General features: G+C 36.6%; 2 protein-coding genes across 2 annotated transcripts; both read right to left on the reverse strand.

The window, feature by feature from the left end:
* Window positions 1-35,558: 35,558 nt before the first annotated feature.
* Window positions 35,559-38,401, reverse strand: LOC107630636 (uncharacterized). Its single transcript, XM_088497433.1, has 6 exons — window positions 37,968-38,401; window positions 37,626-37,873; window positions 37,251-37,454; window positions 37,068-37,160; window positions 36,851-36,958; window positions 35,559-35,945 (listed from the first exon to the last, which is right to left on the reverse strand). Exons 1-6 carry the CDS (start codon window positions 38,380-38,382, stop codon window positions 35,559-35,561), a joined length of 1,455 nt encoding a protein of 484 aa, XP_088353559.1. The 5' UTR covers window positions 38,383-38,401.
* A 593-nt stretch (window positions 38,402-38,994) lies between these two features.
* Window positions 38,995-42,407, reverse strand: LOC148548575 (uncharacterized). Its single transcript, XM_088497432.1, has 2 exons — window positions 39,880-42,407; window positions 38,995-39,763 (listed from the first exon to the last, which is right to left on the reverse strand). Exons 1-2 carry the CDS (start codon window positions 42,405-42,407, stop codon window positions 38,995-38,997), a joined length of 3,297 nt encoding a protein of 1,098 aa, XP_088353558.1.
* Window positions 42,408-72,089: the final 29,682 nt, after the last annotated feature.

The raw sequence follows: 72,089 nt of genomic DNA on the forward strand, positions 1-72,089 counted from the left end.
AGCTTAGGTTAGTCAAAGATTCGTATTTCATCTCACTTGGCCATACATATATCCTCACCCTTACCTTAGCCCCATTACAACCTTGAAAAGATCTCATGATGTTTGCATTCGTGTACTAAATTTCTGTTGATTGGTTAGATGAAGAACAAAGTCTGGAAAGCATGACTAGAGAAGAGTAGAGTGAATTAATCTTAGACACTTGAGCGATTAGAGTGCATATACACTACCAGTGAGGGTTCAATGCTTGATTCTATGTTCACTGCTTTCATGAGCTATCTTCATACAAGTTTACCTATCTTTTATTGTGTGATTTAAATTAGTGGAATCTGATTGATGTTTGTCTTGAAGAACTTGTTTACTTTTAACAAAGTAGATAGGAACATCTTAGCATATAGTTGCATTTATATAGGTTGCATCTCATGAGTCTTACTTTCCCCCATTCATTCTTTATATCTCCTTGAGCTTAGCATGAGGACATGCTAATGTTTAAGTGTGGGGAGATTTGATGCACCACTATTTTGTGGTACATTTTGTACTTAATTGAGTGGATTTTATCTACTAAACTCACACTTATTCATATAATTCGGATGTTTTACATTCTCCTTCCTAATTCTGTGCTATGATTGAAAACATGCTTCTTTGGCCTTAAAATTGTTAATTATTAATCCTCTCTCATTACCATTCGATGTCGTGATTTGTGTGTTAAGTGTTTTCAGGCTTTATGGGGCAGGAATGGCTTAGAGGATAGAAAGGAAGCTTGCAAAAAATGGAAGGAACACAAGAAATAAAGGAGACAACCAGTGAGGATCGACGTGTGCGCGTACCTGACGCGTACGCATGAATTGGAGTTTGCACAGCGATGCGTACGCGTGATTGACGCGTACACGTGACCAGGATTTTTGTCAACCGACGCGTACGCGTGAGATCCGCTACCTGCAGAAATCGCAGAAAACACTGGGGGCAATTTTGGGCTGAATTTGGACCCAGTTTTCGGCCCAGAAATGCAGACTAAAGCCAGGGGACAAGCAAAGACTCAGGACATAACATTCATTCACAATTTTAGGTTTTATATGTAGTTTTCTAGAGAGAGAGGCTTTCTCCTCTCTCTAGGTTTTAGGATTTATCTTAGTTTTAGGTTTAATTCTTCTCAATTCCAGGTTCAATGTTTCTTTAATTTAGTTTCTCTTCTACTTTTATTCATTCTAGCATTCTAGTTTATTTATTTTCCCAATTTGGTTTGTGAACTCCATGTTAGATTTGATTTCTTTATTTAATGCAATTTGAGGTATTTCATATTTATGATTTTAATTTAGCTTTTTACATTCTTAGCTTGAATTGAGTAATTGGAGACTCTTGAGTTATCAAACTCCTTTGTTGATTGATAATTGGAAGTTGCTAGTTAATTTGGATACTTCTAAAGCTAGTCTTTCCATAGGAGTTGACTAGGACTTGAGGAATCAGATTGATTAGTCCACTTAACTTTCCTTTATTTAGTAAAGGTTAACTAAGTGGGAGCAATAAACAATTCTCATCATAATTGATAAGGATAACTAGGATAGGACGTCTAATTCTCATACCTTGCCAAGAGTTTTCTTAATTATTAATTTACTTTCTTGAAATTTACTTTTCTTGTTCCTTATTCAAAAACCCCAAAAAGATAATCTTCCATAACCAATAATAAATACACCTCCCTGTAGCTCCTTGAGAGACGACCCGAGGTTTGAATACTTCGGTTATTATTTTAATTTGGGTTTGCTTTAGTGACAAACAAGTTTTTGTACAAAAGGATTCTTTGTTGGTTTAAATACTATACTAGCAAAGAGGTTTCAATTGTGAAATTATTTACTGGCAAAAATCCGTTTGTCACTCATCTTAAAACATCCACCAATGCTTGGACTTCGAATAAGCTCTAACATTTCCAAGTGTATTCACCAAGCTTTGATGAAGTTCTTCACAAGCTTTGAGCTCCCAAAGTTGATCCTCTTGTATGCCGGGATCCCAAATCTTGTTTCTACACCCATCTTTAAGTTGATCATCATTGTTCCAACTGGGTGGTAAGCAATCCGAATTCTCAATGAAGTACCAAACTCTTCTCTTAGATCCACCCAAATTACCACCACTCCAACCCTTGCATCTAGCTCTTGAAATCTCAACCTTGATGAGTCTTGATTTGCAACTCCAACCACTAAACATCCTTCTCTTACGCTTAATTCTACAAAGCCTCCTATGTTGGCCATCCGTCTCAAGAATACCATACTCAAGTGGGATAGTAAAGCTAATGGAGATAAGTTTTACCCACTCGAATGAAGGAGTAGATGGTAACCTAGGTAGAGAAGTCTCTAACGATCTTCACAAAGCATATTCAACTCCCGTCCAACCATGCCGAAAGATTCCCACCTTTTGGAAAGATTCTTCACCTACAAGCTCTTCCTCACCGACTTCATCCAACTCTTCTCCGTTACTCAAATCATAAATATGAGGTTGAGAGAAATCTACCTCAATTTTGCTTTCAATTTTGTCAGGAGAAGGTTCTTCAAACTCACGAATTTCACTTGTGGATGCGAATTCATCACTAGGAGGACTTGATTCATGATCATCATCACCGACGGAACTTGCCTCTTGATCTATTCCATCCGTTTCTTCATAGGGAACATGCCTTGGAGGTTGTGCACTAACCTCCTCAACATTAGTTTCAAGCTTCTTGGAGGAATACTCTGTAACTCTAGAGTCCCATGGAGGTTCAGCATCTCCTATGTCTCCAATCACTTATCCTCTTCAACTATTACGGCTTCCTCCAATTGTTCTAGTACAAAATCACATTTCTCATTTTCCACCAGAGTTCCTAGACTCTCCTTCATGCTACGTTCTTCATTAGATTCTCCACATGTAGCCGTGGGAGTTTCTTGAGTGTCCAAATATTGGGAAGCTAATCGACTTACTACCTCAATCAAGGCAGCCATGAATTCTAGTACCTCCCTTTGCATCTCTCTTTGCACTTTAAAAAGAACACCAAGAGTGTCATCCATTAGAGATTGGAGTGGATATGAGGGTTCATTGCTCGGGAAGAAAGGTTCATGATAGAGGGTGGTTCATCATGATAAGGATGTGGCTGTTGATTCACTCGAAAACTGTCTCTTAACAATTTCCTACCGGCAAGTGCACCGGATTGTCGTCAAGTAAAAACTCACTGTAGAGTGAGGTCGAATCCCACATGGATTGGTTGGTTGATCAACATTAATTGAAGAATTATTTTAGTTGAGCTAAATCGAAATTGAAATTGGGATTGCAGAAAGTAAAATTGGCGGGAAACATAAATTGCGAGAAATTAAAGGAACAGAAATTAAATTGCAGAATATAAATAACAGAAGCTTAAATTGCAAGAAATTAAATGGGAATGGGGGTTTAGCATGAAATTAAAGAAGCAAAATATAAAAGAATGGGTAGATTAGAGATGGGTGATAAATCCCAATTTCGTGATTTATCTTGTGCTTAATTTGGGGGATTTTATCAACTTTTCTCACATTTATTCAATGAAATAGCATGGTTTTGTAATTCTCCCTAAATTTTTACTTATGTGTGAAAACATGCTTTTTAGGGCATAAAATAGCCAAATTTAATTCACTTTAATTCCATTCGATGTCTTGATATGTTTGTTAAGTGATTTCAGGATTAGAAGGCAAAGATTGGATTGAGGGAATGAAGAAAAAGCATGTAAAAATGGAGAACTCATGAAGAAATGAAGGAACTGCAAAGCTGTCAATCCTGACCTTCTCGCACTTAATCGATCATAACTTGAGCTACAGAGGTCCAAATAAGGCGGTTACAGTTGCATTGGAAAGCTAACATCCGGAGCTTCAAAATGATATAAAATTTGCCATAGTTTCCAGGCGTTTAGGGACGTGTACGTGTGCATCACGTGCACGCATTGCAGGATCAGCGTGGGTCCATTTTAGCAACTCGTGGCTAGCGATTTCTAGCTTATTTTGGCCGCAATCTAACTCATTTCTGATGCTATTGAACCCAAGGATTGACGGGGGAATGGGCAAGTAGTCATAGTTTAGTATTTCATCTTGTTTTATTTAGAACTCTAGAGAGAGAAGCTCTCCCTTCTCTCTAGAATTTAGGGTAGTTTAGGTCAAATTCTCTTGGATCTAACTTTTGATTCTTTTTTTGATTTAGCTTTCCCTCTTAATTTCTTGTTATTACATCTTTGATCTTCTAGTTTTACTTGTTAATTTCTTATTTTGCTCTCTTTTCTGTTGATGAACCATTGTTGAATCTTGATTTCTTTGAATGCAATCTTATGTTTCCAAGTCTCTTTTATGTTATCTCCATTGTTATTGTTGATTTCTTATTAATGTTAGTTGTGGGTTTTGTTAATTCTTTCATTTTGTGATGTTTACTTTTATTGCACTCTAGGTGTTTAATGAAATATTTCCTTGGATTATTAAGTAGCTTTCTTTACTCTTGGCCTAGGCTAAGGGAATTGAGTGATCTTGAGTCATTGGGTCTCATTGAATTGGTGATTTGAAAACCCTTGGTGCTCAATTTGATAACCATTGCTACTAGCCTACTACTAAGTCAATTAGTAGCTACGTTAGGACTTATGGATTGATGTTGATCAAGCCATTTGACATACTTCAAGCATAGAAGTATACTTAATGAGCTTGGTTCCTCATAATTGTCAATATATGATTTGTTGACAAGGATGGTGATCTCAATTCCTATGCTTAGCCAAGAGTTGTTTGCCTTTCTTTATTAGTTCTTGTCATTTACTTTCTTGTTATTTATTTTTTCTTGTTAACTACAAATCAAACCCCTTGTTCTTCATAGCCAATAATTGATCACTTTATTGCAATTCCTTGTGAGACAACCCGAGGTTTAAATACTTCGGTTAATTCTTATTGGGGTTTGTACTTGTGACAACCAATATATTTGAATGTGAGGATTCTTTGTTGGTTTAGAACTATATTTGCAACGAGATTTTATTTGTGAAATTCTAAACCATACAAAGAAACTAAACATCAAAATGGCACCGTTGCCGGGGAATTGCAATGGTGTTATATTATTGGCTATTGTGAATATTGTGAATACGTTTGCCTTTTGCTTGTTTGTTAGTTTTTGTTAGGTTTAGGACTTTGTTGCTTATTTTTGTTAGCTTTTGCTTTTATTTGCTACTGTGAATTCTCACCCCTTTGGCTATGAGTTTGGTTCAAATTATGTTGTAAGAAATGGGAGCTACAATGACAATTTGCACCAAGGATAGAACAATCAAAGATGGGAGGAGCCTCAAAGGATTGATCACCCTTCTTGGCAACAACCTCCTCCAGTTCCTTATAGGTATAATTCCAATCCTAATGCATATCACTCTAATGGATGTGGTGACCCTTATTGTGATTATCAACAACCACCACCATATGCTTATGAACCATCTCCTCAACATGGTTTTGAACCACTGATGAGCGGATAATTTATACGCTTTTTGACATTGTTTTTAGTATGTTTTTAGTAGGATCTAGTTACTTTTATGGATGTTTTCATTAGTTTTTATGTTAAATTCACATTTCTGGACTTTACTATGAGTTTGTGTATTTTTCTATGATTTCAGGTATTTTCTGGCTGAAATTGAGGGACTTGAGCAGAAATCAGATTCAGAGGTTGAAGAAGGACTGCTGATGCTGTTGGATTCTGACCTCCCTGCACTCAAAATGGATTTTCTGGAGCTACAGAACTCGAAATTGGAAAGTAGACATCCAGGGCTTTCCAGAAATATATAATAGTCCATACTTTGGCCAAGAATAGACGACGTAAACTGGCGTTCAACGCCAGCTTTCTGCCCAAATCTGGCGTCCAGCGCCAGAAAAGGAGCCAAAACCAGAGTTGAACGCCCAAACTGGCACAAAAGCTGGCGTTCAACTCCAAGAAGGACCTCTACACGTACAACACTCAAGCTCAGCCCAAACACACACCAAGTGGGCCCCGGAAGTGGATTTATGCATCAATTACTTACTCATGTAAACCCTAGTAGCTAGTTTATTATAAATAGGACCTTTCACTATTGTATTAGACGTCCTTTTGACCATCCTGGATTCTGGATTGTATTTTGATCCTGTGATCACGTTTTGAGGGCTGGCCACACGGCCATGCCTAGACCTTCACTTATGTATTTTCATACGTTAGAGTTTCTACACTCCATAGATTAAGGTGTGGAGCTCTGCTGTTCCTCAAAGATTAATGCAAAGTACTACTGTTTTCTATTCAATTAATCTTATTTCGCTTCTAAGATATCCATTCGCACCCAAGAACGTGATGAAGGTGATGATTATGTGTGACGCTCATCACCATTCTCCCCTATGAACACATGCCTGACAAACACTTCCATTCTACATGAAATAAGCTAGAATGAATATCTCTTAGATCTCTTAACCGGAATCTTCGTGGCGTAAGCTAGAATGATGGCGGCATTCAAGAGAATCCGGAAAGTCTAAACCTTGTCTGTGGTATTCCGAGTAGGATTCAATGATTGAATGATTGTGACGAGCTTCAAACTCGCGATTGTTGGGCGTTAGTGACAGACGCAAAAGGAGGGTGAATCCTATTCCAGCATGATCGAGAACCGACAGATGATTAGCCGTGCTGTGACAGAGCATGTGAGCATATTTTTCACTGAGAGGAGGGGATGTAGCCACTGACAACGGTGATGCCCTTGCATAAAGCCAGCCATGGAAAGGAGTAAGACTGATTGGATGAAGATAGCAGGAAAGCAGAGGTTTAGAGGAGTGAGAAGCATCTCTATTCACTTATCTGAAATTCTCACCAGTGATTTACATAAGTATTTCTATCCCTATTTTATTATTTATTATTCGAAAACATCATTATCAATTTATATCTGCCTAACTGAGATTTGCAAGGTGACCATAGCTTGCTTCATACCAACAATCTCCGTGAGATTCGACCCTTACTCACGTAAGGTATTACTTGGACGACCCAGTGCACTTGCTGGTTAGTTGTATCGAAGTTGTGAACCATGGTATTGGCACCATGTTCTTGGCGCCATTGCCAGGGAAAGAAAGAGCCATGAATTTTACGTAATTAAAGTGTAATCACGATTACGCGTACCAAGTTGCTCACGTTGCCAGGGATTGTTCGAGCCTGGACATCACAATTTCGTGCACCAACCACCTTACTCACACGCCCCTTACCCCCAATTACCTCCATATGACCCCAACCCATATCCACCATACCAACCACCTTGTGAACCATATGAACCATATGTAGAACCACCCCAATTCCACCACCAATACCTTCAAGAACCACCACCTCTATACTATTACCAAGATGAGTCACCTCCCATGTATGATAACTTTCAACCACAAAATGAATTCCCCTTTTCACCACAACCCTCCATGGAAGAACACCCATATCCATATATCCAAGAGCAATATGATCCTACTTATACTAGCCAAGTGGAACAAGAGCCAATGGATCGTCTCAAGGAAGTAATGGATCGGCTTCAAGCAATAATCTGTTAAAAGGAGCAAGAGGAAGCCCAAAGGATGAATAAAGCTATCGAGGCTCACCTTGCCAAAATTAAAGCCACCTTGAACTCATGGAACTCATGCAACAAGCAAAGCACCTCCACAGATGAATGTGAGAAATCAACCGAAGAGTAGAGTATGAAGGATATTCTAGAATCCCAACATGAGGACAAGGAGATGGGGTATGCCTTGCAACAAGTGGAGGAGGAAGAGATTGTTGAAAAAGAAGAAGTGGTTGAAGAGCTAGAGGAAGTTGAACAAGAGGTGGATTTTAAGCTTGAGAACACTTCCACACCAAGTGATGTTGATGATGATCTTGTGGAAGTTGTTGAACCTTCTTCCAATGAGCTTGAATTTGGTGTTGAGGAGGATAATGCGCAACCTCCAAGTCATAGTATGAATGATGAAAGATTGGAAGAGGATGATCAAGAGGCAAGCTCCACCAATGAAGAATGTGTGGAAGAAGTTGGTGGGCAAGGAATTGAAATTAAAGAAGTTTGCCAAGAGGTAGAGGTAGTCAAAGAAGAGCACAAAGGAGTAGAAATTGCAAGATCATTAGGACCACCCCTTCCTATGTCACCATCCAACACAACATTCAAGTGGGTAAAATTCTTTTCCCTAAGATTTACTTTCTCACTTGAAAATGCTTTGATTGAAAATGATGGTCAACTTAGAGCTCTTTGTGGGGTCAAGAGTAGGAGAGAGATGGTTAGTGGTTGGAAACATCATTCTAGGTTTATTATGGTTGCATGTTCAAAGTTTGATTGCAAGGTTTGGTGTGGAACTAAATTGTATGGGTCTAGGAAGTTGTTTGGAGGCTTCTTTGAGAATTTCAAGGCTAAACCACCCAATTGGAGCTATGATGATCAACTTGAAGATGGGTGTGAAAACAACGTTTGGGATCCTGGATCACAACATGAAGACTGATGAGCGGATAATTTATACCTTTTTTGGCATTATTTTTACATAGTTTTTAGTATGATTTAATTACTTTTTATTATATTTTTATTATTTTTTATTCAAAAATCACATTTCTGGACTTTATTATGAGTTTGTGTGTTTTTTTGTAATTTTAGGTATTTTCTGGCTGAAATTGAGGGACCTGAGCAAAAATCTGATTCAGAGGCTGAGAAAAGACTATAGATGCTGTTGGATTCTGACCCTCCTACACTCGAAATGGATTTCCTAGAGCTACAGAAGCCCAATTGGCACGCTCATAATTGCGTTAGAAAGTAGACATCTTGGGCTTTCCAGTAATATATAATAGTCCATACTTTGCCCGAGATTTGATGGCCCAAACTGGCATTAAAAGCCATCCAAAAACTTTCTGGCGTAAAACCCCAAAACTGGCATACTTTTCGGCGTTAAACGCCAATTTTGGCACCCAGGGTGGCGTTTAACTCCAATGTGAGGCATATGCACGTGAAGGCTTGAAAGCTCAGCCCAAACACTCACCAAGTGGACCCCGAAAGTGGATTTCTGCACTATCTACATTTAGTTACTCATTTTTTGTAAACCTAAGTTACTAGTTTAGTATAAAAACTACTTTTAGAGATTCATTTTGTACCTCATGACATTTTAAACTTCATATTGTATCTTCTATGGCATGAGTCTCTAAACACCATAGGTGGGGGTGAGGAGCTCTGTTGTGTTTCAATGGATTAATGCAATGACTACTGTTTTCTAAACGCCATAGAGAATATGATGATCTGTGACACTCATCATTATCCTCAACCTATGAACGCGTGCCTAACAACCACTCCCGTTCTATCTGAGCTCAACGTAGTCATTGCGCGATAGCTTGAGTGTGTATCTCTTGGGTATCTAATACACAGACCGAGTCCGTGAGATTAGTATCTTCGTGGTATAGGCTAGAACTAATTGGCAGCATTCCTGGGATCCGAAAAGTCTAAGCCTTGTCTGTGGTATTCCGAGTAAGATCTGGAATGGGATGACTGTGACGAGCTTCAAACCTGCAAATGTTGGGCGCAGTGACAGTGTGCAAAAGGACAAGGGTCCTATTTCGACGCTAGTGGGAACCGACAGATGATTAGCCGTGCGGTAGCTGTACATGGTATTTTTCATCCGAGACGAGAAATCCGACAGTTGATTAGCCGTGCAGAGATCGTACCTGGTATTTTTTGTCTGAGAGGATCATTGACGAACTGGTTTTAATGTCGGTAAAGAAATTTTATGAAAAATATTATCGCGTTGTAAGTATAGTTTCTAAACCAACAGAAAATCCTTTCATACAAAAGTTTGGTTGTCACAAGTAATAAAACACAATAAAATTTATAACCGAAGTATTTAAACCTCGGGTCGTCTTCTCAACGAATTGCAAGGAGGTATGATTTATTATTGGTTATGTAAAACAGTATATTTTTAGGTTTTTGAAATAGGGAACAAGTAATTTAAATAACAAGAAAAATAAATTAATAATTAATAAAATCTCTTGGCAAGGTATGAGAAATTGAAGTCCTATCCTAGTTATCCTTATCAAGTGTGATGAGAATTGGATTCTGCTCCCACTTTAATTAACCCTTGCTAAACAAAAGAAAGTTAAGTGGACTAATTAATTTGATCCTTAAGTCCTAGTCAACTCCTATGGAAAGACCAGAGTTATTGAAGTACAAATTAACCAGCAGAGAATTCCAATTTCAATCAACAGCTGAGTTTGATAACTCAAGTATTGCTAATTACTTAACCAAAGCCAAAAGGGAAAAATATCTTAAATTAAATTAAAAGCATTCATAAATAAAATAAAGCAAAATTAAATCTGAAAATACCTCAATTTATATTAATTAAGAAAATCCTAACATGGAAAAATTCATAAATCGAGGCGAAAAGATAAATATCAATTAAAGTAATAAAGTAAATAATAGTAGAAGAGAAAATAAACTAAAGGAATATTGAACCTCTGATTGAAGAAGAAATAAACCTAACCTTTAAGAGGAATCCTAATCCTAAATCTTAAGAGAGAGGAGAGAACCTCTCTCTAAAAACTACATCTAAAACCTAAAATTATGTGTAAGCCTCTTGATCTCTATGATGTATGTCTATCCCCTTTTGATTCTTCCATTCTATGGCTTATATTCTGTGTTTCTGACTTGGATTTGGGCCAAAAAGGGGTCCAGAAATCGTTGGGGGGAGTTTTCTGCAGATTCCTGTACGTGGCGTCTGTCACGCGTCCACGTGGGTCATGCATTTGCGTGGTCTGGGATTTTTCCTTGTCACGCGTACGCGTCGGTCGCGCGTGCACGCTATTTGTGTTCTGCTCAAGGCACGCTTCCGCGTCGTCCACCCGTACGCGTCGCTGCCATTTCGCGCTGGACACGCGTTCGCGTCGTCCATGCGTTCGCGTCGCTGCCTTTTCTTCAAAACTCCATTTTTGTGCTTTCCTTCCATTTTTGTATGTTTCCTTTCTGTCCTTTAAGCCATTCCTGCCCTATGAAACCTGAAAAATACTTAACACACAAATCACGGCATCGAATGGTAATAAAGGATAATTAAAATTAATATTTTTAAAGCATAGGAAATATGTTTTTCACATATATCATAAAATAATGAAGGGAAGGTAAAACCATGCAATTTACATGAATTAGTGGATGAAGGATTGAATAAATCACTTAAATTGAGCACAAAATACATCATAAAATATGGGTTTATTTATCATACAACTTGCCATTGAAGGAAGCCATGCGTGTTTGGAAAAGAAGACAGTAGGAAAGCAGAGATTCAGATGACAGAGCATCTCCGGAACCTCAACCTTTTCCTCATTACTGAATCACAAGTACCTTTTATTTCTTGTTATTTACTTTTCAGAAACAAAATCATTTTTATCATTAATCTCCTGACTAAGATTTACAAAATAACCATAGCTTGCTTCAAGCCGACAATCTCCGTGGGATCGACCCTTACTCACATAAGGTATTACTTGGACGACCCAGTGCACTTGCTGGTTAGTTGTGCAGAGTTGTGAAAAGTGTAATCACAATTTCGTGCACCAAGTTTTTGGCGCCGTTGCCGAGGATTATTCGAGTTTGGACAACTGACGGTTCATCTTGTTACTTAGATTAGGAAAAATTTATCTTCTTGGTTTAGAGTCACTAAAATTGCGTCTTCTATTATTGTTTTTGGTTAAAATTTTAAAATCCTTGTTTTCCTTTTTCTAGATTTTTTTCGAGATTTTCTATATAAATAAATAAGAAAACCAATAAATTAATAATTGAGTCTTCTGTTTGAGTTTAGTTTCATGTTTTAAGTTTGGTGTCAATTGCATGTTTTTATTTTCCTTCAATTTTTCGAATTGCATGTTCTTATTTTTCTTCATATTTTCGAGTTTTATGTTCTTTGTTCTTTCTTAATCTTCAAGTTGTTCTTGTTTATTTTCCTTATTTGATCTTTAAATTTTCCTGTTTGGTGTTTGTTGCTGTTTATCTTATACATTTTCGAATTATTATTGTCCAAAGTATAAAAATTTTTAAGTTTGGTGTTTTTTGTGTCCTTATTTCCTTAAAAATTTTCAAAATTTATTCTTGGTGTTCATCTTGATCTTCAAAGTGTTCTTGGTTTTCATCTTGACATTCAAAGTTTTCCTGTCTATTTTCTTTGTTTTGATCTAAAAATTCTAAGTTTGGTGTCATTTTATTGTTTTTCTCTTTCCTCATTAAATTCAAAAATATCTTTTCTCATTATTTTAAATTAAAATTTCGAAATTTACATTTAAAAATTCAGATTTTATTTTAAAAATTTTATCTTATCTTATCTTAGTTTTAAATTTCAAAATTCAAATCTTTTTCAAAAATCATATCTTTTTCAAAATCATATCTTATCTTATTTCAAATTCAAATTTCAAATTTCAATTAAATTCCAAAATTCAAAATTCAAATTTCAAAATTTAAATTTTAAATTTTAAAAAATCAAACCTTTTCAAAATTTAAATCTTTTTCAAATCTTTATCTTATATTGTTGACTTTTTCAAAATTCAAAATTCAAATTTTAAATTTCAAATTTCAAATTTGAAAATTCAAAATTCAAAATTCAAATTTTAAATTTTAAATTTCAAATTTCAAATTTTCAAATTTCAAAATTTAAAATTTAAAATTTAATTTAATTTTCAAATTTAAAATTTAAATTTCAAAACTTTTTAATTTAAACTCCTTATCTTCTCTTACCTAACTTATCTTATCTTTTCTAATCTCAAATCTTAAAATCAAATCTTTTTCAAATCTTTTCTTTTATTTATTTTCTTAAAGTATCTTTAATTTTAAGACATATCTTTTTCAAAACTTCCTAACCACTTTCTATTTCTTTATTTTCGAAAATCACACTCAAAATTTTTCAAATCTTTTTAATTAATTAATTATTTTAGTTTTCAATTTTCTTTTATTTCTTTTCTTTTAATTTTTGAAACTTATACCATTTTTCCCATTTACTTTATTTTAATTTCTTTAATTTTAAATTAGCATTAAATAAATAAAATAAAAACAAAAATATTTTAATTTTCCTTTTACTCTATTTTTATTTACAATCCACATCATCTCCCTTTCTCCATCATGGACCTAAGTGGAAATGAACAGTTCAGAAGGACCTGGGGTCATATGCTAATCCTACTAATGCTTCATATGGGAGTAGTATCTGTATACCCCCCATCAGAGCCAACAGTTTTGAGCTAAACCATCAGCTCATTATCATGGTGCAGCAAAATTGCCAGTATTCCGGTCTTCCACAGGAAGAATCTACTGAGTTTTTGGCACAGTTCTTACAAATTGCTAACACAGTACGTGATAAGGAAGTAGATCAGGATGTCTACAGATTATTGCTGTTTCCATTTGCTGTAAAGGATCAAGCTAAGAGGTGGTTAAATAACCAACCCACTGTAAGCATAAGAACATGAAAACAGTTATCAGACAAATTCCTGAATCAGTATTTCCCTCCAAAAAAGATGACACAGCTAAGGCTGGACATCCAAGGCTTTAAACAAGAGGATAATGAATCTCTTTATAATGCCTGGGTGAGGTACAGAGGGATGCTAAGGAAATGCCCCTCTGAAATGTTTTCAGAATGGGTGCAGTTAGACATCTTCTACTACGGGCTTACAGAAAAGGCCCAGATGTCTCTAGACCACTCAGCTGGTGGATTTATACACTGAACTTAGTCCTCAAGAACAAGTTGCTGAACTCAATCAGCAATTGCTTATTATAACAAAACAGATTGCAGAATTCAAAGAGATCCTCCAAGACACTAAAAAAGCTAACAAGAATATGGAAGCACAATTGGATCAGACAAGACAGCAGCTATCTAAACAGATAATAGAAGAATGCCAAGCTGTTCAATTAAGGAGTGGGAAGACATTGAATGTCTCAACTCAAGGTAGCAAAAAGCCAAGAAAGGAATAACTGACAGAGGATGACCAAGCCACTATCCAAAATTCCTCTGAGGACGGTAAGAGCCCAGAGAGGAATGATTCTGGCATTTAAACGCCAGAAAAGGGTGAAAAGTTGGCGTTAAATGCCCAGTGGATGGCCAATTCTGGCGTCCAAATGCCAGAAAAGGGTGGCAATCTGGCGTTAAAAGCCAATGCAGCACCCAAATCTGGTGTTCAAATGCCAATAGGGGATTAGACACCTGCAAGTGCTGATAACAACCCCCTTAGGCAGGCTTCTTCAACCACTTCTGTAGGAAGTAAACCTGCAGCAACTAAGGTTGAAAAATATAAAGCCAAGATGCCTTATCCTCAGAAACTTCGTCAAGCGGAACAGGATAAACAATTTGCCCAATTTACAGACTATCTCAGGACTCTTGAAATAAAGATTCTGTTTACAGAGGCACTTGAGCAAATACCCTCTTATGCTAAGTTCATGAAAGAGATCTTAAGTCATAAGAAGGATTGGAGAGAAACTGAAAAAGTTTTCCTCACTGAAGAATGAAGTGTAGTCATTCTGAAAAGCTTACCAGAGAAGCTTAAAGATCACAGAAGCTTTATGATACCATGCACATTAGAGGATGCTTGTACCAAGACAGTTCTATGTGATCTTGGGGCAAGTATCAACCTGATACCTGCATCCACTATCAAAAAACTTGGTTTGACTGATGAAGTTAAACCAACCCGGATATGCCTCCAACTTGCTGATGGCTCTACTAAAATTCTATCAGGCATAATTGAGGACATGATTGTCAAGGTTGGGCCATTTGCCTTTCCCACTGACTTTGTGGTGCTGGAAATAGAGGAGCACAAGAGTACAATTCTCATTCTAGGAAGACCTTTCCTAGCAACTGGATGAACCCTCATTGATGTCCAAAAAGGGGAGGTGACCCTGAGAGTCAATGAGGATGAGTTTAAGTTGAATACTGTCAAAGCTATGCATCATCCAGACACCCGAAACGACTGCATTTGCGTTGATATTATTGACTCCCTGGTGGAAGAGGTCAATATGACTGAGAGTCTCGAATCAGAGCTAGAGGACATTTTTAAAGATGTTCAGCCTGATATGGAGGAACCAGAGAAAATAGAAAAACCTCTAAAGACTGCTCAAGAAGATGAGAAACTTCCTAAACCCGAGCTCAAACCACTACCACCATCCCTGAAATATGCATTTCTGGGAGAAGATGACACTTTTCCCGTGATCATAAGCTCTGCTTTAGAGCCACAGGAAGAGGAAGCACTAATTTAGGTGCTAAAGACACACAAGACAGTGGTTCAACCACAGAGGCGGCTGAATCCAGCCATGAAGGAGGTGGTGCAGAAAGAGGTCACTAAGTTACTAGAGGCTGAGATTATTTATCCTATTTCTGATAGCCCTTGGGTGAGCCCTGTCCACGTTGTTCTCAAGAAGGGAGGCATGACAGTGGCTCATAAAGATAAGAATGAACTGGTTCCTACAAGAATAGTTACAGGATGGCGTATGTGTATTGACTACAGAAGGCTTAATACAGCCACCAGAAAGAATCATTTTCCTTTACCATTCATAGACCAGATGCTAGAGAGACTAGCAGGTCATGAATACTACTGCTTTTTGGATGGCTATTCAGGTTACACCCAAATTGTAGTAGATCCTCAAGACTAAGAGAAAACAGCATTCACATGGATGACTTATCAGTATTTGAAGACTCATTCAACTCTTGTCTTGACCATCTAGCACTTGTTCTGAAAAGGTGCCAAGAGACTAACCTAGTTTTAAACTGGGAGAAATGTCACTTTATGGTGACTGAAGGAATTGTCCTTGGGTACAAAATTTCAAACAAGGGAATAAAGGTGGATCAAGCTAAGGTAGAGGTAATTGAAAAATTACCACCACCTACCAATGTTAAGGCAATCAGAAGCTTTCTGGGGCATACAGGATTCTATAGGAGGTTTATAAAGGATTTTTCAAAAATTGCAAAACCTCTGAGCAATCTGCTAGCTGCTGACACGCCATTTGTCTTTGACACAGAGTGTCTGTAGGCGTTTGAGACTCTGAAAGCTAAGCTGGTCACAGCACCAGTCATTTCTGCACCAGACTGGACACTACCATTCGAACTAATGTGTGATGCCAGTGACCATGCCATTGGTGCAGTATTGGGACAGAGGCATAACAAGCTTCTGCACGTCATTTACTATGCTAGCCGTGTTTTAAATGACGCACAGAAGAATTACACAACCACAAAAACGGAGTTTCTTGCAGTGGTTTATGCCATTGACAAGTTCAGATCTTATTTAGTGGGATCAAAAGTGATTATGTACACTGACCATGCTGCTCTAAAATATCGCCTCATAAAGCAGGATTCAAAACCCAGACTCATAAGATGGGTATTGCTTCTGCAAGAGTTTGATATAGTAATAAGAGACAGAAAAGGGACAGAGAACCAAGTCGCTGATCACCTGTCCCGGATAGAACCAGTAGCAGGAGCGTCCCTCCCTCCTACTGAGATCTCTGAAACCTTTCTGAATGAGCAACTCTTTGCCATTCAGGAAGTACCATGGTTTGCAGACATTGGAAACTATAAAGCTGTGAGATTCATACCCAAAGAGTACAATAAGCAGCAAACAAAAAAATTGGTTTCTGATGCAAAGTACTACATGTGGGATGAACCATGTCTTTTTAAGAGGTGTAGAGATGGAGTAATCCGTAGATGTATACCTAGAGAAGAGGCACAGAAGATCCTATGGTATTACCATGGATCACAATACAGAGGACATTTCGGAGGTGAGCAAACAGCCACAAAGGTTCTCCAATGCGGCTTCTACTGGCCTACTCTCTATAGAGACTCTCGAGAGTTTGTACGTAACTGTGACAATTGCCAGAGAGCTGGTAATCTACCTCACGATTATGCTATGCCTCAGCAAGAGATCTTATAGATTGAGTTGTTTGATGTATGGGATATTGACTTCATGGGGCCTTTTCCACCATCATACTCAAAGACTTATATTCTGGTGGCAGTAGACTATGTATCCAAATGGGTAGAGGCAATTGCAACACCCACTAATGATACTAAGACAGTGATGAAGTTCCTCCAGAAGCATATCTTCAGCAGGTTCGGTGTCCCTAAGATACTGATCAGTGATGGAGGCACTCATTTCTACAATAAACAGCTTGACTCTGCTCTGGTCCGATATGAAATTAACCATAAAGTGGCAACTCCATATCATCCACAGACAAATGGGTAGGTTGAAGTCTCAAATAGAGAACTAAAATGAATCCTGGAACGGACTGTAAGTACCCGTAGAAAAGAATTGGGCAAGAAGTCTGGATGATGCTCTGTGGGCATACAGAACTGCATTCAAGACTCCTATAGGGACCTCTCCATACCAGCTTGTGTATGGAAAAGCCTGTCATCTGCCAGTGGAACTGGAACACAAAGCCTACTGGGCAACGAGGTTCTTAAACCTTGATGCTAAGGTAGCTGTTGAGAAAAGATTACTCCAGTTGAATGAGCTGGAGGAGTTCAGACTCAATGCTTTCAAAAATGCTAAAATTTACAAGGAGAAAGCAAAAAGGTGGCATGACAAAAAGCTGTCATCTAGAGTCTTTGAGCCAGGACAGAAGGTTCTGCTGTTTAACTCTAGGCTCAGATTGTTCCCTGGAAAACTGAAATCCCGGTGGAAGGGACTATATGTGATTACAAGTGTGTCACCATATGGTTATGTAGAGCTTCAGGATATTAACTCTGACAAAAAATTCATTGTTAATGGACAGAGAATCAAACATTGTCTTGAAGGCAATGTTGAGCAAGAGTGCTCAAAACTAAGACTAAATTAAAAGCTCAGTAAAAGTCCAGCTAAAGATAGTAAAGAAGCGCTTATTGGGAGGCAACCCAATCTTATTTATCTATGTTAATTACTTTTTTATTTCATTTTCCATTATTAGTTTAGGTTGATGATCATGTGAAGTCATAAAAACAACTGCAGAATTAAAGCAAAATCAAAAACAGCATAAAAGACAGCACACCCTGGAGGACAGGCTTACTGGCGTTTAAACGCCAGTAAGGATAGCAGAATGGGCGTTTAACGCCCATGCAGGCAGCATTCTGGGCGTTCAGAAAAATGCCCAGTAAAGGAGGAATCCTGGCATTTAACGCCAGCCAAGGAATCTGGCTGGGCATTAAACGCCCAAATAGGCAGTCCAGTGGGCGTTAAATGCCATAATGGATAGCATTATGGGCGTTTAACGCCTGGATGACACAAGGGAGGTAATTTTGTTTCCAATTCGATTTTTTTCAATTTTTCATGTTTTAATTCATAATTTTTTGCATCAAACATCTTTTAAATGTTCATCTTTCAATTTCTATTTTCAAATATTAATAATCTTTCCAATTTTTTTAAATTCTCTTTTTAATTCTCTTTTTAATTCTCTTTTTAATTCTTTTCAATTCCTTCCAAAACGTTTTTAGAACTTACATATCTTTTCAAATCCTTTTCAACTCCTTAATTTTTCTTGCATACAATAATTAGTTTTCAAAATTAATTGCATCATTCTTCTTCTACTCCCTTTTATCTTATTTTGCTCAAGGACGAGCAAACCTTTTAAGTTTAGTGTGGAAAAAGCTCTACTTTTTGTTTTTTCATAACCATTAATGGCACCTAAGGCCGGAGAAACCTCTAGGAAGAGGAAAGGAAAGGCAGTTGCCTCCAACTCCGAGTCATGGGAGATGGAGAGATTCATCTCAAAAGCCCATCACTAGAAAGAGAATGGAGCAAACAAGAGAGCCCACTCATGGACCTCAACAAGAGCACTCCATTATCCTCCATGAAGTCAGAGAGGACCAAAAGGCCATGAGAGAGGAGAAACAAAGGCAAGGAAGAGATATCGAGGAGCTAAAGCACTCCATGGGATCTTTAAGAAGAAGAACTAGCCGCCATCACTAAGGTGGAACCGTTCTTTAATTTCCTTGTTCTTATTTTTCTGTTTTTCGAATTCTATGCTTTATGTTTTGTCTATGTTTGTGTCTTTATTACATGATCATTAGTGTCTAGTGTCTATGTCTTAAAGCTAATAATGTCCTATGAATCCTTCACCTTTCTTAAATGAAAAATGTTTTTAATTGCAAAAGAACAAGAAGTTCATGAATTTCAAATTCTATCTTGAAATTAGTTTAATTATTTTGATGTGGTGGCAATACTTTTTGTTTTCTGAATGAATGCTTGAACAGTGCATATTTTTTAATTTGTTGTTTATGAATGTTAAAATTGTTGGCTCTTGAAAGAATAATAAAAATGGAAAAATGTTATTTGATAATCTAAAAAATCATAAAATTGATTCTTGAAGCAAGAAAAAGCAGTGAAAAGCTTGCAGAAAAAAAAAAGAAAAAAAAGTGGTGAAAAAAAATAAATAAATAAATAAAAGGAAGAAAAAGAAAAAGCAAGCAGAAAAAGCTAATAACCTTTTAAACCAAAAGGCAAGGGTAAAAATGATCCAAGGCTTTGAGCATTAATCGATAGAAGGGCCCAAAGGAATAAAATCCTGGCCTAAGCGGCTAAGCAAAGCTGTCCCTAACCATGTGCTTGTGGTGTGAAGGTGTCAAGTGAAAAGCTTGAGACTGAGCGGTTAAAGTTGTGGTCCAAAGCAAAAAAGAGTGTGCTTAAGAGCTCTGGGCACCTCTAACTGGGGACTCCAGCAAAGTTGAGTCACAATCTAAAAAGGTTCACCCAGTTATGTGTCTGTGGCATTTATGTATCCGGTGGTAATACTGGAAAACAAAATGCTTAGGGTCACGACCAAGACTCATAAAGTAGCTGTGTTCAAGAATCAATATACTGAACTAAGAGAATCAATAACACTATCTGAATTCTGAGTTCCTATGGATGCCAATCATTCTGAACTTCAAAGGATAAAGTGAGATGCCAAAACTGTTCAGAAGCAAAAAGGCTACAAGTCCCGCTCATGTAATTGGAGTTAAGTTAATTGATAAGTTTGGAATTTATTGTATTTTCTCTTCTTTTTATCCTATTTTATTTTTAGTTGCTTGGGAACAAGCAACAATTTAAGTTTGGTGTTGTGATGAGCCGATAATTTATACCCTTTTTGGCATTGTTTTTACATAGTTTTTAATATGATTTAGTTACTTTTTATTATATTTTTATTATTTTTATTCAAAAATCATATTTCTAGACTTTACTATGAGTTTGTGTGTTTTTCTATAAATTCAGGTATTTTTTGGCTGAAATTGAGGGACCTGAGCAAAAATCTGATTCAGAGGCTGAGAAAGGACTACAGATGCTGTTGGATTCTGACCCTCCTGCACTCGAAATAGATTTTCTGGATCTACAGAAGCCAAATTAGCGCGCTCACAATTGCGTTGGAAAGTAGACATCTTGGACTTTCCAGCAATATATAATAGTCTATACTTTGCCCGAGATTTAATGGTCCAAACTGGCGGTAAAATCCAGAAAAAAACTTTCTGGCGTAAAACGCTAGAACTGGCATACTTTTTGGCGTTAAACACCCATTTTGGCACCCAGGGTGGCGTTTAATTCCAATATGAGGCATATGCACGTGGAAGCTTGAAAGCTCAGCCCAAACACTCAGCAAGATGAGTGGGGCTTATAGTCTTTTTGCTTCTGAACAGTTTTGGCATCTCACTTTATCCTTTGAAGTTTAGAATGATTGGTATCCATAGGAACTCAGAATTCAGATAGTGTTATTGATTCTCTTAGTTCAGTATGTTGATTCCTGAACACAGCTACTTTATGAGTCTTGGCTGTGACCCTAAGCATTTTGTTTTCCAGTACTACCACTGGATACATAAATGCCACAGACACATAACTGGGTGAACCTTTTCAGATTGTGACTCAGCTTTGCTAGAGTCCCCAGTTAGAGGTACCCAAAGCTCTTAAGCACACTCTTTTTGCTTTGGACCACGACTTTAACCGCTCAGTCTCAAGCTTTTCACTTGACACCTTCACGCCACAAGCACATGGTTAGGGACAGCTTGATTTAGCCGCTTAGGCCAGGATTTTATTCCTTTGGGCCTTCCTATCCATTAATGCTCAAAGCCTTGGATCCTTTTTACCCTTGCCTTTTGGTTTAAAGGGCTATTGGCTTTTTTTGCTTGCTTTTTCTTTTTCTTTGTCTTTTTTTTTCTTTATTTTTTCATATTTTTTCGCAAGCTTTTGCTTTTCACTGCTTTTTCTTGCTTCAAGAATCAATTTTATGATTTTTCAGATTATCAATAACATTTCTCCTTTTTCATTATTCTTTCAAGAGCCAACAATTTTAACATTCATAAACAACAAATTCAAAAATATGCACTGTTCAAGCATTCATTCAGAAAACAAAAAGTATTGCCACCACATCAAAATAATTAAGCTAATTTCAAGATAAAATTTGAAATCCATGTATTTCTTGTTCTTTTGCAATTAAAATATTTTTCATTTAAGAAAGGTGATGGATTCATAGGACATTCATAGCTTTAAGACATAGACACTAGACTCTAATGATCATGTAATGAAGACACAAACATAGACAAAACATAAAGCATAATTTTCGAAAAATAGAAAAATAAAAACAAGGAAATTAAAGAACGGGTCCACCTTAGTGATGGCGGCTAGTTCTTCCTCTTGAAGATCTTATGGAGTGCTTGAGCTCCTCTCTGTCTCTTCCTTGCCTTTGTTGCTCCTCCCTCATGGCTCTTTGGTCTTCTCTAAATTCATGGAGGATGATGGAATGCTCTTGGTGCTCCATCCTTAGTTGTCCCATGTTAGAACTCAGTTCTCCTAAGGAAGTGTTAATTTGCTCCCAATAGTTTTGTGGAAGAAAGTGCATCCCTTGAAGCATCTCAGGGATTTCTTGATGAGGAATTTCCTCATGCTCTTGTTGAGGTCCATGAGTGGGCTCTCTTGTTTGCTCCATCCTTTTCTTAGTGATGGGCTTGTCCTCATCAATGAGGATGTCTTCCTCTATGACAAGTCCAGCTGAATTGCATAGGGTACAGATGAGATAAGGGAAGGCTAACCTTGCTAAAGTAGAGGGCTTATCCGTCACCTTGTAGACTTCTAGGGATATGATCTCATGAACTTCTACTTCCTCTCCAATCATGATGCTATGGATCATGATAGCCCGGTCTATTGTAACTTCAGACCGGTTGCTAGTAGGAATGATAGAGTGTTGGATGAACTACAACCATCCCCTAGCCACGGGTTTGAGGTCAAGCCTTCTTAGTTGAACCGGCTTGCCTCTTGAGTCTCTCTTCCACTGAGCTCCTTCCACACAAATGTCCCTAAGGACTTGGTCCAACCTTTAATCAAAGTTGACACTTCTAGTGAAAGGGTGAGTATCTCCTCTCATCATTGGCAAGTTAAATGCCAACCTTACATTTTCCGGACTAAAATCCAAGTAATTCTCCCGAACCATTGTGAGCTAATTCTTTGCGTTTGGGTTCAGACTTTGATCATCGTTCTTAGTGATCCATGCATTGGCATAGAACTCTTGAACCATTAAGATTCCGACTTGTTGGATTGGGTTGGTGAGAGCTTTCCAACCTCTTTTTTGAATCTCATGTCGGATCTCCGGATATTCACCCTTTTTTAGTTTGAAGGGGACCTCGGGAATCACCTTCTTCTTGGCCACAACTTTATAGAAGTGGTCTTGATGGACCTTTGAGATGAATCTCTCCATCTCCCATGACTCGGAGGTGAAAGCAATTACCTTATCTTTCCTCTTTCTAGAGGTTTCTCCAGCCTTAGGTGCCATTGATGGTTATGGAAAAACAAAAAGTAAGGCTTTTTCCACACCAAACTTAAAAGGTTTGCTCGTCCTCGAGCAAAAGAAGAAAGAAAAGAGTAGAAGAAGAAGAAATGGAGGAGATGGAGGGAGGTGAGTGGTTCGGACAAGGGGGAAGAAGTGTTTGTGATGTGTGAAAGTGGAGGTAGTGAGGAGGGGTATTTATAGGGTAGGAGAGAGAGGGAATCCGTGTGAGAAATGGTGGGTTTGGGAGGGAAATAGTTTGAATTTGAATGTTGAGGTAGGTGGGGTTTATGATGGATGGATGTGAGTGGTGAAGAGAATATGTGGAAAATGATAGGATTTGATAGGTAAAGGGTATTTGGAAAAGAGTTATTGATGGGATGGTCAAGGGTATTTGGGGAAGAGTGTTATGGAAAGGTGTGAAGAGGAGAGAAGAAGAGGTGGGGTAGGTGGGGATCCTGTGGGGTCTACAGATCCTGAGGTGTCAAGGAATTTTGCTCCCTGCACCATTCTGGCATTCAAACGCCCCCCTGTGTGCCATTTCTGGCGTTAAACGCTAACTCTGCTACCTTTCCTGGCGTTTAACGCCAGTCTGCTGCCCTTTTCTAGCGTTTAACGCCAGCCAGACGCCTGACAGCCTTTTCTGGCGTTAAACGCCCAGAGTGCTGCCCATTCTGGCATTTAATGCCCAGAATACTGCCAGGCTGGGCGTTAAACGCCCATTCTGCTATCCTCACTGGCGTTTAAACGCCAATAAGCTTGTCCTCCATGGTGTGCTATTTTTGATGCTGTTTTTTATTTTGCTTTAATTTTGCAGTTGTTTTTATGACTTCACATAATCATCAATCTAAAGAAAACATAAAATGACAATGGAATATAAATAAATATAATTAAATAACATTGGGTTGCCTCCCAACAAGCGCTTCTTTAATGTCAATAGCTTGACAGTGAGCTCTTAGAGAGCTTCATAGAGACTCAGAGCTTAATGGTGGCCTCCCAACACCAATCTTAGAAGTTGAGTGTGGGTGGTCTGTTTGACTCTATACTGAGAGAAGCCTTTCATGCTTCCTCTCCATGGTTACAGAAGAAGATCCTTGAGCCTTAAACACAAGGTAGTCTTCATTCAATTGAAGGACTAACTCTCCTTTATCCACATCGATCACAGCTCTTGCTGTGGCTAGGAAGGGTCTTCCAAGGATGATGGATTCATCTTCATCCTTCCCAGTGTCTAGGATTATGAAGTCAGTAGGGATGTAAAAGCTTGCAATCTTCACTAAGACATCCTCTACAAGTCCATAAGCCTGTTTCCTTGAATTGTCTGCCATCTCTAGTGAGATTCTTGCAGCTTGTACCTCAAAGATCCCCAGTTTCTCCATTACAGAGAGTGGCATGAGGTTTATACTTGAACCAAGGTCACACAGAGCCTTCTTAAAGGTCATGGTGCCAATGATGCAAGGTATTAAGAACTTTCCGGGATCCAGTTTCTTCTGAGGTAATTTCTGTTGAACCAAGGTATTCAATTCTTTAATGAGCAATGGAGGTTCATCCTCCCAAGTCTCATTACCAAATAACTTGACATTCAGCTTCATGATTGCTCCTAGATACTGAGCAACGTGCTCTTCAATAATATCTTCATCTTCTTCAGAGGAAGAATACTCATCAGAGCTCATGAATGGCAACAGTATGTTCAGTGGAATCTCTATGGTCTCTGTATGAGCTTCAGATTCCTTTGGTTCCTCAATAGGGAACTCCTTAGTGGCCAGTGGACGTCAATTGAGGTCTTCCTCAGTAGGAATCACTGCCTTTCCCTCCTCTATAGGTTCGGCCACGTTGGACGTGTTTATGGCCTTGCATTCTCTTTTTGGATTCTCTTCTGTATTGCTTGGGATAGTACTATGAGGATCAGTAACTCTTTTACTCAGTTGACCCACTTGTGCTTCCAAATTTCTAATGGAGAACCTTGTTTCATTCATGAAACTATGAGTGGTCTTACTTAGATCAGAGATTATGGTTGCTAAGTTAGAGAGGCTCTGCTTAGAATTCTATGTCTGTTGCTCAGAAGATGATGGAAAAGGCTTGCTATTGCCAAACCTATTTCTTACACCATTTTTATTATTGAAGCCTTGATTAGGCTTCTGTTGATCCTTCCATGAGAAATTTGGATGATTTCTCCATGAAGGATTATAAGTGTTTCCATAGGATTCTCCCATGTAATTCACCTCTTCTATTGCAGGGTTCTCAGGGTCATAAGCTTCTTCTTCAGAGGAAGCTTCTTTAGTACTGCCGGATGCAACTAGCATTCCATTCAGACTCTGAGAAATCATATTGACTTGCTAAGTCAATATTTTATTCTGAGCCAATATTGCATTCAGAGTATCAATCTCAAGACTCCTTTCCTCTGAGTTGTCCCATTATTCACAGGATTTCTTTCAGAAGTGTACATGAATTGTTATTTGCAACCATTTCAATGAGTTCCTGGGCTTCTGCAGGCATCTTCTTCAGATGAAGAGATCCACCAGCAGAGTGGTCCAATGACATCTTGGATAATTTAGACAGACCATCATAGAATATACATTGGATGCTCCATTCTGAAAGCATATCAGAAGGACACCTTTTGAGGTGGAAAGAATTTGGCCAAGAAGGCATTGACCAGCTTTTCCCAAGAGTTCAGGCTTTCTTTTGGTTGTGAGTCTAACCATGTCCTAGCTCTGTCTCCTACAGCAAATGGGAAAAGCATAAGTCTGTAGACCTCAGGATTAACCCCATTGGTCTTGACAGTGTCACAGATTTGCAAGAATTCAGCTAAAAATTGATAAGGATCTTCCAATGGAAGTCCATGAAACTTTCAATTCTGCTGCATTAGAGGAACTAATTGAGGCTTAAGCTCAAAATTGTTTGCTCCAATTGTAGGAATTGAGATGCTTCTTCCATAGAAGTCAGAAGTGGGTGCAGTAAAGTCACCAAGCATCTTCCTTGCATCTCCACCATTGTTGTTATTTTTGGCTGCCATAACTACTTCTTTTTCAAAAAGTTCTGTTTGGTCCTCTCCAGAGTGTTGTGTTTTAGCTTCTCTTAGCTTCCTCTTTAGAGTCCTTTCAGGTTTAGGATCAGCTTCAACAAGAATATTCTTATCTTTGTTCCTGCTCATATGAAAAAGAAGAGAACAGAAAAGAATAGAAATCCTCTATGTCACAGTATAGAGATTCCTTTTTGTGAGTAGAAGAATAGAAGAGTAGAACGAAGAAGGGAGAAGAAGGAGAATTCGAACACAGAGAGAGGGAGAGGGTTCGAATTTTTAAGAAGAGGAGAAGTGTTAGTAAATAAATAAATAGAAAAGGATGAGAGAGAGAGAGAGTTTTCAAAAATTAATTCAAACGAAAAGAAAAATATTTTTGTTTTTATTTTAATTATTAGTTAGAATTCAAATTTATTAAAAGAAATAAAATAAAATTAGAATTTAAAATAATTAGTTAAAAAAAGAATTTTGAAAAAGGTGTTAGTTATTTTTGAAAATTGGAGAGAGAAAAGTAGTTAGGTGGTTTTGAAAAAAATATGATTGAAATAGAAAACTTTTAAAATCAAACAAAAAGTCAAGTAGTTAATTGAAAAAGATTTGAAAATCAATTTTGAAAAGATGAGAAGTTAGAAAAAGATTTTGAAATTAAATTTTGAAAAAGATATGATTGAAAATCATTTTGAAGAAGATTTGAAAAGGAAATTAAAAATATTTGATTTTTGAAATTAAAGTTGATTACTTGACTAACAAGAAACTAAAAGATATGATTCTAGAATTTAAAGATTGATCCTTTCTTAATAGGCAAGTAACAACTTGAAAGTTTTTGACTCAAAACATTAAATGTTAGCAATTAATTCGAAAATCATGAAATACAAATAAGAAAAAGATTTTGAAAATTAATTTTGATTTTTTTTTTGAAAACATGAAAGAAAAATGAAAAAGATTTTGAAAATCAATTTTAAAATTTTTGAAATTATTAAGAAGAAAAATAAAAAAAGGTTTGATTTTTGAAAGAGATTTAAAAAGATTGAATTTTTAAATTGAAATTTTGACTTGACTAATGAGAAACAATTGAATTTTAAAAATTGTTGACTAAGTCAATCCCAAAATTTCGAAATTTATTAGAAGAACAAAGGAAAGATATTTTTTTTTTATTTTTGAATTTTTAATGAGGAGAGAGAAAAACAACACAATGACACAAAACATAAGAATTTATGATTAAAACAAAAAATACATGCAAGAACACTTTGAATGTCAAGATGAACACCAAGAACACTTTGAAGATCATGATGAACATCAAGAACATATTTTTGAAAATTTTTAAGAAAAGAAAGACATGCAAGACACCAAACTTAAAAATTTTTAATGTTTAGACACTATGAGTTTGAAAATGCATATGAAAAACAAGAAAAGACATAAAACAAGAAAATTCAAAGATCAAACAAGGAAAATCATCAAGAACAACTTGAAGATCAATGAAGAACACAATGCATATATTTTCGAAAATTTAAAAAAAATTAAAAGCATGCAATTGACACCAAACTTAAAATTTGACACTAGACTCAAACAAAGAACACAAAATATTTTTGGTTTTATGATTTTATTAATTTTTTTTTTTTTTGTATTTTTCAAAAATTATTTGGAAAAAGAAAATAAAGAGATACAAAACTTTTAATAATAATTCCAGGAATCATGCAATGTTAGTCTAAAGCTTCGGTCGAAAAGAATTAGACATGGACAGATGGCCAGCCAAGCTTTAAGTCTAAAGCTTCGGTCCAAAAGAATTAGACATGGCCAAATAGCCAGCCAAGCTTTTGTATACAACATAAAAGCATGTCAATGAGAAGTGGAAGCCTCAGTCCAAAAGATTAGACATGGCTAAACAGCCAGCCAGGCTTCACATATCTCATGAAACTCTAGAATTCGTTCTTAAAAATTCTGAAGAACACATTTTTCTATTATTTTTGAATTTTTGTAAAATTAAAAATAAAAAGCTTAAAAATAAAATAAAATTACCCAATCTAAGCAACAAGATGAACCGTCAATTGTCCAAACTCGAACAATCCCCGGCAATGGTGCCAAAAACTTGGTGCACGAAATTGTGATCACACTTTTCACAACTCCGCACAACTAACCAGCAAGTGCACTGGGTTGTCCAAGTGATATCTTATGTGAGTAAGGGTCGATCCCACGGAGATTGTCGGCTTGAAGCAAGCTATGGTCATCTTGTAAATGTCACTCAGGCAATTCAAATGGTTATGAGGTTTGATAATTAAAATATAATTAAAACATAAAATAAGATAAAGTTACTTATGTAATTCATTGGTGGGAATTTCAGATAAGCGTCTGAAGATGCTTTGTTGCTTCTGAACCTCTGCTTTCCTATTGCCTACTTCTAACCATGCGTTAATTCCTTCCATGGCAAGCTGTAAGATCCTCTCAGTGAAAATGGTCCTCGATGGTTTCCGTACGGCTAATCAATTATCGGATTTCTCGTCTCGGATGAAAAATACCAGGTACAGCTACCGCATGGCTAATCATCTGTCGGTTCTCACTAGCGTCGGAATAGAATCCATTGATTCTTTTGTAGACTGTCACTTGCGCCCAACATTCGCAGGTTTGAAGCTTGTCACAGTCATTCCTTCCCGGATCCTACTCGGAATACCGCAGACAAGGTTTAGACTTTTCAGATCCCAAGAATGCTGCCAATAATTCTAGCCTATACCACGAAGATACTAATCTCACGGACTCGGTCCGTGTATTAGATATCCAAGAGAATATACTCCAGCTGTTGTCTAATGACTACGTTGAACATCATGTAGACCGCTTTGTGGTTATCAGGCACGCGATCTTGGCTAAGCGAGTAACGAAGATTGGGTGATTGTCACGGGTCACCCCTTCATTCTGACATAACTAAATTAAGTACGAGAGTATATCTTGGAAAAGAAGTAGGCGTGAATTGAATAGAAAACAGTAGTAATTGCATTAATTCATGAAGAACAGTAGAGCTCCACACCTTAATCTATGGGGTGTAGAAACTCCACCATAGAAAATACATAAGTGAAAAATGTCTAGGCATGGCCGAATGACCAACCTCCAAAATGTGAACAAAGGAGAAAATGTATTCCAAAGATTGTAAAATAAATCTCCAAAAGTAGTTTTTATACTTGACTAGTAACCTAGGGTTACAGAAAATGAGTAACTAAGTGCAGATAGTTCAGAAATCCACTTCCGGGGCCCACTTGGTGTGTGCTTAGGCTGAGCCTTGAGCTTTACACGTGCATAGGCTGTTCCTAGAGTTAAACGCCAGCTTTGGTTCCATTTTGGGCGTTTAACTCCAATTCTAGTGCCAGTTTGGGTGTTTTACGCCAAGATGTTTTAGGCTGTCTTTGAACGCCAGTTTGGGCCATCAAATCTCGGAAAAAGTATGAACTATTATATATTTCTGGAAAGCCCAGGATGTCTACTTTTCAACACAATTGAGAGCGTGCTAATTGGGCTTCTATAGATCCAGAAAATCTACTTCGAGTGCAGAAGGGTCAGAATCCAACAACATCTGCAGTCCTTTTTCAGCCTCTGAATCAGATTTTTGCTCAGGTCCTTCAATTTCAGCCAAAAAATATATGAAATTATAGAAAAACATACAAACTCATAGTAAAGTCCAGAAATGTGATTTTTGAATAAAAACTAATAAAAATATAATAAAAAGTAATTAAAACATACTAAAAACTATGTAAAAACAATGCCAAAAAGGGTATAAATTATCCGCTCATCAGCGCACAAGTGAAAATTTCTATGTGTGCGTACGCACGCACTTGTGCATACGCACATGTCCATTTTCAGCCGCGTGTGCCGACGCACACGTCTGTGCGTCTGCACAGGTCCCAACACGTGATTTCATTAATTATGCACATGCTTTGCGATTTCTGAGGTCCTTGGCTCATTCTTGGAAGGCTGAATTGCTATCTTGGAGTGCTATATAAAGGAGACTTCAACACTTATCAAAGGGGGGAGGCATTAGAGCAATTTTTACATAGTTTTCATAGTAATTAGGAGTAGGAGTAGTGTAGAGTAGATAGCTCTCCTAGGGTTTATCAATTTCCATCGTAGCATTTTATAGCAAGCTTTGATTTTGATTTCACTTCTTCATTTGTAAATACTCTCAATTTCCTCTTTAATTAAAGCACTTTTACTTTCAACTTCTCTTGGTTCAAGTTACTTGTTCATATTGCAATTTTGTGTTTCTTGAAGTTTTGATTAATGAATTTTACATTTCATGCTTCCTTTATGTTTGATTGCTTGTTTATGTTTGGTTTTGTTGATAGTTGGTTATAGTTTTATATTTTACTTTGAAATTCTCCATGTTTTACTTTTATGCACACAACGTGTTTGTGAAAATGCCAACTCTAGATTTTGAGTAGATTTTCCCACCTTGGCTTGTGGTTTGAGTTCCTAGGATACTAGAGTCATAATATCCGACATTTAGTGGTAATTCTTGGGTAGTTGGTTGGCTCTTGTTTCCATTAATGCTAGCCATTTATCAACTAGTTTGGTAAGTTGGTTAGGACTTATGGATTAAGGTCAATTAAGCTTGCCTGACTTACCCCTCGATGGTTGGGGTTGACTAGGCGAGATCGACTCATCATAATTACCATAGTTGTGGTTATGACCATGATAGGATTCCTTGGATACTCATTCCCAAGTTAAGGCTTTCTTTTATTGCATTTTCACTAGTTTTGATCTCATTGTCCTTGTTGCTTGCATTACTTTCCAATTTTGATTATTGCTTAGTTCTTTTAATCTTTTGTTCTTTAATTGCACAAAACCCCTTTTGTTCTCTTCACAACTGAAAGAAGTAACATTTCATTTGCATTCCTAGGGAGAACGATCCGAGGTTTAACTACTCTCGGTTTATATTTGATTTGAATTTTATTATTTGATCTGAGCATTACTTGTTGGCTAGGAACTATACTTACAGCGCTAATCTTATTTTGAGATTAAATTCCTAGTCGACGGAAATGACCTTCTCTGTCAATACTCAACATGCTCTTCATGCTTTGACTTTACTCTTGCATCAAGTGTTAGTTAACATGTCTTAGCTTATATTGTTTCCTCACTTACATGCATAGCTAACATGTAGTGAGAACCCTACTCTTATTTGGCATTAGCCTCCGCCTATGTTCTATTTGCTTTAATATCTTTGTTGTAGGCTTTATTCACTTTCTTTTTCTCTTCTTTTAGGTTGGCCACCAAAAAGAGAAAAAAAGAGGGGCTTCAAATGGGGCAACAAACAAGTTCACCCGCACAACCCTTTGAAGGAGCTCATCAATTGTAGCAACCCGTCCACCTTGCTCTTCTTTGCATGCACCGAGGACAGTGCAATTTTCAAGTGTGGGGAGGTCGTCCGACCGATCTCCATGGGTAACAATTTCCTTTTTCAACACCAATTCTTAATTTTCTTTGTAGTTAGTTGTTTCATTGCATGTTAGGTTGCTTGCTAGTTAAAATTTGTACATATGTTTTTTTACCACTTCCCTTTTTATGTTAGGACTACTTGGTTTGGGTGGTGATTTCTTTTCCATGAAAAATTGTTTTAGAGCACCTTACCAATTTGAAAAAAAAAATTTGTTGAACTTGCTTGGAAGAATTTATTTTGGAACATGGTTTTTGAGCTAAGAACACAAGCATGTGATTTTTGAGCCCAATTGTGTGATTACATCTTATAACCACCTATTTTCCATTATTGTATGTATTATTCTCTTTCTATGATAGTAATCTTTGATTTGTTTGATTCTTTATGTCCATTATTCTATGTATACATGCATTTATATGATTGAGGCCATCATTTTGTTTAGCTCACTTACCCAAATAGCCTACCTTTTATCAACTATTGTTAGCGAATTTTAAGCCTATTTAATCCCTTTTGTTCTTAATATTAGCAAATCACTACCCTTAAGTGAAAAACAATAAATGTCCTTCATTTGGATCTTTGATTAGCTTAGGCTAGTGAGGGTGTGTATCATTTGGGTATGGGAAACTTGGGACATTGGTTGAGGTAAAAGTGTATTTTGTATTTTTGTTGAAAATTATGGGATTGGTTGAGGTAAAAGTGTATTTCTATATATATATATATATATATATATATATATATATATATATATATATATATATATATATATATATATATATATATATATATATAGAGAAAAAGAAATAGAAAAATAAAAGAAACAAAAATATATAGAAAAAATGAAATAAAAAGGAGACAAAAATGCCCCAAAGTAAAGTAACCATAACAATGCATATGAAATGTGAATTAAAGAGAATGCATGAGTATGTGAAAAAAGTGGGAATCATGGGTAGCTAAGTATTGTATTAGAATTGTATAGGTTGTCATATGTGTTTGGTGAGAGCTTAAGTTAATCAAAGATTCAAATTCCAAGCTCACTTGACCATATACATCCCTACCTTTACCCTAGCCCCATTACAACCTATGAATAAGTCCTCATGATGAATGTATACATGCATTGAATGATTGTTGATTGTTAGATGAAAGACAAATCCTGGAAAGCATGATTAGAAGAGAATTGAGTGATCGACCCTATACACTTGAGCGACTAGAGCGGATACACTTCCGGTGAGGGTTCGATGCTCAATTCCTTGTTCTCGGTTTTCATGAGCTTTTCTTCTTGCAAGTCTACTTGTACTTTATTTTGATATTCAAATTGGTAGGATTCCTGAATCATCATACTACTTATCCCTACATGTGCATATGTGTTTATGGAGATTGATTTACTTTTAACCAAGTAGGTAGAATCATCTTGGATTTAGTGCATTCATATAGATAGGTGCATATAGTTTATTTGCATTGAATAAATGTTCATACCCCTTTTCTTGTCCTTCTTTATTCTTAGCATGAGGACATGCTTGGTTTAAGTGTGGGAAGGTTTGATAAACCCCAATTTTGTAGTTTATCTTGTACTTAATTTGGAGGATTTTATCAACTTTTCTCACATTTATTCAATGAAATAGCATGGTTTTGTAATTCTCCCTAAATTTGTGCTTAAGTGTGAAAACATGCTTTTTAGGCCTTAAAATAGCCAAATTTAATTCTCTTTAATTCCATTCAATGCCTTGATATGTTTGTTAAGTGATTTCAGGATTAGAAGGCAAAGATTGGATTGAGGGAATGAAGTAAAAGCGTGTAAAAATGGAGAACTCATGAAGAAATGAAGGAACTGCAAAGCTATCAATCCTGACCTTCTCGCACTTAATCGATCATAACTTGAGCTAAAAAGGTCCAAATGAGGCGGTTAAAGTTGCGTTGGAAAGATAACATCTAGGACTTCAAAATGATATAAAATTTGCCATAGTTTCCTGGCATTTAGGGACACGTATGCGCGCATCACGCACACGCATCGCAGGATTAGCGTGGGTCCATTTTAGCAACTCGTGGCCAGCGATTTCTAGCTCATTTTGGGCCCAATCCAACTCATTTCTGATGCTATTGAACCCAAGGATTGAAGGTGGAATGGGCAAGTAGTCATAGTTTAGTTTTTCATCGTGTTTTAGGTTAGAATTCTAGAGAGAGAAGCTCTCCCATCTCTCTAGAATTTAGGGTAGTTTAGCTTTCCCTCTTAATTTCTTGTTATTACATCTTTGATCTTCTAGTTTTACTTGTTAATTTCTTATTTTATTCTCTTTTATGTTGACGAACTATTGTTGAATCTTGATTTCTTTGAATGCAACCTTATGTTTCCAAGTCTCTTTTATGTTATCTCCATTGTTATTGTTGATTTCTTATTGATGTTAGTTGTGGGTTTTGTTAATTCTTGCATTTTGTGATGTTTACTTTTATTTCACTCTAGGTGTTTGATGAAATGTTTCCTTTGATTATTGAGTAGCTTTCTTTACTCTTGGCCTAGGCTAAGGGAATTGAGTGACCTTGAGTCATTGGGACTCATTGAATTGGTGATTTGAGAACCCTTGGTGGTCAATTTGATAACCATTGCTACTAGCCTACTACTAAGTCAATTAGTAGCTAAGTTACACTACAACATTTTCAGGTTGAGACAACATTTAAAAAGTGTTGCCTAAAGGCTGACAAAAAGTTGCTTTTGATCTATGGCAACACTTTTGGGCCTAAGGCAACGTTTTTGGTCGGCGTTGCATATGCAGCCGTTGCCTTAGATCAAGGCAACACTTTTTTGTTTCAAAAGCAACGCTTTTGAGAGCAACACTTGGTAAGTGTTGCCTTTGGTTGAAAAACAACAACACTTCAAAGGTGTGTTTGAGACAACATTTTTGCAGTGTTGTCTCTTCTCTCATATTTTGGTCACTACTAAAAAGTGTTGCTTATTTGCAATAAAATGCAACTCTTTTACGTGTTGCTTATAAATTAGAATTTGCAATCCTTTGAAGTGTTGTCTATTTGCAATAAAATACAACTCTTTTACGTGTTGCTTATAAGTTGGAATTTGCAATCCTTTGAAGTGTTGCCTATTAGTTTTGAATATGCAACCCTTTAAAATATTGCCTTTTCTTTTGGATATGCAACCTATACAAGTGTTGCTTTTTCTTTTGGATATGCAACCATACAAGTGTTGTCTAATATTCAAAATATGCAACTAATAAAAGGGTTGCCTTTTTGATAAAAATAAAAATTATTTTTGTAATAAAAATATAAAAAAATAAAATTTACAATAAAATTTTTTGTTCATACATGTGTAATTATTTTAATTAATAAATAAATTTGTGCACAATAAAAAATAATTATAAAAGAGACAAAATAACTAAAAATAAAATTCTAATTAAAATAGATATTAAAAGGTTCAATTAGTATTTCTAATACATGTTCATCAATAATTCTCAACAAAATAATAAAATTCTTGTCTAACAATAATTGTCATAACAAAATAGTAATTAATATCAATCAAAATAATATCAAAATATCTATGCTTGACTTTGTTGGAACAATCTGATAGTGTGTGGATCCAAAATCAGTGCCAAATGAAAGCTTTTCGGTAACATCAGAGTAATGGTATGATGAACTCAAAATCCTCTTGCCTCCACTGAGTCCAATAACTGCTGCATTTAAATGAATTGGGGTTTAGTTAAAGTTGCATTTAAAAAAAAAATTGAAACATAAAAGGTGCAATAACGGAAAATGATGCATGGTATGTGTTTGATGAAGTACCTGAGTAAACTGAGAAAGAGAAATGCAATTCAGATAACGATGATTGCTCCAAAAAGGTATTAGCTTAGTAGTTCTTATTTAGAATCATAGAATCACAGGAAGAGACTTCACTCACATAATTGTTTGGTGTGGAAGGAAATAACGTTGCTGCTATATTAGATTTTTCTCTTTTATTTTTTAATGATTTTTCTTTTATTATCACTATCGTATAAAATTAATTAATTTATGTTTGAGAGAAAGCAACAGAGAAATAAATGACTGAAACATAAATTTGAAGGGGAAAAAATGAAAAGATAAAGATATGAAACAACTCCCTTGACAATTTCTGTCATTCCTGCGAATGAAACAGCAGTTACTAGAGTCTGTTGCAGTGACAACACGCATCACTCCCCAACATAGCCACATTATTTCAGCAATGAGGAAAAAAATTTCTTCCTCACAGTAGCACAACGCTACAAAAATAAGTAATTAAAAAGGAAAAAGAAAAAAAGATGATTGATTAAAAATAGCAAGAGTGTATTGCAGAAGCCACCATGAAGTAAGATGGCAGAAGACAGAGAAAGCAAAGGCCAAAAATGTTGATAGTCCATTCCCAATAAATGATAAATCACAAAAATTACTGCAAATTTTTTTGTTATACCTGGTCATTACTTTGGATCAGGAGTTGATGAGGAAGGACGATCGTTGCCATTCGAACATTGCTTACTATTTATATCATGTGTTGATTCCTTGGCTCGTAATAAAGATAGTGCTTCATCAATATTTGTGCCAAGAGAACTCTGTTGCAAGAGAAGCTTCACAAGATCCTCCAAACTTTGGACTCTATCTTTTGTCTCATGAAGTTCAGTTTTCATTGAACTTATAGTCTCTGCATGTTGCTGCTTAATTTTAGCAATCTCCCATTCTTTTTGCAGAGATGTTTTTGTGATTGTCCTCCCATAACATCGAACTCTTCCTGGTTGTTCTTTGCCAAATACTGCAGTAAATGCTTTCTCGGGAGTGTCTCCAGCTTCTTGGTGGCTCTTAAGTTTATCCTATTAAAAGAAAACATAACAATTTTAGCTTGTTCCACTCACTTATTCTCATGCTTCTTTCCAAAACAGCCTAAAAGTAAAGGTGTTATGTCATGGCTATTTCCTCGGTTCAAGAAGAAGCATAGCAAAAATGTGATGATGAGTTTCCCAAACAGAACTGAATCTGAGAAAGTTTCTCATGTTCTTAAGGACATGTGAATAGTTTCAATTGAGACACTCAAGAGGGAGTTAATGGAAGCGAATGAGAGTAGGGATGCAGCATTAATGGAAGTTTCTGAGATGAGAACTTCATTGGGGGAACTTTTAATACTTTTAATAATGATATAATGAACATATTAAAAGTTAAAACTTAGATTTTATGTCCTTTACCAGTCATGTCCATATCAGCTAACCATTAAATATAAATAGATGACAGAAATTAAAGGATAATTTGATTAATTTCAAACCTAAAAAAGCAAGTTGTCTTAAATTAATGCCTACCAAATCCCAAACTCTAAAAGGACACGGGACACTATTGTGAGTTTGTGACAAGTCACTGTTATTTTAATTAGAATTAAGAGGTAATATATCATTTAACATTTGTATCTTTGACTTCTCGCCTGCTATATCTAAATAAATTAAAGCATAAGCAATTCAAGAAGAATCCTCCTCCAGGGGGAATTGACTTTGAAGGCTCTAAAATCAAGATATATACATATTACATACTATAACAATACATTTTTTTAGTTTAAACCCTCCGGTGGGAATCTTAAGGGTAGAAGAGAATCCAGGATTTTATATTCAGGATAGGATCTTAAGTTTTATACAGGACAATCTGACTTAAAATAATACTGTAAATTAAGGTAGTTTTAATTTAGATCAATTTGTAAATTAAGGCAGTTCTACTTCAACTTATTATGACTTACAATAACAGCTTGTGTTCCTGAATCAAGCTCTTTTCCTTTTCGTCCAATTCGAGTTGCAACAAACACATCAACCTGTGATGGGTCTTCTTTGTTCTCATTCATTTCATGCTACAAGTAAGGGGAAAGAGTATTAAAAATGGCCAAAAATAATATTTATCTAGTTTTAAGATGGTCATTATACAGCAAGAAAAAACTTATAAAAAATCAAAATTATTACCATTTCATTACGCACTCTTGCAAAACTTATAGGTCCCATTCGATGTTGATGTTGTTGCTTTTTACGATTTTCAGAATTTAAACGAGATAGAGCCTATACCCAACAAAATTAAAGGGAGTTATATGTAATAAACCAAAAGCATAAAAAAGACAAAGAAACAGAATTATTTATTCTACAACTCACCTTAACAGAAGGAATACTCCAATATGCAATTAACTTTTGAAATTGAACTTCTGGAATATCTAAAGGGTGATTTTTCAGCATATCTTCAATGTTGTTATATCTCTCAAAATGCTTTCCCTTGATTCTTGTTTTGTAACCTTTCCAAGCTTCTCGAACACCAGTCATCACCCACCCTTTCCCCTCTTTTGGAAGAATGAACTTTGACTACGAAAAAGTACAAAACAAAAATTGTAAATGACAATTCAAGAACACTAAAAACAAAGACAAAACTGCAGTGTAAAACAGCAGCTATATACTTTCACAAAACTACAGCTAAGCCATACGAAATTGAAAATTTTCAGATCATAAAAAATAGATGAGAAATAAAACACTTACATTAATATATTTCCATATGCGCTTTTTGACTTTGAGGGGCACAGCTTTCCAACTAGTGTACATCAATGTTATGAAATCGCTATTCCTTCCCATTGTTCCAATAAAGTAAGTTAAATCATTCACTCTTCTTGGAGTTGGTCCCACTGCTTGTCCTTTATAAAAAGTCACCTCTTCTCTTTCTTCCCAACTTCTTGCATGGATTTTAGCACACCTTGTTTTTCCTCGTGTCCTTCTAGTCTTTGGAGTATCTATAAATATGTGCAATTTAACCATTTAAATGAATTATATAGATATACATGCTAATGAATAAGTAAAATGATAATTATGTATAAAGTGCAGCACCTTTAACATTGTTAGTTTCCATAAGGTGATTGTCATCACCATGAAGAACTTCATCTTCATATTCACCAACATAGTCCTCATCATCCGAGAAATCATCATCATCATCATCTCCAACTTCATTAGCATTTGCTCCACTATGTTCCTCCTCTCCTTCCACATGAATCCCATTTGTCTCCAAAAATGTATCAAGTGTCATGGCTTGACAACTTGATTTTGTATTTGTCTTCCTAAGATTTTGTTGCTTTTCTTGAATAGATCTTTCGTTTTCAGCACTTGGTTCAAAATCATCATCTTCTCTTTCCAAATGAACCCCATGTGTCTCCAAAAATTTATCCATACCCATGGTTGGACGCTTTTTAAGATTTTCTGGTTCTTCTTCACTAGCTCCAATTTTCTGGTTCGGCATACTTTTCATTCTTTTGGAAATTGGGACTTCTTTTTGAGTGCTTTGCTTAGAAGGCATAGGAGTCACTCTCTTTTGTCCATGACCACCAGCCATCATTGGAGAGATAAAATGCTGCTTCTTATGAATTTCTGCTGTATTTTTCTACATGAATTGCTTGTTGCTTTGATACTGTTTTACCAGTCTTCTCCGCTTTGGAGTAGTTCTTGTTTCCATTGTATTTCTGAAATAAAACAAAATAAAAGATGACATTAGACATTAGAATTTGGCAATGTAAATAAAGTTCTTTCCCAACACCAAATGCAGCCTTTAATAAATCATTAAGAAACTGAATGGAGTTGTTTGCTGAGGATATAATTGAAGACTACTATTTAATAGTAATAAACAAGAAGGAGCTGAAGGAGATAACATTGTGGAACTGAAGGAGCTGTTTGCTGAAGATGTAATTGAAGACTACTATTTAATAGTAATAAACAAGAAGGCATGCCATAAGACACATATATAAAAAAGTGATATATCTTTCATTCCACTTCCCTACTGTTTAATGCAATTAAAAAGTTAAAGTATATACATCTTTTATTCCACTTCCCTACTATTTAGTGTAATGAAGGAAAAAAGTATAAATCATTCAATGTCGTCTTCGGAATTATCTTCTGATTTTGTGTTGTATTCTTGTGAAAGAAGAACTCCTTTTGAAGCATCTATAACAACTTCGTGCAAGTCACCCCTAATCAAATCAATTTCACCATTATCATTGGGTATAGAAGGACCCATTGAATGGTCAGATGGCTCTTTTTCATATATAGCTTGGGGATCAACATCAGCTTCGTCACCTATGCTAAATAAATCCCTTGGAATTGACTTCATAACATAATGTTTATTTTGATCAAATGGATCTTGCACATAGAAGCATTGGTGTACTTGACATGCCAACACAAAAGGCTCTTCTTGATAGCATTTTTTGTTGAATTGAACATACGAAGAGCCATAGCCATCCTCTTGAGTCTCATACCAGTCACATCTAAACAATACAACCTTAAAATTGCCAAAGTAGTCTAACTCAATTATATCATTTATTCTGCCATAGTAGGAAACTTTTGCACGAATTGGATTTGGATCCTTTGCACTTGCAAAGCTCGTAGTCAACGCAACTAAAGTTACACCACTATTTTGCGTCTTGCGTCTTGCCTCACGTTGCCTAGTATGAAATCTATACCCATTGATAAAATACCCCGAATATCTTTTTGCAATCTTGTTGGGCCCTCTAGAAAGCTCCTTAATCCAATCTGGAACATTCTGACGCATGGCACGTGCTTTAAACCATGAGGGAAAGTTCATACTATGGTTCTTAGCTTTCACCCAACTTGTTCCTTGTTGATCAGCCTCATGCTCTCTAAATCCAAAATTAGGATTTTCGTAAGTAAAACCTAGAGATAATACCATGATTCATAATTAAAAAAATTAAAAGAAATGGACAGTTCAATAATATGTTTGGTTAGTAGGATTTACCTAACATAGTCTTCAATTTTTCCACAGTTCAATAATATATAGCTATGGGCTTGGTTTCGAGACTTGTCGTCAAGAGAAAAAATCTCACCCTTCTTTGCTTCCAATGGACAGCCTTTCTTAGGAAACAAAATTGGAAATGAATGTGGAATTTCCGCTTCAAAGTCATTAGCATCATTATTCCGGGGTATTCTATTCAATTTTGTTTGAACACCATCATGTAAATAACGTGAGCAAAAAGTTAAACACTCATCAACCAAGTAGGCCTCCGCAATAGATCCTTCAGGACTACTTCTATTTCGAACATATGACTTCAAAGTACACATGTATCTTTCGGGAGGATACATCCACCGAAATTGAACTGGGCCGCCTAGTCTCACTTCATTAGCCAAATGAATAGGCAAATGCATCATTATGTCAAAAAATGAAGGAGGAATAATCCTCTCCAATTGGCATAGTGTTATCACAATCTCTGCTTCCAATTGATTTATCTCTTCTAATGTGATAACCTTTTGACATAACTGACGAAAAAAAGAGCCAAGCCGAATTAAAGGGATTGCGACCGAATCTGGAAGTATACTTTTGATGGGAATTTGCAGCAAATAATGCAGCATAAAATGGGCATCATGAGTCTTGTAACCTGATACTTTTCTTTCTGCAAGGTTCACGCATCGAGAAATATTTGAGGCAGCACCATCAGGTAGCTTTGCTTTCTTCAAGACATCACAAAAAATTGATTTCTCAGCTTTAGTCATGGAGAAACATGCTTTTGCAAACTTCACTTTTCTATTACCTCTTATTTCTTTTGGATGAAGATTCTTACGAATGCCTATTTCTTTCAAGTCATATCGAGCATTTAGGTGGTCTTTTGTCTTTCCAGATATATCCAAGAGAGTTCCAAGAATACTGTCAACTATATTCTTTTCTATATGCATTACATCAAGATTGTGTCTTGATGTGTTATACTTCCAGTAAGGTAAATCAAAAAAGATTGACATTTTCCTCCACGGGCCTTCATTCACCTTTTTTTTTGTCTTCCCAAAGGAATTCTCCATAGAATCTAAGTGACTTAAAACTTCCATGCCCTCTAGCAATGGTGGAGCTTTTCGATGTTCTTCTTTTCCATTAAATGACCTTTTATTAGTTCTCCATGGATGTTCCTCGGGCAAAAAAATACGATGACCCATATAACACATCTTCCGACTATGTGTAAGATAACTAGAACAAGTCCCATAGTTACAAGAAGGGCAAGCTAGTTTCCCCTTTGTACTCCACCCGGATAACATTGCATATGCAGGGAAATCACTAATTGTCCATAAGAGAGCTGCATGCATTTGAAAAGTTTTATTTCTTGCGGCATCGTATGTTTCTACCCCAAGTTCCCATAACTCCTTCAATTCTTCAATCAATGGTTGCAGGTACACGTCAATATCATTTCCTAGCGATTTTGGTCCCAGGATCAACAGAGAAAGCATGAAGTATTCTTGTTTCATGCACATCCATGGTGGCAAGTTATAAGTCATTAAAATAACCGGCCATGTGCTATGAGATATACTCATGGTTCGAAATGGATTGAATCCATCGCTCGCCAAACCAAGTCTCAAGTTACGAGGTTCCTTGGCGAATTTTGAATGTCGGTTATCAAAATCTTTCCATGATTGACCATCGGCAGGATGCTTTAGCTTTCCATCCTTTTTACGCTCTTCCTGATGCCAACTCATATTCTTAGCGGTCTTTGAGCACATGAATAGCCTTTGAAGCCTGGGAATTAGGGGAAAGTGCCGTAATGTCTTTGCAGGAATGTTGTGAGCTTTCTTTGAAGATATGTCACCTTCAACTACCGCAGGCTCAATCCAATGAGAAGTTCCACATTCATGGCAACATGTTTTATTCTCGTGCTCTTTCCAATATAGCATGCAATCATTTGGGCATGCATCAATCTTTTTATAATCAAGACCTAAATCTCTCACCATAGCCTTGGCTTTGTTGAAAGAAGAAGGGAGATTCAAGTTAGGAATAGCCTTTTTCAACAACTCCAGGAGGGAAGTGAACGAGGCATTGCTCCATCCATGTAGACACTTCAACAAGTATAGTCGGATGGTGAAAGATAACGTAGAAAATCCCTTGCAACCAGGATATAGTTCCTTGCTAGCCTCGTCAACCAAATTATAGAACTTCTTTGCATCTTCGTTCATACCTTCTTTTTCTCCCTCAACATCTGCCACATTCCTAAACCTTTCGTCTAGCAAGCCTTCAATGTCATCGCATGAATAAATCTCATCGGTATCACCAGTATCGACATCCATACCAATTACACTTTCCCCATGATTAACCCATCGTGTATAGCCCTTGACAAATCCAAAGCATATTAAATGGCTATAAATAGACTCTCTTTGACCCCAAAGGAAGTTGCAACATTTTGCAAAAGAACATAGAATTTCCTCTCCTTGAGGATTTCCAACGGAGTAAGCATAGTCCAAGAATCTATTGACGCCATCTCTAAACTCTTGGCTATGTCTTGGTACACTCATCCAGTTCTTGGATGAGTCCTGGGAAAACCTAATTGTTCATAGTGATATTACTATTAAACTAAAAATGATTATGGTCTTAAACACCAGCTAAAAACAATTTTCTTTTATCAAAATGGAATCTGAAACTTGCTATATATACATGGTTGCTCAATATAAAATATATAAAAATAAATATTAAAAAATGCTTTTATATTTTAAAAGAAATATTAATAATTCTTTTATTATTCTAAAAAGCTAACCAAATACAAACTAATCATAATTCTTTTATTATTCTAAAAGAAATATTAATAATTACTTTTGAAAAGATATATTTTAATTAAACAATCAGTATTTTATTACATAAAAAAGTGCAAAAGAATAACATAAACATATAAAAGAAAATAAGTATAAGATAGACTTACGAGGTCATGCCGCAACAATTCGCACTTAGTGTTCAGCTGCGTATACTCAAGTATGAGTGAAGGAATCAATCTGATTAAGAAAGAGAGACCAGAGGAGATGAGAAAGAGTATGAGTAAAAATGAATTGTGACTTGCATAGAATCAATCTGATTCTGCACTTAGTGCAGCTTTTATATACACAAGAGAGTGCAGGTTTTATATAAACAAAAGCACTATAAATATTAGCAGTTAATCATAAAGAAAAATAACACTGATATTGGCCACATTAATTTATGAGACATAGTGATATAGCCATATACACTTGGATATTTGTAGTCCTTCTGAGCTGCACGGAATTAATTCAGTGGAGCTTCAATTTCAGGAGGAGGGGGTATATAATAAATAATTTATTTTATATATTAAATTATTAGCGCAAAATCAACGCACTTCAACCACTTTGCGCAGAACAGGATACTGCGTTTATATATGACATAACCATGCATCTTTTAATTTCCAGCTAATATATATATTATGCCAAATTTTAGCAATCTAAACAATCAGTTTTCATACTTTAGACCCTTCTTAGTTAGGGGTAGCTAATATATGATGAATTATTATTATTATTATAGGAGCAACTCCAAAGTCAGTTCTTGAACTCATGGATGTGAAGGATCTCACATTAGCCCATGTCAAAAGCCATTTGCAGGTATATATATTAGGACTATATATGCTCGGTTAATTAATTTTTAAATTAAACATATTTTAGGTCATATTGTAAAACTATTTATTTTTATACTTTTATGTAATTTTCAAATAATACTTTTTTCTTTAAATAAGATATATTATATTAAATATATTCTAAAAACAGGTCTACTGCTCATGTTGGGCGGTGTGTTGGTGTAGAGCACGGTAACCAATGAAGCTAATATATAATGTGGCAGTGGGATTCAATTATTTTATTTTTAAGTTGAATTGTTTGAATTTAAAGAGCGAGTGAGAGTGGTAACTAGTAAGGTAAGGGAAGGAAGGAAGGAAATTAAGACTTTAACTTCTGAGACGAGCAGACACAGAAACAGGTTCTGCTTTGAGTGAGTGAGTGAGAAACAGAAAATAGCACAAAAGTAGGGTATTAAGCAGAAGAATAGTTTTATTTAGTTAGAAGATATGCTTATCATCAAAAGAATTGTTTACCCATGATTCTTAGCAACATCTGAAATTACAGCTGCTGGAAGCTATGCAGGATCACCAACCTTAAAACACAAATGCCAAAAATTAAAGTAGCAGTGGTGATAACGCTATACCAAATATGACCCCAACAGTGCTTAGTCCAGAATATTTAAACAAGTTCAATAACTGATGCACAACAACACATCCATTTTGCCAGGCCCTATATAAAATATCAGTAAATTCATATTACTAGAAATCTCATTTCTAAATATCATGCCAAGTCCTTTGGGTTAGGAGTTACAACAAATAAAGAACTTGCTTTCTTTAAAGATGCTGTCTCAATGTATCTATCTTGCTTGAAACTTGTATTACATATATAAAAACTAGGACTGTCGTTTCTAGGATCCTTTGATAATTTCACTATAAAAAAAAACATAACAAGACACCGCATATGACATAAGCATAATGATTTGTCCATATTTATGGCATCAAATTACAACTTGGTAGCAAGCACAGTCAACATGCAAAAGAAAAATTCAAATTATTCCCAGAGAGCAGGGTAAAGCACAGCTGCATCTAAAATTACAGAGGGCATGGTAAGAAAAAAAAAGTTGAATCCTAAAAGCAAATGGCAAATCAGGTTCACGTTGCAATGTTGCATGAATTTAAGCCAGATACAAAAAGTTACACAAAAGATGGAAGTGATTCCCTTCCGTTGTATAAAAAGAGGCCATTTGATCTATGGAGCAGTATGAGAAGAAGCATGCTGGTAGCTCTCTGCTCTTTACTCGAAGCTCCAAATATTCAAACAAAACTATGCTCAAACTCCACACCCACATGCACACACTTGACCCAAAAACAATAATTAGTTTCGCATATAATACTTTCCCTGTTTCCCAATTGCTAATCTAAAAATATCAGCACTACTTACCCTGTTTCCCAATTTCTACAGAGTACATAGAATGAAAATAAGCTAAAATTCAAAATCATAATAAAAGAACCAAAATAAAATGGTACTGCACAAAGCTATGTATGTAAAAATAAGTTTAAGTTTAACTAGAAGATTTAAAATACACATGCAGTTCCATTAAACCCACACAGTGACAGTAGAGTTACCTCAACACTAATACACACAGCAACAAGTTTCATATAACCAAAAATTAGGATTCAAAACACAAAAATAAAAAATAAAAACAGAGGTAAAATCATGAGTACCTGCAGAACAATGATCAGCGGTGATGAACCCTAGCAGAAGAACACCGGCAAATTGGAAGAGATCAGAGATGAACGGCAAGCAAAACCTAAAGACTTTATAGATCTGGTTACAAAATACACAAATATACACAAATATGAACGGCAAGCTCGAAACAGCAACATTATTACCAAAAACCCTATAATAACAACGTCAACGTTATTAAAATTAGGATTCAAAATGAAAAAGAAAAAGGAATAGGCAGAATCATAGGTACCCGATGATGAACAAGTGAGCAGAAATGATGGAAGCTCGAACTGCTAGCGGAGACGATCGAAGGTCAAACGCGAACAAAGTGGATTGAATCTCGATTGCGAGCAGAGAAGATTGAATCTCGAACTACAAGCAGAGAGAATCAAAGCTCAAACGCGTGTCAAGACCTCCATTGCCATCCTCGAAGAGAAGAAGATGAAGAAGAAGATGATTTAGTAGCATGTCAATGTTTGAGGAAGATGAAGATGAGGATGAATTAGCAAAGAAGAGCACACGTCAATGTCTCCTCTATTGCCATCATCGAAAAGAGGAAGATGAAGATGATTTTGTGCTTGTTAGGGTTGGGGTTTTGTCTCAGACTTTCTTTCAGTAAAAGGAAAAGAAGATGATGAATTGAAGGCCCGTGGAGGAAAGGGGTTTTGTTTTTCTTTTTTTTTAGTTAAAGTGGGAAAAAATATTTTGTTAAAATATTTGGAGAGAAGCTTATAATTTAAAAAAAATATTAATTTATTTTAGACAACATTTATAAATTGATGTTTATTAAAAATTTTAAAGCAACTTTTATAAAATGTAATATATGAATACAATAAATGTTGTCTATTTAATTTATTAAAGCAACATTTTTGTTATGTTTTTTAATTAACTAAAAAAAACATTTATAACATGTTGATTTAAAAGAGTTGCAATAGTCTTATTTTTTTGCAACAAATATTAAGAGTTGCTTTTTATTATTTTAGACAACACTTTTTAAGTATTGTTTCGAATATATGTTGCCATAGATCAAAATTGTTGTAGTGTTAGGACTTATGAATTGATGTTGATCAAGCCATTTGACATACTTCAAGCATAGAAGTATATTTAATGAGCTTGGTTCCTCATAATTGTCAATATATGGTTTGTTGACAAGGATGGTGATCTCAATTACTATGCTTAGCCAGGAGTTGTTTGCCTTTCTTTATTAGTTCTTGTCATTTCCTTTCTTGTTATTTACTTTTTCTTGTTAACTACAAATCAAACCCCTTGTTCTTCATAGCCAATAATTGATCACTTCATTGCAATTCATTGTGAGATGACCCGAGGTTTAAATACTTCGGTTAATTCTTATTGGGGTTTGTACTTGTGACAACCAATATTTTTGCATGTGAGGATTCTTTGTTGGTTTAGAACTATACTTGCAACAAGATTTCATTTGTGAAATTCTAAACCATAAAAAGAAACTAAACATCAATGGGAAAGCTCATTGGGGTTAGGAGATGTTATAATTCTCTGTATCAAATTCATTTTTGTCTCTTCCTCAATCAATGCATTCATTGATCTCCTTGGCAATCTTAGGTGATTAGATCCCAATTTCTTGGCAATCTAATCTCTCTAAGCATGAACAATTGCCCAATTCCTTGATTTAAGTGCTCATGGAAAGAGATAAAGTTTGGTCACTGATTATACTACACAAATTCATAGATCAAAGTATTGGTAGGATTACAAGTCACTATATCCATCCAAACCCCAATCTAATCCAATGTTAGAAAGCATTTCTAGCATGATCTCCTCATTCCTCTTCCAAGGTTCAGAGGAGATCCAATTATGAATAGCTTCTTTCCCAAGACAACTATCTAATTGGATGAAGAACGAAAGTCTTCTAGTAAAATCAAGAGAAAAGAAAGAAGAAGAAGAATAAAAACTAATATTGATCTATTGAATTACAAAGAGCTTCCTAACCCAATGAAAGGAGTTTAGTTGTTCATAGCTCTCAAAATGGAAGATGGAATTGAAAGATACATTGCAGAATTGAAAGAATTGTAGAAAATTAAAACTAGCAGAGTGTCTGTATCTCTCTATCCCCCTCTAAAAAGTTCTTTCTAACTTCAATTCTCAGCTATTTATTCAATTTTTTCCTATGATCTTCAATCTCTGAATTGGGCTTTTGGCCTTGATTGAATTAGGTTGAAGTTGCTCCAATTGGTTTCCCTTGCTGTTGAGAAGAGATTTGTTTGAATTGCCAAATTCTCTTGCTCACGTTGGAGTCCACGTTTGATGGCCAACGTTGACTCAAATGCTTCTCTTAAAAATCAGTTCTACTTCCTGTCATTGGCGTTTGGCTAAATATTGGAGTGCCAATGTTCTTCTACCCACGCGTACGCGTGCCTTGCACGTTTGCGCCCTTGGGGTCAGAATACGCATCCACGCGTGTGCGTACGTTACGCGTGCGCGTGGATGCAAAAATCCCACTTCCAGTTTTAAAAGCCTTTAGAAGAACGTTGGCCTCAGCATTGGACTGGCAACGTTCCCTCCAACGTTGGCCTATCCACGCGTGTGCGTGAGGTAAGCGTGCGCGTTGATTCTCAAAAGTTAAGCCCGCGCGTACGCGCCATAGACGCGTGCGCGTCGTTGCACTTTTTCAAGTTCAGAATTTTGAGATCAAAATCGTTCACGTTGGCCACCACATTTGAGGCAGCATTTGGGGTCCAACGTTACCCATCCACGCGTACGCGTCAGCTATGCGTGCACGTGGATTGTCAGAATTTCCAATCCACGCCTGCGCGTCTCGCACGCGTGCGCGTCGCTACAAATTTTCAAAATCTCCTAAAAGTACATTTTATCACAACATTGGGGGTAACGTTGGCTTGCCAACGTTCCCTCCAACGTGCGCACCAGCAAATTATACAGAATCTTGCTCTTCTTCCTTCTCAACGTTTGAGGCAACGTTGGTGGTCCAACTTGGCCACCAACGTTGCTTTTTGTTCATCCTTTCCATGTTCCTTCTTCAACTTCCTCCCATGCTTTCCTTCACCTATCATCAACCAATACATGCATCAAAGCCTTGCTAAAATCATGAGAATTCTCATCATTCTTAGCACACAAGTAATTATAGCATAATTCTCATGAAATTACATCAAATTAACCATGGTTGGATGAATCTAGGCATACATGAATTTCTAACCCAATTGCTTACTTATAACTCAAGAAAGTGCATAAAACCTATTAAAAACAAAGAAAAAGGATAGTGAAACTAGCCTAAGATGCCCTAGCATCACAACACCAAACTTAAATCTTGCTTGTCCCTAAGCAAGTACTGAATTATTGAGTAGAATGAATAAAACAGAAAGTGATATTCACATCAGCAAGTCATTATTATTAGTTCATGGGGTTTTATATAGAAAATGTTGTAGCTCACTTCTTATTGATCCTTAGGAATAGAATGTCTCCTTTAAGCATCAACTAGCATACTGCTATGACCTCTTATTATTCACTCATCCTTGGTAATTGTTTTTCTTTATTTTCTTCTTCTATGAACTTATTCTTTGATTCTAGCAGCTCAGTGTCATGTGTTGTAGTAGCTTCTTAGCTTATTTGCACTCAACACATATTCACTACAGACTTGGCTCACAATTCTTCTTAAGACATTGGTGCCCAGCACCTCTTTGGGTTACTAAATGCCTTGAAACTAGGTTGCTCTTGATAGTGGATTTTTGGTTGATAATCCCAGGTTAGTTAACCCAAGTTACCAAGTGTTAAAGCACTCCATAGAACCTAATCATCCAAGGAGATCCTAGTACAAAGACACCATAGGCATATGTCCTAAGGTCCAAGCTATTGGTGTCTAGCCTTATTCTTTGCTTTCTTCTGTTTTTGTTGCCACTTTTGGCTTTTCTTTTTCCCTATTTTTATTTGTTTTTCTTTCATCTAAGGACTTTTAATTGCTAAGATTCATAGACAGCATCCTAGTTTTCACTAAAAGAGGGACAATCTACCCTTTTATTCATTATTAGTGAGCTACTACATAATCAGACATATATACCACCACTTACTGTTATTTCACTTCTTGCCAAAAAGGAACTATTCCACTTCTGTTCAAACATTTCTTTTATTCAAATTGAAAACACTCAGGGAACAAAACAAGCATTTAAACAAGTGAAAGTGAAAACACACACCTAGGCTAGCACATTTATTGCAAAATTAAACACAACGGAATGCAAGAAGACTTAAACTAAAAGTTGACTATCAACTAAAACAGACATATTCTTTCTTTATTGAATATGATAAACAAGGAGCAAGTCCACCTTTCATTTTTTTTTCTGTTTATCTTTCTTCTTCTTCTCTCCTGCTTGCTTACTAGCTTCTCCCCTTCCTTTTCCCTTTAACCTTGTCCAGAATCCAGCTTTCTTCATTGTCTTTTCCACTCTGTCTTCAAGACGTATTGCTTTGTCTACTTCCAACTCACTTCTTTCCTTAAAGTATTGATCATAATTTGGAAATGCTGGGTTTAGACCCGTGAGCTTGATTTGAGCATTTATGTTATAATGAGCTTGAACTTAATATCTTGCATCCTGAAGAGTCGTGAATTCTTTGAAAGCTCTCATATTATCAACTTGATGTTGGGCCAGCTGATTGAAAGATTCCTGAAATTGTGAAGCTTGTTCTCTTTGCATAACTAGAGATCTTGACTCAAAATCTCTCTACTGGATCATCATTCTCAACTGAAGCTCCTCTTGTCTCTCTTGAGCTCTCATGTATTGTGAATGGAATTCTTCTTGTTTCTCTTGAACTCTCATGTACCGTTCGGATAGCCTTTCAATTGCTTCTTGCATCCGGCTCATGTCCATGTTGGTTTGTGATTGGAATTGTTGCTTGATACGCAAGAATCATGTTGGTTAGGAATTTCTCTTGTAGAAAGAAGAATTTTGTTGTAAGCATAGCTCCAAACCAACAAACAACTCTCACATCAAATTAAGATGTGGTTTTGTCACAAATAACAAACCCCAAATAAGAATTAACCGAAGTATTTGAACTCCGGGTCGTCTCACAAGGAATTGCAATGAAATGGTCAATTATTGGCTATGAAGGGGCAAAGGGGTTTTGTTTATAAAAGGGCAAGAAAAGTAAATGGCAAGAAAAGTAAATCAAACAAGCAATTAAAGAGGACAAGTAATAAAGAGAAACAATTATTAAAGAGAGACATTCATGGCAAGGATTGAGATCATAGGCTTTCCATCCTAGTCACTAATAATAATAATTAACAAGAATTTATCTTATTATGTCATCTCTAACGATGGAAGAAGGTATGAGTTATCTTCCATGAGAGAAAGTCAAACAAGACTAGTTAATCTCAATCCAAATGTCCCAATCAACTCACTAATTAAATTAGCAAGAGATTAGAGTCAATGGAAATAATATTAACTAACAACTCTAGATCACCAATCCAAATTGGGTGTTAATGACTCAAGATTACCTAATTACTCTTTCCAAGCCAAGAATGCTCAAAGTCTACTCTAAAGCCCAACCAAGCATTTTGTCAAACACTTGGTGGGTACAAAAGGAAAGCATGATAAAAGTGCAAGAATGATAAATCTACCAACTACCAATTGCAAGAAAAGCAAATTCACAACTCAATCAATAATAAAGGAAACATCAAACATCAAATTTCATTAAATGTAAACCAAATCCAACATTGAGCATTCATGAACATAAAAGAGACATGAAAGTAAATTAACACTACAAACCATGAGAATAAAAGTGTAGAAGCGAGAATTCATAAAGGAAATGAGATAAAATCATGAAATCAAAGCTAGATCAAAGAGAGATTAACCTAAGAACCCTAATTCTAGAGAGAAGAAGGAGCTTCTCTCTCTAGAAACTAACCTACATGATGCTAAGTTACAAACAATTGCTCCCCCTTGCTTGGACTTTAATTCTGCATGAAATACACTCAGAAACATGTTGGATTTGGGCCTGGGCAGCTCAGAAATCACCCTCAGCGTTTTGCCTTTAAGTGGGTTACGTGTGAGTATCGGCGCGTACGCGCCATGTGCGTGTGCGCGTTGATTGGCTGTTTTCTTCATCCGCGCGTATGCGTCATGTACGCATGCACGTCGATGTGCGATGTTGTTTCTGCGCACGCGCGCCTTATACGCTTGCGCGCCCCCTGAGGAATTCCCAATCTTTGTTTCCTCATGCATTGTCCACTTTGTATGCTTTTCTCTTCATTTTTTCCATCCAATACTTGCCTCATGAACTTGAAATCACTCAACAAACACATCAAGGCATCGAATGGAATTAAAGTGAATTAAAATCACCAATTTAAGGGCCTAAAAAGCATGTTTTTACACTTAAGCACAATTCAAGCGATAATTACATAACCATGCTATTTCATTGAATAAATGTGGAAAAAGGTGATAAAATCTCCTAAAATAAGCACAAGATAAATCACAAAATCGGGGTTTATCAAATCTCCCCACACTTAAACTAAGCATATCCTTATGCTAAAATCAAGAAAGAAGCAAAGGGTATCAATATTTATTCAATGGAAGCTAACTAAATGCAATCTATCTATATGCAACCTATTTACGTGAATACAATGGCTTAGTCAAAATAAGTCAATCTCCAAGAATACACATGCAAGCACAAGGGCTAAAGCAAAAGCAATCAAATCAACCTACAATTGAAATGAATCGTTGAAAGATTTTACAAACTTGCAAGAAAAGATGATCATGGGTGGAAACATGTAATTGAGTGATCGAACCCTCCCCGGATGTGTATCCGCTCTAGGCACTCAAGTGTATGGGGTTGATTCACTCAATTCTCCCCTAATCATGCTTTCCAAGATTTGTTTTTCATCTAATAATCAACAATTATTTCATGCATGCATACAAATATCATGAGGACTTCCCATAGGTTGTAATGGGGTTAGGGTCAAGGTAGGATGCATATGGTCAAGTAAGCTAGAAATTTGAATTTTTGATTAACTTAACTTCCCACCTAACCTATGAGAACCTATACAATTCTAAACAAACTTAACTACCCATTCTTCACTTTTTCACACACTCATGCATTCTCTTTCGATCACCACACATATGCATTGATTTTTATTGAACCTTGACTTTGGGGCATTTTTGTCCCCTTTTTATTGAAATTCTTTTTCTATTTCTATTATTATTTTTCTTTCTTTTTTTATTTTCTTTTTTTTTTCTTCTCAAACTAAAATATATACAAGAACATCAATGCATATGGTTTTCACATGATTAATATATGAGTATGTACCCAATTCCCAAGATTTCCAACACAACTACAGAACATGCTTTCATCTCTTACCCAATGTACCCAATTTTCCCAAAATCTAGTAATGAACACTCTCACTAGCCTAAGATAATCAAAGATCCAAACAAGGGACATTTATTGTTTTTCAGTTAGGCTTGTAATGTGCTATAATTATGAACAGATGGGTTAAGCATAGGCTCAAATTGGCTAACAACGGAAGATAAAAGGTAAGCTATTTGGGTAAGTGAGCTATTTGAACAATGGCCTCAATCATATAAATGCATGTGTATATAGAATAATGGACATATAGAATTAAATAAATCAAAGATTACAATCATAGAAAGAGAATGATGCACACAAGAATGAAGATAAGTGGCTATATGATGTAGCCACACAATTAGGCTCAAAACTTGCATGCTTGTATTCTTAGCTCAAAAATCATGTTCCACAAAGTATATAATTCAAGCAAGTTCTAAAAAAAATTTTTTTAATCAATTGGGGTGCCCTATAGATAAAATCCTTGGAAAATATCGTGATTTTGACTAAGCTTAATATATACATATGCAATGCAACCAAAAATCCTAAAAGACCTAAAAATAAAATGCAAAAGTGTTGGGATTAGAAACTTGTCACCCAAAAATGCTGAGCAGTCGGACGACCTCCCCACACTTAAAAGTTTGCATCGTCTTCGGAGCATCCAAAGATGAACAAGGGGGTACGGCGACTCTCCGAGTTGCCACCTTCATCTGGTAGGTCAACCGGTGCTTCATGTTCTTCCTTCCACTTCCATTTTTGCTTATGGTGCATCGATCATGAAAAAATAATATAAACACCATAAGATGAGAAAATACAAAAGCAAGGAAGCGTCAATTGTTGGGATGAGGTAAGAACCACTAGAATGGAGTGAGTGAATTATTGTGACATTGATGAAAAATAAGTGTGTGGATTCTAAAATTGCGTGCGGTTTAGAACGCACACACTAGTACAAAAAGTTATGTCACAATTATACTAAAGAAGGCATACACTTCGCTCATTCTAGTGTGCTTGAGATACTTTGAAAGACTTGTAGGTTAAGGCAACCGAACAAGTAGTGAAGAAGCATAAAAATATTCAAGCAAAAATCAAGCGATTGTGAAATTGGATAATGAATGGACATTGATTGATGTGTAAGTGAACTTAATGAATATAATGGTATATGAAACTTACACCACAATCAATGACACCTATTGAAGTTGTTGCAATACCTAAGTGACATAGAGGTGAAACACATGGATGCTATGGAACTTAGAAAAAGAAATATAAGAGTTAAGATCAATCACATAGCAAGCATAGTCCACAAAGCTTGAAAAGCTAAAAAATATTTCACTAGGTAAGCTTTCGATCCAATTTCACACCCACACTCTCAATGTATGAAATAGATGATATGAACAAAGGGTCAATCATAAACAACTATCACCTAAAAAAATTGCATTGACAATGTACAATTGCCTAATAATTGATAATGAATGCATGGTGGCCAAAACATGCAATTTAATGAGTTAAGATGCATGAAGGCAATGTAACATGTACTTGGTATTCAAAAGCATTAAACATGAAAAGTTCTTAACCATGTAACCAAATATAACCTCAACAAAGAATCCAACAATGACAATTAACATCAATGATGTCAAACTAACATCCTATTAGTAATAAGCAGCAGTAAACAGTAAACAAGATTAGTAATCCAACACTTATAATGGAAAACAAAAATTAAACTAACTAACTAGCTAAAAGAAATGGTGTTACATGGTGTTTGGTAGTGTTGGATGATGTTTGAAGGGTGGAAAGAAAAGAAGAGAAAAGAGAAGAAGGAAAGAAATGGAAAGAAGAGAAGAAAAGAAGATGGTTGAAACAGGGCAATCCACGCATGCACGTCATGTGCACGTAAGCGTGGATTAATGAAATGGAAGCAATGCGTACACGCGGCTGACACGTACGTGTGCATGGCAAAGCAGAGAGTCGACGCGTATGTGCAAGGTACGTGTGCGCGTGCCTTGGGCACAAAGTTGGCACACTTCAGGCACAACTCTCGGGTGAATGTATGGAGGGGGTAACTTCCAATCCACGCGTACGCATGAGTGACGCAGGCGTGTGGATGGTCAAAATTGCTTGGGGCATGCGTACGCGTAAGTGACACGTACCCGTTGGTTGGTGCCCTGTTTTTCAAAAAATTTTCTATGTTTTTGCACCAAACTAAGCATTCCAAACCTCCAAACAGCTACCAAAACATCATAAAACCTTATTTAACCTACTAGACTCCCAGATAAACTCAACTAGGCAATCAAAACATGAAATTAAACCTATTTTACTAATATGTACAAAAGAGAAAAAATGAAAAGATATTACCATGGTGGGGGTGTCTCCCACTAGCACTTTTGTTTATTGTCCTTAAGTTGGACTTATGGGGAGCTCTTCATCAAGGTGGCTTGTGCTTGAATCTGTCCTTGAACATCCACCAATGCTTGGACTTCTATTGTGTTTCATCATTCAAAGTTAATAACTCCAAGCTTTGATGGAGTTCTTCATAAACCATAGGCTCCCAAAGCTGATCTTCCTTGTGCGATCTGGGATCACACACTTTGTTTTCACACCCGTCCTTGAGTTGATCATGGCGATTTCCTCTGGATGGCAAGAGAGATGAATTCTCAAGGAAGCACTAAACTATCCTCCTAGACCCATCCAATTGAGCACTAGTCCAACCTTTGCTCCTTGAAGCTTCAACCATAATGAGCCTAGACTTACAACGCCAACCACTAAACATCCTCCTTTTACACTTAATTCCGCAAAGCACCCTAAGTTGGCCATCCGTCTCAAGCAAACCAAATTCAAGTGGGATAATAAAGCTAAGAGTTAGAAGTTTTACACACTCAAATGAAGGATTAGATGACAACCTAGGTGGAGGAGTTCCCAATGATCTTGACAAGGCGCGCTCTAATCCCGTCCATTCTCTCCTAGAGGCTTCCACCACTTGGCAAGGTTCTTCAAGCTTTACCTCTTGCCAAGCTTCCTCAAGTTCAAGTTCTTCTTCACCAATGTCCTCTAGCTCTTCCCCATCACTCAAACCATAAATAGGAGGTTGAGTAAAATCTACCTCATCATCAATTCCAAGTATAGTGGGGAAGGATTCCTCAAATTCAAAAGGATCATATGTTGATGCGGAGTCATCATAAATAGGAGGGCCTATTGATTGGAACACTTCTTCTAATTCTTCAATCACATTGTGTCTTGGAGATTGTGCACTCTCCTCCTCAACATCAACTTCAAACTCCATGGAAGAGGGCTCTTCAATTTGTGATTCCTCTATGTACTCAACATATCCTAAGGCTCCAACCACTACTTCCTCTTGTTCAATAATATCTACCTCCTCCTCTTGTTGCATTTCTTGTTTTAACTCATCTTCTTCACCTTGGAGCTTCAAGTTCACTCCCTCACTAAGCTCCTTGGATGCTTCTCCACATTCAACAATAGGAGTGCCTTGATCGCATAGGCTTAGGCGGGATGAGACTATATTGCCAATGGCTTCTACCATGATAGCCATTTTTGCTCTTAACTCCTCAAACTTCTTCTCATCCTCCTCGTGTCACCTTAAGATATGAGATTTAAGATCTCTCAATTCTAGCATGAGGGCTTCGTCGGGAGGTGATGGTGGAAGAGAGGATTCATTGTTTGAGGGAAGGTTGTTATAATTGGAAGGTAGTTCATATTGGTGAAATTCTTGAGGTGGTGTATGTGGACTTTGTGGTTCGTGGGAGTATTGGTGTTGGAATGGTGGTGGCTCTAAATATGGTTCATATGGTGGTTGGTATGGTGGGCATGGGTTATGATCATGTGGAGGTGAATGGTGGTATGAGGCTTGTGAGTATGGTGAAGGGCTATATTGAGGTGTGGGATCATATGCATATGATGATTGTGGTTGACAACTACAATGAGGATCATCACATACATTAAATTGGCATGCATCAAGAATCGTGTTGGTTAGGAATTTCTCTTGTAGAATAGCCAATAACATAGCACCATTGCAACTCTCTGGCAACGGCGCCATTAATTTGATACGCAAGAATCGTGTTGGTTAGGAATTTCTCTTGTAGAAAGAAGAATTTCGTTGTAAGCATAGCTCTAAACCAACAAACAACTCTCACATCAAGTTAAGATGTGGTTTTGTCACAAATAACTAACCCCAAATAAGAATTAACCGAAGTATTTGAACTCCGGGTCGTCTCACAAGGAATTACAATGAAATGGTCAATTATTGGCTATGGAGGGGCAAAGGGAATTTGTTTATAAAAGGGCAAGAAAAGTAAATGGCAAGAAAAGTAAATCAAACAAGCAATTAAAGATGACAAGTAATAAAGAGAAATAATTAATTAAAGAGAGACATTCATGGCAAGGATTGAGATCATAGGCTTTCCATCCTAGTCACTAATAATAATAATTAACAAGAATTTATCTTATTACGTCATCTCCAACGATGGAAGAAGGTATGAGTTATCTTCCATGAGAGAAAGTCAAAAAAGACTAGCTAATCTCAATCTAAATGTCCCAATCAACTCACTAATTAAATTAGCAAGAGATTAGAGTCAATGGAAATAATATTAACCAACAACTCTAGATCACCAATCCAAATTGGGTATTAATGACTCAAGATTACCTAATTACTCTTTCCAAGCCAAGAATGCTCAAAGTCTACTCTAAAGCCCAACCAAGCATTTTGTCAAACACTTGGTGGGTACAAAAGGAAAGCATGGTAAAAGTGCAAGAATGATAAATCTACCAACTACCAATTGCAAGAAAAGCAAATTCATAACTCAATCACGAATAAAGGAAACATCAAACATCAAATTTCATTAAATGTAAACCAAATCCTGAGAATGAAAGTGTAGAAGCAAGAATTCATAAAGGAAATGAGATGAAAGCATGAAATCAAAGCTAGATCTAAGAGAGATTAACCTAAGAACACTAATTCTAGAGAGAAGAGGGAGCTTCTCTCTCTAGAAACTAGCCTACATGATGCTAAGTTACAAGTAATATCTCCCCCTTGCTTGGACTTCAATTCTGCATGAAATACACTAAGAAACAGGTTGGATTTGGGCCTGGGCAGCTCAGAAATCGCCCCAAGCGTTTTGCCTTTAAGTGGGTCACGTGTGAGTATCGGCGCGTACGCGCCATGTGCGCGTGCTCGTCGATTGGCTGTTTTCTTCATCCGCACGTATGCGTCATGTACGCGTGCGCGTCAATGTGCATTGTTGTTTCTGCGCGTGCGCGCCTTGTACGCTTGCGCTCCCCTGAGGCATTCCCAATCTTTGTTTCGTCATGCATTCTCCACTTTCTATGCTTTTCTCCTCATTTCTTCCATCCAATACTTGCCTCATGAACCTAAAATCACTCAACAAACACATCAAGGCATCGAATGGAATCAAAGTGAATTAAAATCACCAATTTAAGGGCCTAAAAAGCATGTTTTTACACTTAAGCACAATTCAAGGAAGAATTACAAAACCATGCTATTTCATTGAATAAATGTGGAAAAAGGTGATAAAATCCCCTAAAATAAGCACAAGATAAACCACAAAATCGGGGTTTATCATTGCTCTTCTTCTTGTTCTTCTTCTCGTTCTTCTTCCTTTCATGGTTCCTCTCTCCTTCGCTTCCTTTGTGGTCTTCTACTTTGTTGTGCTTCTATGACATTCATCATTCTTTTGAGGGTCATAGGCATGCCTAGATGCAGCCATTTTGGGTTTGCATCCTCCAGTGGCACTCTGGCCTTCATGCATAACCGCATAATGGTGCTTGGGTAATGGAGCCAAGCTTCAGCAGAATTTTTTTCTGCAATCTTTTGAATATCATTTACAATGATCTCCTGAACTTTTATCTCTCCTCCCACCATTACACAGTGTAGCATGACAGCCCTTTTCTTGTTAACTTTCGAGGTGTTCACTGTGCCCAGAATTGATCTCTTTATAAGCTCATACAAACCTTTTGCTTCATGGATGAGATCTCCCCTTTTCAAGTACTTGTCCCTCTCCCAGTCAGCATTAACCACATAGATATCATTAGAGATTTCATAATAATTTGGGTTCTCATTCGCTCTTTCTTGGTACCCCGGCTCATCAAAATGTGCTGGCCTTAGTCCTAAGACCTTCATAATGGTCTTCGGACTAAAGTCTACTTCCACACCCCGTACATAACTCTTGTAAGTTGGGGCACTGGTCATATCCAGTCTTGCAGTGTTAGCATAAAACTCCCTTATCATGTTTGCATTAATCCTGGATCAGTGAGGTCAGCTCTACCTATTTCCTCTTTCTGATCTTGGCTCTTATTTTTGGGCATCCATCCTCAGGTAGCTGGAAAGGGATTTCTGGATATATCTTTTTGTCATTCATCCACCCAAGTTGCATGATGCCAGGCATCTTGGCTAATTTTACTAGCCATTTTTTGTATGCTTTAAGTTGGTTTCATGCATTTTCTTAGGCAATAAGAAAGTGCTTGGATAAGAAATTCATGCTTATCTTGATTCAATCAAACATGGTTAATTTTGTGTATTTTCATGAGATTTATACAAATAATTGTTTGATGCTATGAATGATGCATTATCTTGTGATTATGGCAATACTTTGATGAATTTTGTTTGGTTAATGATAGGTGATGAAACAAGAAAGCCCTGGAGCTAGGAGGAAGAAGTTGAGGGCGTTGCCAACTCCAACAGCAAGTTAGCAAGCCAATGTATGCTTCATGAAGAAGAAAAGCAAGTTAGCAACGTGGGAAGCAAGTTAGCAACGTCACTTTTTGGGCTTCCTGGCAGCATGACCTTGCCTTCTTCAAACAAGAATAACTTGAGCTAAAAAACTCCAAATTAGGTGATTTCAGTGTCATTGGAAAGTAGAAATCAAGAACTTTCCAAGCATATATGGCATTACATGGTGGACACTAGATGTGATGGAGAAAACTTTCCCCGAAAGTGCAAAGATGAACATGGTATCAACCTGCAGAAAGGCCAGCTGACCTCTTCATCTTCCATGGAGTATATCTTAAGCTACAAAGCTCCAAATGAGGTGATGGAAATGGTATTTGAAAGTAGATATCCAGAGCTTTCCAAAGATATATAATAATATGGGTTTGACATTCGTTTGAAGCTTCAAATGCTGGCTTCATTTGGAGCCTCAGAAGTTGAAGGCATTGGCATCTTGCAAATAGAAAGGCGACAGAAGCTCCAACCTTGGAAGGTAACCCACATTGTCAACTTGAGGAAAGGAAAGCGTGTTTGCCAAAAATGCTGGTGAACTTCATCCATGGAAGGTGATGCAAGTTGCCAACTTGAAAATACAAAGGCGTGTCCACCAAAAACGCATGTGATTCTGGCAGGCTGACCTTGTCTCCTTCAATGGAGCATAACTTGAGCTACACTGATCCAATTGAAGTTTTTTTAGTTGCGTTGGAAAGCTGACATTCAGAGCTTTCCAACGATGTATAATAGTATATAGTGAAGCATGAAATTAAAGCTCAATCCAGAGTCAGCTTTAAGCCCCAAGAACAAGAACAAAGACTTGGACCTCTAGGGAGCAGAAGAGCACGTTGCCAACTTGAGTTAGCAATGCCCTCACCAAGTCTCAGCACCTGGGAGAATATGAAGAAGTTGGTAACTTCGGATTGTGAAGGCGTTGGTGCCAATAATGCCCAAGTGACCCCTAGAGCTTGGTTTTGGTTCAATTAAATTACTTCAAGGTCCATCCAATCTCAAGCAAGCAAAGCCCATAAATCTCAACCAATCAACGCCACAAGAATCATCTAGAATAGTCAATTTTTATTTAATTGTAATTTGTTTTCAATTTCAATTCAATTTGCAATTTAGGAAAGCCTATATAAAGGCAGTAGCTTCATAGAATTGAGGGAAGGCGGGGAATTGTTGGGAGAACACACACACACACTTCATTGGCACACTCCACTGGGAGTGGGTCTTCGAACCCCTCTGCTCGTACTCTCTTCTCCGCTTTCTCTTCTCCTCTTCCTTAGTAGTAATTCAGTTTAATTTGTAATTTTCATTTATGAAATCTTGAATTTTCAATTTCTGTTTTGAATTCTCACTCTTTATTTTCATGCACTTTAATTTCATACAATTTAGTTTTCATTTGAGAGCAATGATCACTGAATTCCCTTTGCATTTGGGAAAAGACCTCTGTTTCAAGTCTGATTGAATTTATGTTTATTTCTTCTTCTCCTCTTCACTCTAATTTCATACTTGGATATCTTTTAGAATCCTTGTAAGAGAGTTTTGTTCTTCAAAGATCTTTGGATCTATTAGAATCCTATTGTGAATTCGAGAGAAGGATCATAGGGTTTAGTTTGAGCTCTCTTGGCATAATGAAATTGATTCTTGATTTAGAGTTGGTACGTGACATATAACCACTCTAATATTGGGGTCTTTAGATTTATGTAGTATGAGATTAGAAATCATGTTTGTTTTTCTAAGAAAGAGCTTTTGTGCTTCAAAGATTCAAGCACCACCGAGAGGGGGATTGAATCTATTAGAATTTCATGTGAGCCTCAAGAGAGGGATCATGAAATTTAGTTTGAGGCTCTTCTCTCATAATCCTCTTGATCAACACATTCTTAGTTGGTATGTGACATGTAACCACTTTGAATTGAGGTCTTGAGGGTTGTGTGGTTTTTCGATTAGGAATTAAACTTCACATCTTCTCATGACCAATTAGATCACGAGAATGGCAATTCATTATGTGAAGAGAAATTAAATTACCAAGAGATTGGGGTTTAATTTCTCATAGTTCGCCATGGATCTATCTTACATGATTGAGAAGGAGTGAGACCCATTGGTTCAAGAGGGATCAACATCTCCAATCCCTTATGTCTTCCATCTTTACTTTCAGTCATTTACTTTCTTACAATTTTACTTCCTTGTACTTTACTTTCCAGCATTTTATTTCCCCTGCACTTTACTTTGATGTTCTTTACTTTCTTGCAATTTTACTTTCCAGCACTTTACATTCATGTCATTTATTTTTCCTTGCAATTTATTGCTTTCCTTTATCTTCATGTCATTTACACTTCCTGTTGTATTTCATTCCAATATGATTGTCTAACTAGAATAATCAATTAGCTATTGATTACTTAACCCTTTAATCCTCATGGGATCAACCTCACTCTAAGTGAGTTTTACTACTTGATGCGACCCGGTATACATGCCGGTAGTTACACGTGAAATCTAATTTTCACGTATCAAGTTTTTGGCGCTGTTGCCGAGGATTAATTATGATTAACAATCTATGGTGGTTGATTACCTAGATTAGACACTTTTCTTTCTCTCTGTTTTAGTCATTTCTCTGTTTTTAATACTTTTTTTTATTATCCACAACTGTTTGTGTTATTGCCTTACCAAGAAACCCTTACTCGTGACAATCTTTTCTCTTGGTGATTGTGTTATTAACATACAACAGTTTCTTTTGCTTAGTTTTATTCCAAATAAATTGGCATATGATTGCGTTCTAAGTTTGGTGCTGCTATGCAACAAAATTTGTTTCCAATCTTTACTGGATACTTGCATCAATTCCAAGTGAAAGTGTCACACTAAGTTTGGTGTCCCATTTACCTTTCATGCAATGTATCATGCACACCCCACTTGTTTTTGCAATCAATGTCTCTGTTTCTTGTGCCTTCATTGTCATTCTTTTTATTTGGCTTGCTTGAACACATATACTACTAACATTCAATTGTTCTAAGACATTCATGACCCATCATAAACCTCATCACCACTGTTTTATTTGTTGCTTGAGGACAGGCAATCATTCTAAGTTTGGTGTGGGAAGGGGAAGAATAGGAGGAAAGTAACAACAATAATGAAGATAAACTATAAGGTGGTAAAGTTCCTTTTTCCTCTTACTTATTTCTAGCACTTTAAATTGTATGATTATCTTCTATTTTCTTTGTATGCATGTGTAATTACTCATTGTGAATAAGCATAACTTGATATATGATTTGTAATATGTTGCTATGATATCATGATTATCATCTTGAATTTTACTTGCAGCCAATATCTCTAAGAATGCAACAAAGAAACCATTCTTTTGAAAGGAAAATTTTGAAGAATTTTATAAATCTTGGGGCAAGCAAAAGATTAAGAGGAGTGGAGGTTCTGATTGTATGATTGTTTATTGAGGTTGCATGTTTGTGAAAACTTGCATGGGAGCTCATAGACAGGAAGTGAAGTTTAGAGAAGTATTATGGAATTTCTCAAACATCTATTGATCCAAGAAGCAGTAACAAAAGAAAACAAAAGAAAAAGAAAAACAAAGAACAAGCCCAAGGCTCTGAGCATCAATTACTAGTAAGAAAAGAAAAAGAAACAAGAACTCAAATAGTTATTGTCCTAGTTAAATGCTTCTGGTGGATTTGTGTCAAAGAGAGAGGCTTGAGCAAGTAAATCCTAAGGGGTGCTTCAACACCTAATACCTTAGACTAACTGGTTTGGGCGTATTGATTGAAAGCTTATCTAAAGAGGCGCTTTGAGACATGACACTTAGAGTCGAGGTCAAAATCCAAAAAAGAAAAAATGCTAGAAAATAAGTGCTGCTTCAAGGTAACTATCTATTAAGAGAATTCCATAATATTATTTGAATGAATGTCCTAAGATCTAAGACTCCTAAAATGTAAGGACTAATGAGCACTATCATCCTTGCATAAGCATATAAATTGGAGTTCACCCCACTATCACTTAATCACTTCACCCACTAAGGCATCATGAGCAATTCTTCAATACATTCCAATTAAGAGAATTCTTTGTGCATAGTTCTTTTCTTGCTTGGGGACAAGCAAGATTTAAGTTTGGTGTTGTGATGCCAGGGCAACTTGGCTAGTTTTACTAGCCATTTTTTGTATGCTTTACGTTGGTTTCATGCATTTTCTTAGGCAATAAGTAAGTGCTTGGATGAGAAATTCATGCTTGTCTTGATTCAATCAAACATGGTTAATTTTGTGCATTTTCATGAGATTTATGTAAAGAATTGTTTGATGCTATGAATGCTGCATTATCTTGTGATTATGGCAATACTTTGATGAATTTTGTTTGATTAATGATAGGTGATGAAACAAGAAAGCCCTGGAGCTAGGAGGAAGAAGTTGAGGGTGTTGCCAACTCCAACAGCAAGTTAGCAAGCCAATGTATGCTTCATGAAGAAGAAAAGCAAGTTAGCAATGTGGGAAGCAAGTTAGCAACATCACTTTTTGGGCTTCTTGGCAGCATGACCTTGCCTTCTTCAAACAAGAATAACTTGAGTTACAAAACTCTAAATGAGGTGATTTCAGTGGCATTGGAAAGTAGGAATCAAGAGCTTTTGAAGCATATATGGCAGTACATGGTGAACACTAAATTTGAGGGAGAAAACTTGCCCCGAAAGTGCAAAGATGAACATGGTATCAACCTGCAGAAAGGCTAGCTGACCTCTTCATCTTCCATGGAATATATCTTGAGCTAAAAAGCTCTAAAAGAGGTGATGTGAACGGCATTTGAAAGTAGACATCAAAAGCTTTCCAATGATATATAATAATATGGGTTTGACATTCGTTTGAAGCTTCAAATACTGGCTTTATTTGGAGCCTCAAAAACTGAAGGCGTTGGCAACTTGCAATACAAAGGTGTGTGTGCCAAAAACGCCCGCGACAGAAGCTCCAACCTTGGAAGGTAACCCACGTTGCCAACTTGAGGAAAGGAAGGTGTGTTTTCCAAAAACGCTGGTGAACTTCAGCCATGGAACGTGATGCACGTTGCCAACTTGAAAATACAAAGGCGTGTCCACCAAAAACGCATGTGATATTGGGCAGGCTGACCTTGTTTCCTTCAATGGAGCATAACTTGAGCTACAGAGATTCAATTGAGCTGCTTTTAGTTGCGTTGGAAAGCTGACATTCAGATCTTTCCAACAATGTATAATAGGTAATAGTAAAGCATGAAATTGAAGCTCAATCTAGAGTCATCTTTAAGCCCCAAGAACAAGAACAAAGACTTAGACCTCCAGGGAGCAGAAGAGCACGTTGCCAACTTGAGTTAGCAACGCCCTCACCAAGTCTCAGCCCCTGGGAAAATATAAAGACGTTGGTAACTTGGGCTTGTGAAGGAGTTGGTGCCAATAACGCCCAAGTGACCCCTGGAGCTTGGTTTTGGTTCAATTAAATTACTTCAAGGTCCATCCAACCTCAAGCAAGTAAAGCCCATAAATCTCAACCAATCAAGGCCACAAGAATCATCTAGAATAGTCAATTTTCATTTAATTGTAATTTGTTTTCAATTTCATTTCAATTTGTAATTTAGGAATGCCTATATAAGGCATTAGCTTCATAGAATTGAGGGTAGGCGGGGAATTGTTGGGAGAACACACACACACACTTTTCATTGGCACACTCCACTGGGAGTGGGTCTTCGGACCCCTCTCCTCATACTCTCTTCTCCCCTTTCTCTTCTCTTCTTTCTTAGTAGTAATTTAGTTTAATTTATAATTTTTATTTATGAATTCTTGAATTTTAAATTTCTGTTTTGAATTCTCACTCTTTATTTTCATGCACTTTAATTTCATGCAATTTAGTTTTCATTTGAAAGCAATGATCACTTAATTCCCTTTTGCATTTGGGAAAGGAGCTCTGTTTCAATTCTGATTGAATTTATGTTTATTTTTTCTTCTCCTCTTCACTCTAACTTTATACTTGGATATCTGTTAGAATCCTTGCAAGAGAGTTTTGTTCTTCAAAGATCCTTTGATCTATTAGAATCCTATTGTTAATTCGAGAGAAGGATCATAGGGTTTAGTTTGAGCTCTCTTGGCATAATGAAATTGATTCTTGATTTAGAGTTGGTACGTGACATATAACCACTCTAATATTGGGGTCTTTGGATTTATGTAGTATGAGATTAGAAATCATGTTTGTTTTCTAAGAAAGAGCTTTTGTGCTTCAAAGATTCAATCACCACCGAGAGGGGGATTGAATCTATTAGAATTTCATGTGAGCCTCGAGAGAGGGATCATGAAATTCAGTTTGAGGCTCTTCTCTCATAATCCTCTTGATCAACACATTCTTAGTTGGTATGTGAGATGTAACCACTTTGAATTGAGGTCTTTAGGGTTGTGTGGTGATGATCGAGATTTGCTCGATGGTCTAGATTTTCTTCCTAAGGAAAGGAATTACTTTGTTGTAAGCATAGCTCCAAACCAACAAACAACTCTCGCATCAAATTAAGATATGGTTTTGTCACAAGTACAAACTCCAATGAAAATTTACCGCAGTATTTAGACTCCGGGTCATCTCACGAGGATAGCAATGAAGTGGTCCATTATTGGCTATAAAAAAGCAAGGGGGTTTGATTAATAAGAGGGCCAGAAATTCAATGAGAAAGAATTTAAATGACAAAATGCATAAATCAAGCAAGTAATCAAAGAGGGCAAGATAAAGGACTCTTGGCTAAGCCTTAGGTAATTGAGATTACTATCCTTGTCAACAATTCAAACATTGATAATTATGCAGAACCGAGCTCATTAGGTCTACTCACTAAAGCCTTAAGTACGTAATGTCTACTCCTAGGCTTGGAGTACGTCAAATGGCTTGATCAACATCAATCCATAAGTTCCAACCTAGCTACTAATTAACTCAGTAGTAGGCTAGAGTCAATGGTTATCAAATTGATCCCCAAGGGTTCTAGAATTACCAATTCAATGAAGCTCAAGGACTCAAGGTCACTCAATCCCCTTAACCTAGGCCAAGGGTCAAGAGAACTACTCAAAAACTATAGGAAGCATTATATCAAATACCTAATGTGCAATAAAAGTAAACATCACAAAATATTAAAATTAAGGAGACCCATAACTTCATAAGCGAGAAATCAATAATAGCAAGTAAGATCAACATGAAAGAAACATCAACATCAAATTGCATTAATTGTAAACCAAATCCAACATGAGTTCGTCATCACAAAAGAAAGCAAAATGAGAAATTAACATTACAACTAAGAAAATCAAGATGTAGACATGAGAGATTATAAAAGAAACAAGATGAAAGCAAGGAATTAAACATGGATCTATGACAATTTCACGTAATCCTAACCTAATTCTAGAGAGAAGAGGGAGCTTCTCTCTCTAGAAAACTAACTAAAGGCTCATGTTGACTAACTAATTGCTCCCCCTTTGCTTGGACTTAAATTTTGCATGAAATACACTCAAAAACAAGTTGGATTTGGGCCTGGGTAGCTCAGAAATTGCCCCCAGCATTTTGCCTTTAAGTGGGTCACGTGCTGGTATCGGCGCGTACGCGCCATGTGCGCGTGCGCGTCGATTGGCTGTTTCTTCATCCGCACGTACGCGGTATGTACGCATGCGCGTCTCTATGAAAAATCACTTCTGCACGTGCACGCCTTGTACACGTGCGCACCCATTGATGCATTCCCAATCTTTTATTTCCGTATGCATTCTCCACTTTGTATGCTTTTCTCCTGATTTCTTCCATTAAATACTTGCCTTATGAACCTGAAATCTCTCAACAAACACATCAAGGCATCGAATAGAATTAAAGTGAATAAAAATCACCAATTTAAGGGCCTAAAAAGCATGTTTTTACACTTAGGCACAATTCAAGAGAGAATTACAAAACCATGCTATTTCATTGAATAAATGTGGAAAAAAGGTGATAAAATCCCCTAAAATAAGCATAAGATAAACCACAAAATCGGGGTTTATCAAATCTACCCACATTTAAACTAAGCATGTCCTCATGCTAAAATCAAGGAAGAAGCAAAGGGTATCAACATTTATTCAATGCAAACTAACTAAATGCAATATATCTATGTGCACCTAATTACATGAATGCAATGTCTTAGTCAAAATAAATCAATCTCCAAGAATATGAATGCAAGCACAAGGGCTAAAGCAACCGCATTTAAAGGAAACCACAATGGGATTGAATCATTGAAAGATTTTACAAACTTACAAGTAAAGATAATCATTGGTAGATACATGTAATTGAGCGATCGAACCCTTGCCGGATGTGTATTCGCTCTAGGCACTCAAGTGTATGGGGTTGATTCACTCAATTCTCCCCCAATCATGCTTTCCAAGATTTGTTTTTCATCTAACAATCAACAATTACTTTATGCATGCATACAAATATCATGAGGATTTTTCCATAGGTTGTAATGGGGCTAGGGTCAAGGTAGGATGCATATGGTCAAGTGAGCTTAAGATTTGAATCTTTGATTAACTTAAACTTCCTACCTAACATATGACAACCTATACAATTCTAAACAACCCTAGCTATCCATTCTTCACTTTTACACACACTCATGTATTCTCTTTTGATTACCACACACATGCATTGATCATTATTAAGCTTTAAACTTTGGGGCATTTTTGTCCCCTTTTTATTGCAAAATGATTAATACATGATTAATACATGAGTATGTACCCAATTCCAAAATTTTTCAACAAAAACACACACACACTTTTATCTCTACCCAATGTACCCAACTTTCCAAAAATCAAATGATGAACACTTTCACTAGCCTAAGCTAATCAAAGATCCAAACAAGGGACATTTATTGTTTTTCACTTAAGCTTGTAATATGCTTCAATTAAGAATAAGTGGGTTAAGCGTAGGCTCAAAATTGGCTAACAACGGAAGACAAAAGGTAGGCTATTTGGGTAAGTGAGCTATTTGAACAATGGCCTCAATCATATAAATGCATGTATACACAAAATAATGGACATAAAGAATCAAGCAAATCAAAGATTACAATCATAGGAAGAGAATAATGCACACAAGAATGAAAATAAGTGGTTATATGATGTAACCATACAATTAGGCTCAAAACTCTCATGCTTGTATTCTTTGCTCAAAATATGATCCACAAAGTGTATTAATCAAGCAAGTTCTAAAAAAATTTTCAACCAATTGGAGTGGTACTCTAGAAATGGAATTCTTGGAAGTTTTCATTATATTGACTAAGCTTATTCTAATGCAATGTTGTGATTTAGAAAATTTTAAAAAAATTTTCCCTAGTTTACCCCTTTTTCAATCACAACACAATCTTTATACAAAAAGGGTCAACTAGGTTTTAACAATCCAAAATATTTTTCTAATCACAATCAAAAGCCAAAATGCAATATACACATATATAATAAAAGTGTGCAACAACCAAAATAAGGAAGGATAAAATGCGAAAGTGGATTAGGAATTAGGACTTCACCTCTTCTCATGACCAATTAGATCACGAGAGTGGCAATTGATTATGTGAAGAGAAATTAAATCACCAAGAGATTAGGGTTTAATTACTCATAATCCGCCATTGATCTATCTTATATGATTGAGAAGGAGTGAGACCCATTGGTTCAGGAGGAATCAACATCTCTAATCCCTTATGTCTTCCATCTTTACTTTCAGTCATTTACTTTCTTACAATTTTACTTCCTTGTACTTTACTTTCCAACATTTTATTTCCCCTGCACTTTACTTTGATGTTCTTTACTTTCTTGCAATTTTACTTTCCAGCACTTTACATTTATGTTATTTATTTTTCTTGCAATTTATTGCTTTCCTTTATCTTCACGTCATTTACACTTCTTGTTGTTTTTCATTCCAATATGATTGTCTAACTAGAATAATCAATTAGCTATTGATTGCTTAACCCTTTAATCCTCATGAGATCGACCTCACTCTAAGTGAGTTTTACTACTTGATGCGACCCGGTATACTTGCCGGTAGTTACACGTGAAATCTAATTTTCACGTATCATTACATTTGGTGAAACCATGATCTGAAATTCCATCCATCATAGTCGTTTTCACTTTCCTCAGTAATAGGTTCCTTTCCTCTCCTTCTTTTGAAACTTGAAGAAGATGCCATATCTTCCTTGATGATCACCCGAATAGAGGTTGAAGGTTTATGAAGAGGGATGACTAGTGTGATGCACTCTCAATGAAAAGGTGGTTTGAAGGCTAGGTAATGTTGTGGAAGCAAGTGAACAAGAATGATTTGCTGCATATAAACACGGTTGTTGGGTTTTGGCTTTAGAGAACACAAGAGCTGAATTTTTTTGAGTACAAGAAGTATGAAAACTTTAGTTCATATGCACGATCCAAGTGAAGCCATTTATAGTAAGCTTTAATGAAGAATGGTTGGTTAGGATTCTTTGGGAAACGTTATGAATGAAGGGTGTGCATGCAAGGTTGAATGAAGACAAAAATTGCCTCTCCATTAAGCATATCTTTTTGGTCTTCTAGGTACCTCTTCTCAAGATGTGCAGATTTTTATTCCCAAGAAGCACCCTTCCAAACCATGTGACCTACTTTTTGTCCTCGTTCTATCTTTACCATCCATTGCCTTGTCCCTTTTATTAAATAGTTCTTCTGCATACCTATCCATAATAACAAGGCAAAGGAAGTGAATACTAACAAGTGGTGGCAAGCACATGACAATTAATACTCAAAGCTAAAAAATTGACTAGCATTCCTTATGATGGTTCAACCAACTGTGACTCCTTTTGTGCTTTTATATCGTTTTGGAGGACACCAAACTCAGTGTTTGGCTATATGGTCCAAAGGGTTACTTCCTCCAAATAATTTCATTGAGATCTTGAAGGGATTATTGTCACTTTGGTTAAACCTTCATGAGAAACATCTTATTCTTCTATCTTTAACATGAACTTAAAAATTATAAACATGGTTGCACTTTCATGAAATTCAAGACTCAAAAGAAATTTGACTCTCATGACTTGTCTTTACAATATATAGAACACCAAACTTAATGTTTTGCTATATATTCCAAGAAAACACTTATGCATATGTCACAACGGCAATATGATAATCATTTTTGAAAAGTATCTTAGTGTGCCTGCAGGCACACCAAACTTAGAGTTGGATCATATGCTTCAGAATGTCATGGGTAGTTGTCAAATTTGTTTACGAGAGCTTGAATTTATGTTAGAGCAACAATTATTATTCACACTGAAACTTTAAAATCAAGGAAACTAAATCATGGGCTGCCTCCCATAGAGCACTTCTTTAGCGTCATTAGCTTGACGGTCAGTTTACTGTTAGAGCGGATTGTAATGCCTCAAATATTCTCTGCTCACTATGAATCTGTCACCATTTGATTCTTTAAGAATTTCTACATGTTCAAATGAGAGGATCCTATTGATTGTGTAGACTTGAGGTAATTGAGATGGTATCACGAGAAGGTGAGGAGGTATGAGTGAATGGTGGGCTGATATCACCTAGTCACCTAGTGAGAAATCCTCAGTGGGAATTTTCTTATTCTTCCATCTCCTTGGTACTTTCTTCCCCATTTTCCTTTCTTCTTTAAGTAGTGCTTCAAAAGTTCTTGTGTTGGAGTGATCTTTATCGATTAATTTCCTTGGTTCCTGTTGTTTCAGCTCCTCCTCTAGTATCCTTGGTTGCTTCATCTCTTGAGCTTCTTGTTTATCCACCCATGAAAGCTCCAGAGGCTTGGCTATTGGTTCATTGCTGTTCTTATTCAAAGAGCTCTCAATGTACTCTTCTTTTAATTCCTTGCTCTCTTGCTCAGACTTATACGTGGGCTTGAAGATATGAAAAGTGAGCTACTCATCATGCATTCTCAGTATCAACTCTCCTTGCTCTACATCAATGAGTGCTCTACCAGTAGCCAAGAATGGTCTCCCTAAGATGATCAGGTGAAGATGGCTCTCTTCCATTTCAAGAACTACAAAGTCAGTGGGGAGAAAGTAATTTCCCACTTTGACCAGTACATTCTCGACTACTCTTTCAGCTTACTTCTTAGTCTTGTCAGCCAATTGGATGATTACATCTGTGGACTTAAGCTCATTGATTTTCAATCTTTTCATGAAAGACAGAGGTATCAAATTTATGCTGGCTCCCAGATCACAGAATCCACTATCAATCATGATATCTCCTATAGCACAGGGGACGTGAAAGCTTCCTGGATCCCCCTTCTCTATGGGTAATGCCTTCTGAATGAGAGCACTGCATTCCTTGTTCATCACCACTGTTTGGCCACCCTTCAGGTTGCTCTTCCTAGCTAGTAACTCCTTTATCCACTTGATACAAGTAGGCATCTGTTTGAGGATTTCGAGGAAGGGAATGTTGACATGAAGAGTCTTAAATTCATCAAAGAATTTGGTGTATGTTCTCCCTTTCTCACTGCCCCCGAGTCTCTATGGGAATGGTGCTTTTGGCACATATGGTTGCATGGTTTTTTTCTCTTCTGATTCTCTCCCTTGGGCAGGATCAGTCCTTTGCTCAACCTCTTCTTTCCTCTCTTCTGAAACTCTTTGATTATGTGCTGTAGGATTGCTAATTTCTTTCTTCCAAACCTCCTCACTTGCGAGGTTTACTGCTTTACATTCTTCCCATCTCACATTTTGTGTTCCTCATCTTGGATTCTTCTCAGTGTCACTTGGAAAGCTATCAGTGGATTTGGGGATTTGTTGAGATAGGTATCCCACTTATGACTCAAGCTGCTTGATAATTTCTCCTTGACTTTTCATAGTCGTCCTCACTTCCTCCTTGAATGTTTTGTTATCTTTAGACTCCTTGCAAAGGTTGGTGAGCATAGCTTCAA

This window comes from Arachis ipaensis, chromosome B8 (genome assembly GCF_059453495.1).
Source record: "Arachis ipaensis isolate K30076 ecotype BB chromosome B8, ASM5945349v1, whole genome shotgun sequence".
In the NCBI taxonomy this organism is placed as follows: Eukaryota; Viridiplantae; Streptophyta; class Magnoliopsida; order Fabales; family Fabaceae; genus Arachis; species Arachis ipaensis.

Excerpts from the sequence above, each read along its gene's own strand:
- LOC148548575 (XM_088497432.1), bottom strand. The coding sequence starts at position 42,407 with ATGAGTGTACCAAGACATAGCCAAGAGTTTAGAGATGGCGTCAATAGA. Across the intron at positions 39,764-39,879 it reads AAAATTGAAGACTATGTTAG|AGAGCATGAGGCTGATCAAC; the intron begins GTAAATCCTACT and ends TTTTGGATTTAG.
- LOC107630636 (XM_088497433.1), bottom strand. The coding sequence starts at position 38,382 with ATGAAAAGTATGCCGAACCAGAAAATTGGAGCTAGTGAAGAAGAACCA. Across the intron at positions 37,874-37,967 it reads GGAAACTAACAATGTTAAAG|ATACTCCAAAGACTAGAAGG; the intron begins GTGCTGCACTTT and ends ACATATTTATAG. Across the intron at positions 36,959-37,067 it reads CAAGAGTGCGTAATGAAATG|CATGAAATGAATGAGAACAA; the intron begins GTAATAATTTTG and ends CCTTACTTGTAG.